The 61,858-nt window shown below is 34.2% G+C and overlaps 2 protein-coding genes and 3 pseudogenes across 2 annotated transcripts; 4 read left to right on the plus strand and 1 right to left on the minus strand.

The window, feature by feature from the left end:
- Positions 1–748: 748 nt before the first annotated feature.
- Positions 749–22,215, plus strand: LOC133196803 (glutamate receptor 2-like; the record flags this gene model as incomplete). The annotated part of the gene is made up of 18 exons (XM_061332661.1): positions 749–854; positions 1,286–1,435; positions 13,897–14,142; positions 15,228–15,439; positions 15,532–15,585; positions 15,952–16,110; positions 16,796–16,993; positions 17,337–17,444; positions 17,745–17,849; positions 18,037–18,121; positions 19,289–19,428; positions 19,846–20,201; positions 20,345–20,543; positions 20,638–20,894; positions 21,016–21,127; positions 21,321–21,458; positions 21,640–21,744; positions 22,051–22,215. Coding segments are annotated over 18 exons (2,814 nt in total), but the record flags the coding sequence as incomplete, so codon positions are not given.
- A 1,844-nt stretch (positions 22,216–24,059) lies between these two features.
- LOC133196804 (uncharacterized) lies at positions 24,060–25,667 on the minus strand. The gene has a single exon (XM_061332662.1). The coding sequence runs from the start codon at positions 25,665–25,667 to the stop codon at positions 24,060–24,062; it is 1,608 nt and encodes a 535-aa protein (XP_061188646.1).
- A 3,732-nt stretch (positions 25,668–29,399) lies between these two features.
- On the plus strand, positions 29,400–30,691 carry LOC133196805 (uncharacterized; annotated as a pseudogene).
- A 2,532-nt stretch (positions 30,692–33,223) lies between these two features.
- Positions 33,224–35,156, plus strand: LOC133196806 (uncharacterized; annotated as a pseudogene).
- A 5,970-nt stretch (positions 35,157–41,126) lies between these two features.
- On the plus strand, positions 41,127–43,225 carry LOC133196336 (uncharacterized; annotated as a pseudogene).
- Positions 43,226–61,858: the final 18,633 nt, after the last annotated feature.

Here is a 61,858-nt window from a genome sequence, read left to right on the forward strand (position 1 = left end):
GGAATTAAGTTTGATCTAAAGCTAGGGTTCTAATAATTGTAAGGTAAAAATGTAAATATAGGTAATAAGTATCAATGTTTTGATGTGTATGAGGATAGTAACTGACATGGAGCCTTGGTAATTTTTGCATAAGCAGATTTGCAGTCTATGAAAGATAATATTATACTATATTCCTCAGTTGAATAGACAGTGTGAGAGACTGTGAATGGACAGTGAATAATCAATCAAGCAACTTAATAACCAAGCTGAAAAAAAATTGATTAGCTAATTTTTTTTTATTCTACTATGAATACTACCAATCAAATATAAATGACGTTATCGAATAGTTATATAATATTGTTCAAAAGTGGTACATTTTGTAAAGAAATGGTATTTTTAATCCTTCCAATTACTCTTGGAAATTCCTCTATGTCTTAATAAGGACAGGAAGACAAATTTCATGGCACTTCAATGTCATTTTTACAATCCGTGAAGCCATACTTTGTATTTAGAAGCAAATTGGATTACACGGTGGCGCTGCGTTTTTCTTATGGGAAACATGCAAGAAAATAACGACCATTGGAAGCATCGGGTGCTTGTTTGAAATGTTTGTCATTTTTATGATTTCCATTGTGAAGTTCCGTTTGTCCTACCGCGGAAAAGATGATATAGAAACTGATCAATAACTCGGATTATTATGGACTGAACTTCTAAGACTGCGTAAAATTGCTCAAACTCTGACCAACATCGGAACCACAGGATTTCTTAAATACAGTGTCTTAATATGCGTTCAGTTCTAGTAATTGTGTGTGGTTTTTTGTTCCAGTCTGCGTATTGTGTCGAGACAGTACCCTATCAACACGGCTTCCCTATCGGTAGGTTTCTTAGAATTTGAGAAATAACATTTTATTTATTTATTTCTTGCAAAATTTAATACACATAGAGTAAAAAAAAAAAAAAAGGTCAAAAGTTGATTTTCTATAGGTTGCTTTACCGATACTCTTTAAAAAAACCGAAAATTGTAATACAAATGGTTTGAATGCTGCACTTGATTCCATAACCTTATTTTCTTTACAGATTTTAATTAAGCTAAAATTTAATGAATGGGTAAAATGGTTTAAGAATTAATCTTCGTTGTAGTAAGTAACTAATAAGAACTTTTAAGATTTAAAATCACTTTGTCCACTCTTATTTCGATAATCCCTTGTACTAACATTTAAAAAAATCTTATCACTCCTTAATAAAGCTATTTTTTTTAAAGTAAATCTCTGAGCATTTTCTCTAGATTATTACAATGTTTCCTTAGGTGCCATATTTGATTGGAGCGATGTATATGCCAGGACTGGATTTCACTACGCCATGAACAAGATACTACAACAGAAAAAGAACCATTTTAATTTCTCCACAATCATTGAGGACATCTCAATACACGATAGCTTCCAACTCATCCAAAAGAGTAAGCTTTTACTTTACACTTCACGTGTTTATTCGAAAAAGGAAATAGTCATACTTTACTATACCTGGTTACCTGATTTTGTAGTCAAGTTACACGTACCGATTCTTCCCAGAAATAGCTTTAACTTTACATTTTCAGACAATGTTTATAACATGCAAAAGATAAAGATTTTATCTACAAGTAATCTTCCAAAACAGTGAATTTTATTTGCTTCAGCACATGCTGGTACATGTATGTACTCATTAAAAAAAAATATAAACCATAGAACGATTAGCTATACTAAATTTTCCAAGCTCTACTTAATGAAACAACATACTAAGCTTAAATCTTAATATACTGGGGTTTCGTATTCTGGTTTTAAGGGGATGAAGGACACATGGTCACATGACTCTGTTTAACAACGTCATAGTCTCCGTTTATATAAGTGCAAAACGTGTAAAGCATCAGTTCTTGTATAATTTTTTGACATTTTTTAAACTTTAATAACCACCTTATATTTAAAAAAATAAAAAGTTTTAAAATTCTTGTAAGCATTAACAAATTATGAAAAAGATTGATCCACTCCTCTGTTTCCCTAAACTGCGCGTCCAACAAGTCGGTGACGTCATACACGATTTGTTAGTACAGCAAGATCATACTCGGTAAATACAGGGGCTGTATTACTTTGTGAAAACAGGTCTTAATCAGTATATGATAAAATATTCTGAGACAGGGGAACACAAAAATTATTTTTGCATGGCTGATGACGGAAATCTTATGTAGGTATATCTTATTTCGCTTATTTAGCTTACGTGTGACGTCATAGTTGGTTTTTCCCGTACTCGAGAAATGTAAACATGACACGTTTTTGTCATGCTTATGTCCTCTTTAACGATGTCCTGTGCAATATTGAGGTCAGCTTCACCATTCGAAATTTTTACAGTTAATCAATAATTTGAAGGACTTATATTTCAACGTAAATTTAAAAATATTGAATGATAGAATTTTTGGTAAATTACGTTTTTTGTTGTTAAAGTTGTCTTAAAAAGTACGTAATTTTCGCTATCCAGATGCAGTGTGATAGAAGAAACTTGCTTTTTCGAATGTTAAACCCTATTCATACTATGAAATATTTTAAAAGATACATGTCCACTTACATGTTTTTTATTTGTGCTTAAAAAATCCCATTATGGACAGAGTAATGGGCCCGGAAACATGGAGAACTAAAACTCTACTTAGATACTGTAGGGCATAGTATTTGTCAATCAATATCTCTAAAATAAGGTAAGAAACCTAGTGATATAACTGGTTTAAGATATGTGGGACATACTTAATAAGAAATATACAAAATATGAAAAAAATTGAATGACGGGTATTTTTTCAGCTCAAGGTCCTTCTTCCCCTTAAAATCAACTTTAGAAGATTTTATATCTTATACGAGGGGTGATCAAAAAGTTCGCGAACTATCTCTATATTTTTAAAACCACAATTCAGATCAAAATGAAATTTGGCACACATATAGTCATACATGTGTTCTATATATAGCAGTTTTATGTAATGTTTTGCTCCATGTTTGTGACGTCACAATGTGAAAATGACGTCATTAGGTAGGTTACTTGTGACAAAAAATGATTGACTCAGTCGTACTCGAGCAACGAACGGCTGTAAAGTTTAATGTGTATTTTGGAAATTCCTTTGCAGTAGCATATAATACTTTGTACAAAGTTTATGAAGACAAAATACTTGCCAGGAGTTCAATCTTTAATTGGATTGAAGTGAAAGAAGGGAGATGGTTAAAATGATGCTTGTTCTCTTGCCCAGTGAAAGCAAGCTGGGGAAGAGATGTGGGGAAGAGATGTGTCCTCAGTTTAGCAATTTGATATGAAAGACCGCCAAGTTACAGTTAGAAAAAATAGTTGAATATCTTAACAATAATACAGTTATTAAATCCCTAAAATATTGTTTACTTTAGACTTTAATCATATCAGATATGATAAAAAGAAGGCGCCATGCCTTATATCTACATTGGATAAACGACGCTCCCAAGACAGAAGACTAGGGTTGTGATGGTCACCATGCTCATTCCGGGAAAGGATATCCTTATCCATCCAACCTATTGCCGAGATTTGGCCACTTTTGACAAGTTTCTTGTTATTAAAAATAACTTGCATGGTAAGAAATATAAGACTCGGAAAAATCTTTTACATCCTGTGAACGGAACGCTTCGGAGCATGTCACGTGACCGCCTGTATCACGTGATTCGCGCATGGGCAGAACAGTGACAGATGTGCATTTAAATTGGAGAGGACTACTTTAAAAAATAATGAACACTAAAACCTAATTTCATTTCTTTTATGGAAGTTATTCAATTAGTTCGCGAACTTTTTGATCACCCCTCGTATTAAAAAGAGTACAGTTTTGACAACACTCTTGAAGCACTGATTACAAATTCCCAGTAAGATTGATTTACGACAAACATTTTAATTTTAATTTTATTTGTTTATTTATTTATTTTAAGACACTTACAGAAAATTACTGTAACAGTAATCCACAATATGGATAATGCTTATTTTATTTGAGAAATTCCAACCAAAATGATTACATGTAGTTTAAATTTTTATAATTATAACCTAAATTTAAGGATACAGTGTTTGCTTGTCACGTGGTCATTTGAAAACATATTCTGAATACTACAAATGGCCTATTCAGAACAAATACATGTACTAGTAATAGAATTCCGGAAATATTTCTTTGAATGTGAATTATATATATATATATATATATATATATATATATATATATATATATATATATATATATATATATATATATATATATATATATATATATATATAAAAGCTCTCAAACTTATCGTATATTTAAAAAAAACAATAATATGTATAAAGAAGACAAGACAAGGAAAAATCATATAAGGTTTTATTTTACCAGACTGTAAAAGTTACTACATGTCTTTTGCATCCAATCTTGTGTAAATGCGAGAAGAAGATATATGTTTAATTCCTTTCTGTACTTTACAAGGACAGCCGACCCTTTAAAAACGGGGATTTGTAGAAGCAACGAACAATGTACATTCACATGACCACATACGTTTTATTCATTAACCTCAGGCAATATCGCACATTATCTGTGTTTTAGAGACGTAATGGCAAGATGTATGACTCGTTTTAAGCTTTCAATTGATTAGTTCGGTTGACCTGATTTAAATAAAAACATTTAATGTCTATCTCAATCCCTAATTGAGATTTCCATTAGGGTGATATGTTGGTCTGGATATTTCAAAGAACATCAGATGCGGGATCACAATTTATAGGAAGAAAAACATTGAATCTGTAGAAGAACATATACAATTATAAGAGAAATGTCCCTTCATCACAGAAAAATAGTACTGGTGTATTTTCCCTCCAGAAAGATTTAAAACAAATAGAAACATTAACCTCAAAGCATGATAAAGACATATTAACCATTTCAATTCTGAACAAGGAATATCCCCCTTAGCATGGAAGGGTTCTATTCTGCACAGTACAATGATTGTCTATAACAGTTCTACAAAAAGCAGAGTATTAATTAAAAGCGTGACTATTCAGAGGCATTCCCGAAGGACGCTTCACTGCTGCCATTCCATTCTTCCACAAAAACGATCGGTAATTTTTTTTTTCGATGATACCAGAGACATTTTCTGCATTGTTTAGTTCACTTCAATAATTCTGCCTCTAATTCCATACAAATGACACCAACAGTGAAGGAGTCAGATATTCCACAATTCCAATTCATACTATGAAGTTCTGGTTGATAACGATCTGAACTAGACATCACAAAAAATATAATTTAAAATCATGTCGTGTTTGTATATTGATGGTTCTTTGGTGAATATATATCAATTGTCTTTAAATTTTATACAATCAAATAAAGGGGTTTTAGCTCACCTGAGGAGCAGGTTTGTCCGCTGTCTTTTTAGCTCTACTGGTCAGAGACCAGAAGAGCTTATGCGATAGTAAGGTGTCCGTCGTCCGTCCGTCTGTCTGTCTGTCTGTCTGTCCGTCTGTCTGTAAACAATTTTTCAAAACGCTACTCCTCCTACAGTTTTGGTCCGATTTCAATATAACTTGGCACACAAGTAGACTACACTAAGATACATAATTTATTGTATCGGTTTTTGATTTCGATGGACGGTGTTGCCATGGTTACTAAAAATAGAAATTTCTGTGAAATTCCTTTAAAACACTACTCCTCCTACAGTTTTGGTCCGATTTCAATATAACTTGGCACACAAGTAGACTACACTAAGATACATAATTTAGTGCATCGGTTTTTGATTTCGATGGACGGTGTTGCCATGGTTACTAAAAATAGAAATTTCTTTGAAATTCCTTTAAAACGCTACTCCTCCTATAGGGTTGGTCCGATTTCAATATAACTTGGCACACAAGTAGACTACACTAAGATACATAATTTATTGCATCGGTTTTTGATTTCGATGGACGGTGTTGCCATGGTTACTAAAAATAGAAATTTCTTTGAAATTCCTTTAAAACGTTACTCCTCCTACAGTTTTGGTCCGATTTCAATATAACTTGGCACACAAGTAGACTACACTAAGATACATAATTTATTGCATCGGTTTTTGATTTCGATGGACGGTGTTGCCATGGTTACTAAAAATAGAAATTTCTGTGAAATTCCTTTAAAACGCTACTCCTCCTACAGTTTTGGTCCGATTTCAGTATAACTTGGCACACAAGTAGACTACACTAAGGTACATAATTTATTGCATCGGTTTTTGATTTCGATGGACGGTGTTGCCATGGTTACTAAAAATAGAAATTTCTTTGAAATTCCTTTAAAACGTTACTCCTCCTACAATTTTGGTCTGATTTCAATCTAATTTGGCACACAGTTAGAATACACTACGATACATAATATGTATTTCTGTTTTTTTTTATTTGGGTGAATGGTGTTGTCATGGTTACTAAAAATAGAAATTTCTGTGAAATACTTTCAAAACGCTACTACTCCTAGTTTTCATTTGATTTCAATATAACTTGTCACAAAAGTAGACTACATTAAGATACATAATTCTATTTATTGTTGCATGTTGCAATGTTTCAAATCCAAGTGCTACTTTTCTTTTGTTATACAAACAGACCAGTAGAGCTACAGTCTCATCAGAGACTTCTGGTTTATTGACGTCGTCGTAAACTTTTCACATTTTCATCCTCTTCTCCAGAACCACTGGGCCAATCTCAACCAAACTTTGTAAATGGTACCCTTGGGTAAAGAGTATTCAATTTTTTTTTCAAATGGAGGGCCACATCCTCTTTCAAGGGAGATAATTAACTCAAAGATTCATTAGAAATCTTCTTCCTCAGAACCACAATGACTGAAAAGATGAAACTTAAGTGAAAGCTTTCTGAGGAAATGTGATGCAAGTTTGTTCAAATCATGACCCCCGGGGATAGGGTGGGGCCACTATGGGCGAACAAAGTTTTTTATAGAAATACATAGAAAAAAATTCTTCTCAAAATCAGCAAAGTCATGATTAGTCAACCCCATGCCTGCCTTGGATAGTGCTCCATGATTGGAAGGTCTTGTGTTCGAATCACGGCCGCAACTGACCTAAGTCGATAAAAAAAAAAAAGAGGTAGCAACTGTTCCTTCACCAAGCGCTCAGCACTTTGAAGTGAAAGTTGCGTCTTTCGGATGAGACCTTAAAAACCAAGGCCCCTTGTCATGGTAGGCATTGGCACGATAAAGAACCCTCACTGCTCAATGACCCTGACTGCCGAGTAAAGGTCTAAATTTAAAGCATTTTACTGGTATATGGTGGCGTCTGTATGAGAGTGAAAAATTCTATCGGAACGTAAAACAACACATAATCAATCAGTCAATCATCATATAGTGTAGATTTAAGTTTATTCAAATCCAGACCATAATATATTATAATTTTATACAGGAATATATAAATAAAAAATCTGCTGATAAGAACAGAAGGTTAAAGTGACTCAGGTGAGCGTTGTGGCCCATGGGCCTCTTGTAAGACATCAATATATAAGACAAAAGTTAAATATTCCTGGTACATGATAGTAATGGGCGAGAATAATAAATATGGCCCATCCTCTTTTGTACATTCCATTCAACGGGGATTTTCTGAGGTTTGAATTTTTTGGGATATGAAGTTAATTTTGGCGTTTTAAATTTCTGTGGTTGCATTATACCGCAAAAGATTTATTTACGGACTATGTTTTTCTGCCACATTTTATATATTTTTAGATTTCGTGACATGTTGACCTTGTTTATGGTGAATTAGAACTGAAATTAAGCTCTACTTTAATTAAAGTAGTGTTGTGAATTGTTTCCAAATGATTTTTATATCCAACCTCAGCACATGTAAACATGTTTTTTTAATTACACAGAAAGCAATTATAAAATAACTTAAAATGATGCAAAAAGGTTACCTTGGCGTATGCAACACTTATCACATTAGAAAAAAATGATACGCATTTTCTAAATATCTGAATAAAAATTTTAAGAGTTCTTTGCGATTATAGTTTTGGGGATTTTGTCCTATTCGCAAAATTTTGTAGAAAAGGAACAACAGAAGAAAATACCCGTTATACCTTATATATAACAGAGATCTCACTGATGATGTGTGTATATTACTATTGCTGTGATGAACAAGCAAATTCAAACACAATAATTGATGTCTCTGGTATGTTTCAATCTATCAACTAGCGAAACGATTTGAATGTACCGGTTATTTAACTTTCAAATTAAAATCTAGACTAGTTTAATTGCAGGGTAAAAGTGTTTTAGCTTTCATAATTTCGACGTTATAGAGGACTCGATATACCATTCATAAGGTTGAAGCGGTCTAGATTCAAAAGTAAAATCGCAGTGACATAGGAATATTCTTATAGATATTACTGTCCAATATATAATAGGATGGTCAATTTAGAGTACTAATAAAACAGACTTGTCTTCAATGCTTGTCTCTTTCACAGACATATGTATATATAAATTAAAGCTGAATATTAAGTACACAGATCTAACATTATAAGAAACGCATGTTTGTCATATAAAAGGAATATGAAATGAATATAAAAGGGTCAACAAAAAAAAAACATATATGCCAGGTTTGTACGGAAGCCCTGGAGGGACACTGACTTACTTATTATGACTTATTTGTTTTAAGTATTTGTTGTGACTTATTTGTTATGACTTTTTTTATTGTTGGTTATAACTCAGTGTAACGTAGCTATGGAGAACGTGTTGCTTGACTTACGTTCATTATCAAAATTACATGTTTAGTCCTGGTTAAACTGTGGCTTATTGTAGTTTACAGTTTTCCAGTACAGTTGTGATTACTTAATTCTTTTCTGTTATATCTTGTAACTAAGTTGTTCTAAGTTAATTCTTATTTGTTCATTCTTATTTGTTATTTCTTGTTACTTAATAGTTATTACTTATATCATATTACAATTCTTATTTGCAACTTCCAGTGTGCATAATTATTGAACATATGAACATAACTACTATTTTATCTTGTCATTAGTGATAAATTCAACGGCAAACTATTCTTTCATCTTTTCTGAAACTACACGTAGCCTCCATCTTGTACGCCACGTTTTGGGGTAAGTAAACGTATGATAACAAATGAAAATAACAAAAAATTAATTAACAATTAAGCCATAACACCTAAAAAGTAAGTCAGTATCCCTCCAGGGCTTCCGTACTACACTACGGGTTTGGTTACAGAACAACTGGTTTGCATGAGAGCTTAATTTATTACTCGGTATAGCTGTGCTTTTTTGACAAACAGAGGAGTCCTCTTAGAACGCCTCAGAGAATAATCTTGGATCCTCATAACGTATAACATGGCAATACTTAGTATTCGTCAACGGCTCAAAAAACATATTTTTATGTCAAATTAATGAATGTTGTTCAAGTTTTCCTAGGTTCTTTTCATTCTGTGATGCTAAAAGTGATTATCATTCGAGGAAAAGAGACAATGACACATTAATTGTCGACTGAGTACATACAACCCGTCTGAAATCATTTTTATTCCTTGTTTTAAGTGCATAATAAACATTTTCTGCAATAAGACAAATCCAAAGGGAAATTTAACTCCCAGTTTTGAAGTGAACCGGTAATTCTTTGCAGAAATCACACCATACTCTGGTAAACGATCCTCGGTCATATACTTTAGACTCAAAACTCCTCTGCTTCTTTGCAATCTCTTTAAAATTAAACAAAATTTCAAAAGGTGTATAATCTAAAACTATGAGTTAATAGTCCACTGGAATCTCTCTCTTGCTCTCTCTCATTAAAACTTGCTACTGAGATGAAAACGATTGCTACTGATTTAACATTTACCGGAATATTTTTATATACAAGCTTACAACTTTTGAATGCTTTAATTCAAGTTTATTACATTAACAAATTAATTAAGGGTTTTATGACCTTGATCTTTGACCCTTTCACTTCAAAATCAAAAGAAATCATATTTTAGTTAAAGACAGTATTGAAGTGAATCTGGAAACCAAGTCATACCATATATGAATTTGTAACCTTAACCTTTAACCTTTGGTCTCAAAATCAGAAAGGTTGTCTGAAGTTAAAGACAGCATCACATTAAGTTTCTTTGCAAAAGCTTAAAGAGAACCAACGTTATTTACATATTGTATCATCTGAAAACCATTCTATGCAGTATATGAATTTCTGATATATGCCTTAAACGTTTAGATTAAAAATCAATCGGAATTCTTTAATTCATGGGGAGTTATGATACGACTTTTCATTGCAAAACCATTGCAAAAACAGATTTTCCTCAAATTAGGGAGAGTCATCACCTTAATTTTTTATTGGAAACAAAGAGAACTTGTCCTCCGGAAACCATTTTAATATTAATAGAAATTTCTGTCCTTGACCTTTGACTTCAATTCGATATGGGTCTTTCTTAAGTTGGTGGTTCATCATCTTAAATTTTCATTGCAAAAGCTCAAAGAGAACTAAGTTGTCATCTAAAAACCATTTTATTCAATAAATAAATTTCCGACCTTGACGTTTAACCTTTCTCTACTTTTAGCGAAAGCGGGGCACAAAAATCGCATTTGATAGGATCAAAGAAGTTTTGATGTTTAATATGCATGTACTTTACAAAGTAGGTGTGACTCACTGCAGTTCTGTATATCTACAGTTTATTGACTTAACTTGCAATGAACAGATAGTTACCGAAAAACTAATGGATAAAAGATACACCTTTGGACCAAAGATAATTATCTGACCAATCAATTTCACAGAAGCTGCGAAGGTTTTATCAGATTAAAACCTCCTTTCGAGGACACTTAATAGGGACTTTATGACGCGGTAAAGACATTATAGCAGTGTTTGATTGTAGAAGGGTAATTGAAAAGAGTCCACATGATTAAGAAATTTTGTAGGGACTCTCGGTAATGTTGGATCATCAATTATATATCATATTCCATCCGAGAATGCCAACGAGACTTCATTCGGAGACTTTATTGGTCATGTAACGGCTTATTATTCAAAAGTGCTAATGAGACGCCGAAATGATGGCTTTTTGTAAAATCTATAGTGACAGCTCGGCTGACGATGAAATAAGAGAGATTATATCTTGATGACTCCCTGTTCTGTTTTCACAATAATCTGTCCGTGTGTCGTGTAATCCGGGCTATAAAATTTTCATCAAAATTGCGATTATGTCTCATAAATTTCCCAAAGTCTGCTTGACGAACACAGTTTTCGATTCTTTCTTTTTTTTACGTTTCATTGTAGTAATATCCGGTTAATTACTATGATATTATTCTGTCGATTAAGTCTTTAGAAAATTTGTTGAAATTTGTAATTGGCAGTTTGTGTATTTGATTATCCATCAGTCTAATTAATTAGGAAAACTCCAGATTTGAAAAAATGCAAATTCTGAAGTTAAAAATTAAAATTATGCTTCTTTAAAAATCTACCCATTAGATCGTGAGGGAGGAAATAACTACCGCCTCTAAATTAACCTGGTCTGTGAACCCCTGTCAATCAGCTAAAATTAAACCTGGAAGTAGTACATACTAATTAAAATGTCTGTATTTGTTGTACATGTATACTAAGTGTTCAAAAACCTAACCAACACTTTAAAGCACACTTAATGACAACACAAATGTAATACAATCTACATGAGATGTTTGATGCACGAATCAAAAAAGTACAAATCATGTCTGATGAAAATTTTTATCTATCTGTAAAATGCATTATTTTAACAAAAAATTGCAAAATACATGTAACATCAAGCAAAAAAAAAAAAGGAAAAAAGGAAATCTTGCACATCTGATTGAATTATTACGAATCTGAATGGCTCCCTTAAGGAATATTATTATTTTCAAGCATTTCTTACAAGTTAAACAATCAATAGAATTTTAACACATATTTTCAAACGGATATGTTTGGGTTAAAATTTGAAATACTGTGTGCTTACAGGTTGTGTCGCGTGCTGTGCTTAACTGGTTTCTTGCATGACCATCAATCATTGTCGCTGTGAAGCCACTTCCGCCACAGCCGAGTTCTGTCAGCAAACTAGTCTTAATAATTCCATTTCGTAACCGTTTCATTTGAAACAAAAATCGATAAAGAAGCAAAGTTTAATACAGATTTTCGGTATCAGAAAGTGGGAATGCCAAGAGGGCAAAGGGGGAAACTCGCTTAAGACCTCAATGACTCGCCCGCTATATATCAATTTATCAACAGCCATTAACGTCTAAGAAACAAGAATTTGACTGATGGAGAAACATGAACACTTTCTGACATTGTTACGTGTATCTAATCTTATTATTTGGACAGCACAACCACTATCACAAACTTAGGGACACAAAATGTTGCATAACTAATTGATTATTAGCCATATTGAATAGAATTCACACTCCTGAACTTAGATATATATTTCTTGAAAGTAGTCCTTTTTACGTCTTCTCAAATCTTACATATGTATTTGATAACATTTTATGGCATTAGTCATCCGCGTGGCGCAGTGGTTAGAGCGTTTGCTCTAGAGTTGCGCTGTAGGGAGTTGATCCTTACTTCGCAGGTTCGAATTCACTATGCGACGTGGAGACCAGTCCTTTGGATACGAGGTCCCGTGTCGCAGTAAGTGCTGACACGAAAAAATCCATCATTGCTCAAAGGCCTTAAATGCCAAAGTACAGGTCTAAATTTGCAGCCATCCACCGGCAAGTGGTGGCTTCTCAATATGATTGAAAAAGGGACGTTAAATAAACCAAAAAAAAAAAAAAAAAAAAAAAACCCAAAAAAAACCAATACAATAACAGATTTAAGTAAGCACTCGAATACCGTATATGTTTGTTAAAGTGTTTTCAGTTTGGAAATAATGTTGAAAATCCCAGTACTCATGTGGCAAATCAGAGAACTCGTAACATTTGTTCTTTGTTTGCAAAAAATATTAAAGAGGAATTATTAAGACATTTTAAATGTTTTACTCAGTTAAATATCTTGTACTGTTAACTACTTCTGTAAGGAGACGAATCACAAAATATTGATATGAACCAAATATGAAATATGACGATAACGAACAGTAATTAAGCTCAAAAGTCCATTTAAACAATACAAATTGGGAGCAAAGCAAACACGGACTTCCAAAAGCATCAGAGGTGGGATCAGGTGCCATGGAGGAGTAAGCATCCCCTGTCGACCGTTCAAACCCGCCGTATGCTCCTTGTCATGATTGGGCAAACGGTAAAACCCGTAGAAAATTCAGTGTGAAAATAATTATGGCCTTACAATTTGTATGAAAAATGTCAGTCAACATTCAACTTAACGATAGATTGTATTTGCCAACAAAATCATTTTATCGACCATAGAATTGGCGAATTATTGACTTTAATAGGGACTGGTGTACTTGTATCATCAACTTATCTGTCAAAGTTGAGGTCATCACGATTATCATTAAGTTTGTTGTTAGGTTGCCATTAATGTCTTTTTTAAGTAAAATACCCAAGTATGAAACAGATGTGGCAGACTCTGTAATCCTTCTCCAAAAGACTCTGTAATGTCTTTTATTTTGAGTTAAAAACGATATAAATTGATTCAGCATAGGATTGAAAATGAATATTGTTGATTGACAAAACGTCGTCGATATATCTAAATGTCGAAGACCACAAGAAGAGATTTCTTTTCATGTAGAAGTTTTTTGTAAAAAAGAAATTCTGCTTCATAAAAAATAGATCTGTTATAGTACCCATGGAAATTCCAACAAGTCTTTGTTGGAAGACTTGATCACCAAATAAATACAACTTTGAAGCACTTGTGTGTACAATCAACATGTGTTTAGCAAAATAATAATAAGGGTGGAGCAAACTGTTATTATTTTACAGTTTGGAAATGAATGGACAAACAGCTTACATACAAGTACTCTCTATTTTTTTTTTTTTTTTTTTTTTTTACAGTTTGTGGACATTTGTCAAATGGAGTCTTTGCACTAGTAGGATCCCAGTCTCAAATTTCCCACGAAGTCCTTGATTCTTACACTCGTGTGTTTCACATGCCTTATTTGAGCCCAAACACAGACAACAACCCACATCAGATCAAACCATTCTCCATCTTCATGAAGCCAGATACAACCCGGGCTATAGCCTCCATCATCATTCATAATAAATGGACGAAATTCTACTATATTTACGATACGGATTCTGGTATTGTTTTCTTATTTCCATGTTATAAGGTTATAAGGGTCAGTTCTGCTTTAATTAAGTGCAGAAAAAGGAACATTATCGAAATCTTGCTTTCTTAATTGAAACATGCACAGTATCATCATTGGTTAATTATTACTTCAATATTCATGCTTTGGGATTAGGGAAATTTTGTTCCTTGTTAATAGCCTGTTTTCTTTTTGTTATCAAATCCCTAAAGTGTAATATTTTCTGGTTTAATTCCTGTCGAGACAATCCTATTTGTACAATTATTTGACTGTCTCTCCACGTACTTCTATCTTGTTTTGAATTCTTGCTATGTAAACTTGTTAAAAAGAGCGCTGAGGGGCCTGTTATTAAATGAAATCAGACAGTAGTTTCCATAGAGAATTATCAATACATTGATTGGCTATTTTGATAATTACATAGTATATAGCGAAGAACTTTGTGTCGTATTCCAAGTCAAAAGTTTGTACTTTTTGTGTGTGTTATTTTCTCAAATTCTATAAACACCAACTAAAGAAATTACTCATTCATCAAATAATCTCTTCGTTCCTTCTGATAAACCTTTTTAGGGATTGTTAGCTATATAAAATGTCAATGTAATAAATAAAAATTGGACTTCATTGAAAAAGAACTTAAATATACTAGTTACATTATAGCATTGAAATGTACAAGATAAATTATTGCATTGAAATATATAGTTACTTATTGTATCATAGGTAAAATATTTTACTCATTTTGTCATAGGTGAGAACCTTTAGAAATCTGATTATATTGTACAATCTTTATCGCATTCTGGAATTGTAGAAACAGTTTATTAAGGTACAGAAATGTTAATTCGGTTAAAAGAAAAAAAAAACAAGTTAGTCTAACAATATTTTATAAGATTAAAATCAAACTAGATAATAATTGGAATATCATAAGAATTTTATTCGTAATTGATTTTATACACTGCAATACCTGTAAGGACGAAAAAAGAAATCTCGGAACTTTTGTAAACAGAAAAAAACATTTCTGTTTAAATTTTAATTTGCTTATTGGAAAATACATTGAAAAAATAGCAATTTTTTATTGTTTTTAAACAGGTTTATCACAACTTATGGAACTGGAGCTGCTGTTAAAAGACGGCGACTTTCAAAATACAGAGGTAACGTCAAGGCGCCTCAGGAGCTTACACGAGGCCCACAGGGACCTCAAAATGCTGGACGAACAACATGGACATTCAAACGACACTAATCCAATTCATATTGTCTTTGATTTGTCAAATGAAACTGCTTACGATGCTGTTTTACAACAGGTTTAGTAATCTTTAATGCTTATTTTAATATTGTTATATATTTTGAAAGTAGTATATCAAATATGGTTCTAAATATTATGTCTTTTCCACAGATACGAAACGTCGGAATGAATAAAAAAGGATATTCATATTTACTTGGCAGTTTGGTAGGTGTGTTTATATTTTAGATTCCTTATAGCATAAACATGTTTAGAATAGAATTTACAGGGCAGGTGGTTTGACGGTTGAAAATATTTTGATCAAATTTCAAAGTATGAGATTCACTTGAGTAAAAAAGAAGTCTGACTCCCAGTTAAATTAAACTCAACGTAAAAATATTTATTTTCTTTTTCCTATCAAGATTTTGTGCAGGTGGTTTGACTGTTGAAAATATTTTCACCAAATTACAAAGTATGCCATTTCACTTGAGTAAAAAAGAAGTATGACCCCCAGTTAAATTAAACCCAACGTAAAAATATTTATTTTCTTTTTCATATCAAGAGTTTTAAAACATGTGTCTCATTTTTAAACAGGATATAGTAAACCATGGTTTAGAGCGATTTTCACATGGCGGTGTGAACATCACAGGATTTCAACTAGTAGATCATCAGTCGGAAATTGTCCAAAATTTTCTGGAGGAATGGAGGCAATTACCAATCTCGATTTGGAAAGGGGCAGGGGAAACAATCAGGGTAAGAATTTTCAAAGGAAATTGATGGAACATTTTTTTTCTGTCAAATAAAATCACTTATTGTATCATTTAACCTAGAGGGATTTTTACTATAGAGATGTCTTGGTTGACTTCATTGTCTCTACTCGGTTTCTAAAAGGCATACTTTAAACTAGGTTTAAAAATAAACAGCCATCTTGCCCAAAAAATATTCAAATTCTGGTATTTTTAATCTTTTGGAATGTAATTGGATGAAGGTTCTGACACATCTTATCGTGAGAAATGTGTGTGCTGAGTGTGAAAAATATAAACATCCATAGTCCTAAACATTAAAAGTCTTGGCCCAGAGAACATTTTTACTTCTTAGTCATGTGACTTGCACATATACAAATAACCCCGGCTAGAATCCTGACAGATTTCTTGGCTACAAGCAACGCATTTGTGCCAAGAATACCCTGTGATGCTCCTCAAGTACAAACCGTCGTTAAGAATGTTGCACTTCCAAGATTTTAAGATTTTTACAATAGTGCAGTAGTTAGGTAAAGGTTACATGCATTACATAAAAAATATATAAAATATATATAAAAATATTTGACAAATTATTCTGAAATGATCAGTTGCACATGTTCCAATGGTAAGTATAATTTCTGCTGAATAAACGTTTAATAAATTTAATACATTTCAAATATTTGACACTTTTTTTTTAGGTGGAATCTGCTCTCATGGTCGACACAGTGAGCCTATTACGTGAAACCATTCAATCTATGATAAAAAACAATTCCGAAGTCTTCAGATCTACTTTTAGAAGAGCAAAAGTATACAACTATGACCTTACTCAAGGTATACCCTGCACTGGAAATAGACCATGGATGCATGGACTAAATATAATGAATAATCTCAAAAAGGTTTGTCAATGAAACCTAGTTACATGTATGCCATGAAAATATTCCAGACAAATAAAGCATTTATTTTAAATTGCATTAAAATAATTACAAGGCTTCTCCTTTGGCATACGAATCAAAGAGTTATATCAGCTACATAATCCTTTTAGATATTCTTGATTTATAAAAAAAAATATATATATAAGTCCCAAAAAAAGAAAATGAATTTCCCCCTCTCAGTAGAATATTCTGACTTCACATTAAGTAACTGATAATCATATATTTGCTAATTGATAACAGAAATTTAAGATTGCATGAAAGGTACATTTGTACGAATTGTGAAAGGATAATTTATCTTAACTTACAGATTTCCATTAATGGACTTACTGGTGACATATCTATTGATGAACATGGGCGCAGATCTAACTACTCTATTGGGGTATATAAAGTGGGATTCAAAGAAAATCCAACAAAGGCAAGTAATAAGCATAAATATGCATCGAATTTGTACCTGTTAATCTGTTTCGTAACTTAAGTGCTTTTACATTGAATAATTTTCATGACACAATTTGAAATTTAAAAAAAATCCTTTTCTGATTTTATGAAGTCAACTAACTGCCTCTAAGACGCTTTGGTAATGGCCTAATAGTCTGGGGGTTTTTTTTTGCTCCTCATAGTACGTGGCCCGTCGTTTATAAGTTAGGGAGAACACTTGAAATTTCTAGATCCCAATAAAATCTGGTCTCTTTTTTTTTTTATCAATATGCCATCACAGATAGGCAGATGGGTAGACAATGTCGGTTTTGTCGCAGAGGGAACCAATATTACACAAGAGACAGATGATGGGGAGCTGAAGACCTTAGTTATCACCAGTATTTTTGTGAGTAAAATTTATCAGTTTGTATTAAAGTTCAGGCATTATTATTGTTTATAGCTCTAGATGCTTCATTCCAATTGCATTAAAGTTATGTCTTTAAATAGATGTCTATCTATACCTGTTGTGAAAATGAATCTTATTTTGAGAATGATTTCAGGAATCGGTAATTATACATATGTTTTATCTACAGGAGAGACCTTTTCTTCAGTACAAAAAGGAATATGAAAACCCAGCAAACAGACGGAACGTAAAGAACCCAAACGACCTGTACGAGGGTATTTTTCCATTTATAATTGCTAATTACAACTTACACGTTTATAATTTTTCACCATTATATATATATATATATATATATATATATATATATATATATATATATATATATATATATATATATATATATATATATTAGGGATATCAAATCGGTCAATTTTTGATAATCGGTTACTCGGATGTTTTTCCGATCGGGTACTCGGTAAAAATGAAAATACAAGTGTGTTAATTTTCCTGAGCCCCGTTAAGCTATGTTAAAACCCAAAGCTTTTTTTATCACGTTTATAAATGTATATAAACAATCGAGTCCAAGGGAAATTTGGTACTAAATTTATTTATAAAATAAACACAAAAGACAAAATTAATACATCAAAAATTACAAATGGTTTACAGTTCTTGTTTAGGATCTATTTCATCAACGCAAAAGGAGGACAATCTCTTACGCAGATTTGACCAGCGGAAGGGAAGGAACGGACGTTGTTGGGATCGCTTGTCTAATATTATTCCATATGTTTGTTGTTTCCCCCATACACACTAAACTTACTACGGAAACTGACTTTCAACATTTTTTTAATCTTTAGTTATTTCTAAATATTGCTTCACTTTTGAAGAGGGTAAACGGCATTTCTATGCATGTCCAATTTTGCTGCCGTATATTAATTAGATATAAAAATGATTTAAAGATAATAGACCATACTTAAACGATGTTCACTGAAAACAATCATTAAAGCCATCCAAAAATTAAGGACCATAATTAGTGAAAACAGCTGTGTACCAGGTGATTGGTCACTAATTACTGATAATATATACAGAGCCAAAGGCGATAACGGTTGTTTGGCAGGTGTAGATGACGACACGCTAATTACCGTATGCATATTTAAGTTATTTTTGAAAAGTTTTTGATAAAAATATTACTTTGAAATAAGAAAAAATACAATTCCGAGTAACCGAGTACCATATTTAGTATTCGATACTCGGACGTTCGATCGAGTACCCGGTTAACCGGGTACTCGTTGACATCCCTAATATATATATATATAATGTGAATATGTTTTAATTAAAAATTTTAAAAGAGAGAAAAAAAAAATCATATGAATTAATGTAAAAATCAAGTACCTGATGATTCTGATATTCCGAATAACAGCACTCCTATATAATAAAATGTTCAGGTTATTGTGTGGATCTTATTGCCGCCGTCTCGGAACTTTGTGGAAACTTCAAGTACACAATAAGACCAAATAAAGACTCTGTGTACGGAGCCAAAGAAAATGGAACTTGGACTGGTTTAATTGGAGAACTTGTTCAGGGGGTGAGTCCATCTGATAGATAAGCAATTTTTGCAGACAGTTAAAACTTTCCCAAAAGAAACATATAAATTATAATGATTGTACTTTTTGATATATATAAATTTGTAGAGTAAAGGTTTTTGGTAGAGTGTATATACATTTATCAGCATGTTCATGCTTTATTACCATACCTCCAATGAATTTTTAAAACAAATATTGTAACCGTATGCGAATAAAATGCCGTTTTAAAACCAATTCTACTATCAAATATTTGGCAAAATTTCAACATTTTTGGGAAAACTCTTTTCGAACAGAAACATGCCTATCCATTTCCTCTCTTTTGTCTTATCTAGGGACTTCATGAAAATCCCAGAATAAGACAAAATATTTCCTCTTGAAGGATATCAACAAACGACATTTCTTTCCTGTGTATGTTTCAGAAAGCAGACTTAGCAGTTGCTCCTTTGACAATTACAAAACAAAGAGAAGAGGATATAGCTTTTTCTAAACCTTTCATGAATAGTGGAATAAGCATTATGATTAAAAAACCTGAGATTCAGAAACCCGGTGTCTTTTCTTTTCTGAAACCATTTTCTATCCCCCTTTGGATGTGTATAATAGCAGGATATTTCTGTGTCAGTGTTGGAATGTTCATCGTCAGTCGTTTTAGTCCAGCGGAATGGAGGCGGAAGTGTCTCCGAATGGATAATGGCGTTGTTAATAAGTTCACACTAGAGAGCTCTCTTTGGTTCACCATGGGGGCATTAATGTTACAGGGTAGCGACACGTGTCCAAGGTAAGTAAAAAATTAAAATATATTTAGATATTTAACAAGATAGGGTGAAAAATAAATCATTCTTCTTTTGTATGTAGAACAGTTAAGTTTAACCTTTTACAAAGCAACGTCTAGCAATAAAGGATATTATAATTTTTAAACAGATCGGTGGCTGGACGTATCATAGGAGGAACCTGGTGGTTTGCTGTTTTGATTGTCATTTCATCTTATACAGCAAATTTAGCAGCATTTCTCACAATAGATAAACTATTAACTCCAATCCAAAACGCCGACGACCTTGCAGCCCAAACAGAAATAGCTTACGGTACACTGTCCTCAGGATCTACACAATCTTTTTTCAAGGTATGTCGATTTTTCCTTTCCATGTTTGTACACAAGAACTAAGGCTAGATATATAAAACGATGCTATTTTTCTTATTCTTTTCAATAACTATAGGAATCAAAAGTTCCAACATATCAAAAGATGTGGGCGTATATGTCCACCGCTTATCCAAGTGTTTTTGTAAAGACAACAGAGGAGGGTGTTCGAAAAGTCCGGGATATGAAAGGAAAATATGCATTTTTATTGGAATCGGTTTATAATGAATACTTTAGTCAGAGAGAACCATGTGACGTAATGCAAGTTGGCCCGCCACTCAATACCAAAGGATACGGGATCGCAACCGCAAAAACTAGAAAACATCAAGAACTAACGTAAATTGTTTATTCTTTCAAATATGTAGCTTTCAATAAGAATTGATAATTTGGATAATTTGCTTATTAATCATAGCTATACTTAACGATTCACGTATAATGAATGAAGACTTTACTGCAGGGAAATGGTGTCTATAGCAATACTTCAATTGAAAGAAAATGGGTCTTTAATTAAAATGAAAAGACGGTGGTGGATCGAAAAAGGTGAATGTGGTGTTCAGGAGGAAAATCAGGTATTATACGTAAGACCATAGTTAACAAAGACTTGCTTAATTGTTCGATCAAAGCTAAATTTATCAGTATGGTGTCTTGCATATCAGAGAACAGAGAAGATCATTGAATTTCATTGAATACATGTACGTTGTTGTTAGTATGTTTAATAGAATGAATGTAACAGTAGTATTATTTTATTTATAATACAAACAGGGTAGCAAGAAGAAGAAGAAATCACTCTCATTAAGTAATCTGGCCGGGGTTTTCTTTATTCTTATAAGCGGCCTAGTTTTTTCTATTATTCTTGCCGTTATTTATTTCCTACGTTCGAGGTCCAACAGTAAACAAGGGGTAAGCATTTTTGTCCTCAGTAAGCTCAACTTATTAATTTAAAACATATTTCATCATTTCTTCATATACACATGTAAGATGTTGATTTAGTGTTATCTTTAAGATAATTTTTTTCATCTGATTTTTGAAATGGTGTATATTACATTGAAATTTACAAACCTGTTTATTTTTCGTTTTCTAGGGATTTCTTATGCTTGGGAATGACAATACAAATATGTACCCAGAATACTCTACATATCCTGTAGGAGAACATAGCAATGGAATGAGTCCAATAGTGCCTAAAGGGGTGTGTCATTTGAATAATTTCTGTTACATTCTGTATGTTTGTCACAGTTGCAAATTATTTCTTTTAAAAGATAGAACACGGCTTAAAGACTGATATCAAAGAAAGAAATATTCAAATTATTCTTTACATTTATCATCTAAGCATAACAATTATAAATTTTTAATTAATTTGACTTATCCATATCTATATATAGACATAACTTACTGAAACCAGTTATAATACTTAACCATGCAAAAGCAATATTGCTTGATGTCATGGATATATATTTACTTGACAATTTTTTGTTTAAAAATTCATTGATTGCAGATTTTATCTAATTCTGAAAAATTTGCCATGGACGATGCGTCAAACAACAGAGTCAACCACATCCATGCCACCAGTCTTTTATGATACATCTGATTTATTTATAATAACATGTATTTTCTCATTTTTTATACATATATGCATGTTCCACATCTTTGATCAGATACATCTAAGAACTTTGGTTATTTTGAATCGAATTCGTTTCTACTTTATCATTTCCATAACTTAATGGTACGATTTTATTTTATTCTTTTGTGTCCTAAAGAAAGACAAATATAAGAATAAAAATATTTTAAAATCATTCTTTCCTTTATTGATATTTGTCTTTTTTATTTTTGATATATAGCTTCCCATAAAGTATTCAATTGTCAGTTCAAATATATTACAATGTACATATGATATGTATTAATGAAGTGTTTTGGCATATTTAAATTTTGAACTTACAGGATGGTAGTACTTAAAATCTAAATTTACAATATGACAGCTGTAACGAACACCCCACCTTTTAATAATGAATTAACATAATTCTCGATATTTTGGAAGAAGGTATGATTCTGGGGAAAGATATACCAAATGTTTTATTTCCTTATTTTTTTTTTTAATTACGATTGACTCAAAGATTGCACCAAATGTAAATAAGATCAACAAAACATGATGTTTTACAACAAAAACATTCTTAAAAAAACTAAGGAGTTTTATATCTTAGCCAACAGTATCACAGGGTAACCATATACGAGTATTGCCGTTTCTGAGATCAGTACGATGATTTAGTCATCCAAGGAATGCAATATTCACCGAGCCTGAAGGGCAAAGTGAGTATTGTACTTCGACGGTGGCTAATTCATTGTATTGACTAAAAAACAGCAATAATTGTTTCATAATATGATTTACTGAATACATATTCGTTAAGCAAAGCATGGTATCTTGCTTGTTTTTATTTGTAGAAGTCTAGCTAAACGCAATGAGAAAACATGGTAATAATATAACATATAACAAGTATTAACTTGGAATATCTAAATCTATTTTTAAAAATAATAAATGTCAGATACGTAGCATCGAAGTTGGGGGGGGGGGGGGGGGCAACTAACTTGAAAAAAAAAATCTTAGACAAGCAAAAAAAAAGAGGAGGATTATCCAGATCTTATTTAGGGGTGGGGTTGGTGGTTAAGAAGCATGAACATAGGAGGGCTTTGAATATACTGGATAAAAAAGAGGGGGACCAGCCTTTCAACTAACAATTTCATACTAAATTGATCGCAAAACTATTTAATTGATCGTAAAAATATACATTCAGAAAAAATGGAAGGCAGGTTCCCTGTCCCTTTCCAATACTACGTGCTTTAATGTTGTACATGTGTTGTTCAATGTAATCATGGCCCTTTATTACACACACACACACATAAAATTAAAAGAACACAAGATGTATGTACACAAAAACACTAATTATGTGGCCAAAGATAAGAAAGTTTACGGAAACAACGATTACAAAAGATACGCAACTAAACCTCTACTACATACACACATGTAAAGAAAAACTAGCATTAAGAAAAACCTGCGCATGATAAAAAAATTGGGCCACGATACAATTAAAAAATTGATCCATCCACCCATTCACTTTTACTAAGAATACATTCCATAGTAATGTATGACGTGTTAAACGTTTCATTATTATACATTTTTGTTATTCCTATTCAAAAATGTTGTTATTCTAAAACATATCATTCCTATTCGATAAATGTGATTCATATTCGATAAGTTGTTATTTTTATACGAAAAATGTGATTTCTATTCGATAATTTGTTATTCCTAATCGGCTCACGGCGAATTTGACCGGTGTCGACAGGAAATGCTTACTCCTACAAGGCACCTGGTCAACTCTTTGGTGTTTCTAGGGGTCTTTATTTTTTCCCCTTTTCACGATTTTAAGTTTTACAGAATTTATTAGGTCATCACTTTCTTTATCTTCACCTTTTTCCTAAAAATCTTGGAAACATTCATGAGAATAAATGCCTTTAGAGTTGACGTTCTAAATATCTGTAAGCAATTAACATATTACTGTCCAGTCCACCAATCCAAAGTAGCTGATTTTCCAGGTCATAACACAGACTATATGGGCATCTGAAGTCTTGGTCATCTGTCTGCAAATACTGGATAAATGTACCGTCCTTGTTTAATATCTGTATCGTTTCTGTTTTAATGTCACACACCAAAATATTTGAAAGTATGTCGGTACAGATTCCCCTTGGGTTGAATTTTGACATGGATGAAGAACATCCAGTGAAGCTAAAGCGATGGTTTCCACCGTAGTCTGTCACAACAACAGCAAGTTTTCCAGAATCAGAAACTACAATATCATCATTACAGTTTTCAGTGATATAATCTGGAGAAATAAACAATTGGTTTCTTTTACTGTCATACAGAACTATTGCAGTTGGATTTCCAGAGTTATCATATTTCATCAGCTTTGCTTCTGAGCCTCTTTTCATGCCAACGATAATAGCACTGTTTTTACAAGAGCAATAGATACTGCAGATTTTCCATCTTTGTGAAGCTTTTATTACATCTTTTTTCCTATCTGTACAGATATTTCCATTTTTACTGAGATAGTACAATCTGCAATCTGACGCTACTGAATGACAACCAAAACCAGAGTTTATCTCATATTCATTTAGTTTATCTCCTGTTTTGTCCACTAATACTAAATATTCACTACCACTAACCCATACCCAGTTTTTGATTCCCACACAAGAGATATGTCGAATATTCTCAACCGAGACTGATACTGTAATTTCTTTTGTCGCTTTTAATTTCAGTCGGTAAAGGTGTTCATAAGAGGGTTTTATTTCCTTTTTCTCCACTGTGAGTTTACCAAGTAGTTTTTCTACATCATCTTTTGTTATGTTCACCTCAGCTACAAAGGAGGGCACCTTTGGTATGATAAACTTACGCATACAATCAGGTAGTGGTCTTTTCTTTGAAAGAAGCAAAAATTCCGCTGGTTTGCTCGTAGATTCTTCGTAGCTGTCTAACAAGCTTTGTAACTCAGTGATATGATGATCTACACGTTTTTCTTCCTTGCTAAATTTTTGCAACTCCCGATTTAACCTACATCGGTTTTCCTCCAAAGTCTTTCTGATGTAGTTTTCCAAAATATGTGCATTAGATTCCATTATCCCCATAATTTTGTCCGCTTTTTCTTTAAAATCTACTTTTTCTCTAATAATCTCATCTTGAACTCCACGATATTGGGGAAGAATTGTATTTTGGAGTTCTGTGGTAGACGTCTCGAGATCTTTGTTTTGTTTCTCCACTTGTAAATCCTGAAATTTGTGATTCTTATGGCAATTCTTTCTCTTACACGTTTTACACACAGGTACTTCACAAACTTTACAGACCTGTATGTACTTCTCTTTAGGGTGCTCTTCACATAATTCTTCAATGCATTTTTTAAACTTTCCACGGTATATCACAACACTGTGGTTTCCAGTATCAGTATTATTAAAATGTTTTCTCTTACACTCTCCACAAAGATTAGATTCGCATGTCTTACAATAATAAGTGACATATTCCCCACAACGTGAACATTCTAGACTTTTTTGGATAACAAAAGCAGGTTCCATTATCTGTTTAAACCTTGATAACCGATACCGTCATCTTCTACATACCTTCAAGAAAAAAGCACGAGTTGTATATACATATACATTTATACTTATAAACATTGAAATGAATGATAATTTTAACTTAATAAAATGACAAAAACAAAGTCCAGTGTGTTTTTTTCTGGTCAGTGCTAGGTGATCTTTCAGAGCAAGATGAAAACTGGTAAAGCAAATACTAGTACTTACTAACAATAAATTCAATATATTTCAAGTGTATTGTGTATCTCTTCTTATTTTCCAAACTATCCAGTAAAGAATATGCACGTTAAGCTATTGAGTAAAATACTTTAATGTATGCCGACTCGCAAGATTATCTTTTTATTCACATGTCATCATCTACTGTAATGATTCATTTATACATCATATATATTAAAAATGCTCTTTTTCAATTTAATTTTAAAAAATTGAATTTAATGCAACTATCTAGAGAACACAATATGAGCGTTTATTCAAATACTTGTTAATATATCTATAAATCAATTGTACATCTACATATATTTGGATCAATTGTAGATATTTAAAAATTGAAACTATTTCGTTATTGATTGTAACTCTTCAAATGAATTCGGGCTAAGTACATTAGCTATTCCCATATTTATATTATTTTCATGTGCGTGCAAACGCTTAAAAATAAGATTCTTCATTAGGTATATCTATCTGACCTTTTTAACTGGTGATTACTTTTGAATGACATATGATAGGGCGTTCATTTTTGGCAAGTGCTTTACCTGTGTCAAAATGTACTATGATATTTGACCACGTGACACGACCTTTAAGTTTGACCTAATTTTCAAACATTTTATCAGTGTTGTTAACTTTTAAAGAAGCGAAGATAGGGCATTTATATTTGACACGTGCATTACCTATGACAAGCATTTCAAAATGTACTATGTTTTTTAAATCATGACCTTGACATTTGACCTAATTTTCAAAAGTTTTAACATTACTGATAACTTTTGTTTGAGAGAAGATATGGCATTTACATTTAACATATGCATCCCCTGTTTCAAGACCTTTTCTATTGTATACTCTGGTTTTTGATATTTTTTTTCACAATGTTCATTACTTGTGACAAGACCTTTTGCATTGTATTATGTTATTTGACCTCATGACCTTGATAAGGAAGTTTGATGTAGTTTTGAGAAGCTATAATTTTTGCCATAACTGTTATTAATTCAATAATTTATGTCTTTTTTGAATGCATGATGCACAGACAAACAAGACAGTTACAACAGGCCATAAATAAAGACATTCCATCCACTAAGACACCGAAAGCGGGGGACCACAATTCTTCGAATTTGTGGCTTGTTCATTTTAACATATCTTTAATTCATTTATACGTTTCTTTAATTGATTAAGTTCAATTATATTAAAATATAGGAACAAAGATATGTAAGATAGGTTCAAGTATTAGAATGTACGCTTTTTTTGACATTATCTTGATACAAAGTTTGAATTTCACCTACACTACAAGTAATCAATAAATTAAACACTAACAAACATAAAAAATATGGCTTTGAAAAAGAAAATTCACATACGTACGTCAATAGACAATACTATTTAACAACACTAAATGCTCGAATTTGATTTCCTTATGACAGGTCCAGCACAATCTCTTGATTAAGCTATATAGTTATATCTAGATGTATAGCTTGATAAAGCTATTAAGAATAGCTTTATCAAGCTATATTGAAAAAAAATCCTAAAAATAACAAGAGGCCCATGGGGCACATCGCTCACCTGAGCACACTGGCTAGGCAAAAGCACAAATGAGTTCAGTATTGAAAAGATTACTCGGGGGGGGGGGGGGGCTTGAATTTTAAACTACCTGATGATGCTTCCATGTCAATATAACAAATGGCTTTGTTGTACATGAGAAGATTTTTAAAAAAAATTCCCATATTTTCCTTTCTAAAAATTGTAACCCCATTGTGGCTCCTCCCTATCCCCGGGGTCATTATTTAAGCAAACTTGAATCTACACTACCTAAGGATGCTTCCATATCAATATGACTAAACATAGCTTTCCTGTTCTTGAGAAGAAATTTTTTTCTATATGTTCTTATGTAAAACTTTCGATCCCCCATTGGGCCCCACCCTACCCCTGAGGGTCATCATTTGAACAAAATTGAATCTACACTATCTGAGGATGCTTCCATATCAAAATGACTAATCATGGTTTGCAGTTCTTCAGAAGAAGACATTTTCCTATATATTTCTATTTAAGACTTTGATCCTCCATTGTGGCCCCACCCTACCCACGGGGGTCATGAGTTGAACAGACTTGAATCTACACTACCTGAGGATGCTTCCACATAAATATGATCAATCAGGGCTTTGCTGTTCCTGAGAAGATTTTTAAAATTTTTCCTATACATTTTTATGTAAAACTTTGATCCTCCATTGTGGCCCCACCCTACCCCCGGGTGTCATGATATGAATAAAATTGAATCTACACTACTTGAGGATGCTTCCATATAAATATGACCAATCTGGGCTTTGCTGTTCCTGAGAAGAAGATTTTTCCTATATATTTCTATATATAACTTTGATAGTCCATTGCGGCCCCGCCTACCCCACGGGGTCATGATTTGAACAAACTTGAATCTACACTACCTGAGGATGCTTCCATATAAATATGACTCATCATGGCTTTGGTGTTCTTGAGAAGAAGATTTTTAAGGATTTTTCCTATATATTTCTATGTCAAACTTTGATCCTCAATTGTGGTCCCGCCCTACCCCCGGGGGTTATGATTTGAACAAACTTGAATCTACACTAGCTGAAGATGCTTCCACATGAGTTTCATCTTTCCTGGCCCTATGGTTCTTGAGAAGAAGATTTTTAAATGATGTCATTATTTTTTCACTAATTCCTAACTATCTCCCCTTGAAAGAGGGAGTTGCCCTTCATTTGAACAAATTTGAATCCCCTTTACCCAAGGATAATTTGTGGCAAGTTTGGTTGAAATTGGCCCAGTGGTTCTTGAGAAGTCGAAAATGTGAAAAGTTTACAGACAGACAGACGGACAGCTAGACGGACGCCGGACAAAATGTGATCAGAAAAGCTCACTTGAGCTTTCAGCTCAGGTGAGCTAAAAATGAGAGAGTCGCATTCTGAGTACTTGTCAACAATTTCATCCATGCATAAAAAATACTCAAACAAAGTATACCTTGATTTTAGCGTGACATAAAAAAGGTTTAAACAGTTAAAAGCGATGCGTGTGGGGCGCTCATCTTATTGAAAAGTTTGTTGTTGACAATGAAATGTTGGAGATTCGATGATTTAAGTATTTATGTGGAAAAAAAGAAATCATGAAAACTAACCCACTGGAGCTTCAGTGGTTCAATTCTCTCCTGTGCGCTCTACACCAGATATGCTGTCTTCGACGTAGTTACAGAAGAAACACGAATGACGGTAATTTATCCGTCATCTTCTTGTAAAGTATGAAAACGCATTTTGATTAATAATACATAAATGAATCGTTAATATGAAAGTTATAATGGTCATCAATAAGGGAAGATTTTGATTATGATTTTTCAAACGGAATAAAATAATATTATAATATATTATATTATAATATTTTAAAGACAGAAAATGCATAATTTATTTGATTATTTTATATGATGGGTGTGTGTTGGGGGTGGGGGGTGAAGGGTGTTATTAAACAAATTTAATTATTTTCAGGATAAAAATGCCAGCTTGTAGCTGTAAACAACATGCAAACTTGAGATGCAAAGATGAGATTTATAAAATATACAGACTCTCCAGCAAAAAATTCAAAACTTCAGTTGTTGAAGTTCTAAATAAAATGGCCATCCGTGCAAAAGATCAGTAAACTTGTGTACAGCATGTGCTGCATACAGCGAAAAAAAACACATATCCAATAGAAAAGACATTGAAAACGAACTTGTTGAGCAAGTTATTAATTAAATTAAAACAAACAACATTTCTGATGAGAAAGAAATTAAAACTGAGGAAGCCATTGGCACTAGAGAAAGCAGAGAGATGAACGACGATTTTAATGAAAATATATTTAGCCAATACAAAAATTATTTTTTTTTAACATCTGCACCTGTTTCTGAAAGAAACAACGCCATCTCTTCATTCTGATTGTCTTTGTGTGGAAAACAGATGTGAGATTTATCACCTACAGAAAAAACTCAGATTGTTTTTTGCTACTGAACATTTGTACTGTCTTGTATCTTCGAACATAATCATGTCATTTTCATTTAGTCTGAATCTTATGTCAAATAGGATAACAGTCTATGATATGTACTCCAGCGCTCATCCCGCAGGAAGTTACATTTCTGTTCTGAAATGGATAGAAGAGCATGCAACCACTCCAATAACCATTCCATTTCAGCATGACGTCATCACATATTTCGATAACAACCGTCTTAGCAAGGAACTGGAGGGTACGCTATGATGCCAAAGCCATTCTGAGCTATGTCACTACTGTTGTCCACTTCTTCCCTAGTCTGACGACAGATTTACAACTTGTAAATAATTTCTCTCCAAGACGCTGGTTTTACAACATTAACATTTCTGATAAATACAGTGCTATTGTAGAATTCGTCAATTTCCATGAAAATTTATTTAGATCACTTCGAGAAAATTTCATCGAAAAAAGGATAAATTGTTTTGTTACAACAGCAACATCCAGGATTAAATTCTACGTAGGACATCGTTTCCGATCTTTTAAAAAACAAGAAGAACTTTTCTGATTATTCCAGATCCCAGGTTGATGTTTATTCCTCTTTATCAAATTCCCATGGTAGTCCTCCAACAATTCAAATGGGAAATCCAATATCTGTTAATCCATGTTTATTCAAATCTGTTCAAATTGTTTTAGAGAATTTGAAATGTACAGCAGGGATTCCAGATCATAGACAGTGGAGTATAGTAGGTTCTGATGGGGTTCCTTTCCTTCTGTCTCATCGCATTATTAAAGGTAACCCCCACCATCACCATAGACAAGATTAGACTTATAAAATATACAGACTCTCCAACAAAACATTCAAAACTTCAGTTGTTGAAGTTCTAAATGAAATGGCCATCCGTGCAAAAGGTCAGTAAACTTGTGTACAGCATGTGCTGCATACAGCGAGAAAAACCTCATATCCAGTAGAAAAGACATTGAAAACGAACTTGCTGAGCAAGTTATTAATTTAATTAAAACAAACAACATTTCTGATGAGAATGTGATTAAAATTGCGGAAGCCGTTGGCACTAGAGAAAGCAGAGAGATGAACAACGATTTTAATGAAAATATATTTAGCCAATACAAAAATTATTTTTTTAACTTCTGTCCCTATTAATACGTGGATTTCTGATTGTCTTTGTGTGGAAAAAAGATGTGTGATTTATCATCTACAGAAAAAAACTAAGATTGTTTTTTGCTATTTTACATTTGTACTGTCTTGTAAGGAAGTAAAGGATCCCAACTAGTTGCAAATAAATAAAGTTTATCAATTGAAAATTTACAAATGCTGAAGATAAATATATATATATATATATTGGGTTGGGTGTGACCCTGCCCGTTGTTGGTATTGGGTCCATGATGAATGTAGGGGATTTTATTTCTCTTCCAACAACATTGTAAAGAAAAAGCGTTTAGATGTCCCATTAACAAATAAACAACTATGTTATGTCTGTAATAAAATTATTCATCATGGACCCTATACCCACAACGGCACGACACGGTCACACCCAACCCAATGTCCACGTTCCTGTGTGGTCAGAAACACATTCCAAGTGTCGGGAACTTTAGTGGTTATTGTTTCAGTCCGAGTGCATTTGCTCTTGCCTACGACGATCCTTCTCTTCTTTGCAGTGTGATATCCAGCTGACCTCTCTTCCTTTTCGGCCGTCACGGTAGCTCAGTCGATAGAGCGAGCGCTCGCTCCGTGATCGGAAGGTTGTGAGTTCGAATCTCGGCCGCGACTGACCTAAGTCGATAAAAAATAGGAAGCAACTGTTCCTTCGCCAAGTGCTCGGTACTTTGAAATGAAAGTTTCGGGTCCTTCGGATGAGACCTTAAAAACCGAGGCCCGGTGTTACCGCAGGCGTTGGCACGATAAAAAACCCTCACTGCTCAATGGTCCTGAGTGCCGAACATAGGTCTAAATTTAAAGCCCTTCACTGGTATATGGCGACGTCTCTATTGTCGAATGGGACGTAATACAACATACAATCAATCTTTTCCTTTTTCTTCTGATTTAGAGTTAGTTATAGAGGGAAGAAAAGTAGGTTGAGGAGACGGAAACGAAGAAAGGGAGAGAAGGTTGTGGGGAGGATGCATTTGAAGATAGTGTAGGAGGCATTGACGGGGTAGAAGAGTGTGGGGTGGAGATAAGTTCAGCAGAGGTAGAAGATGAGCAATTCGTAGTAATAGAAGAGGAAGAGGATATTGAAGTTGATATCACAGAGTGCGGTGCGCTAGGATCGTTATAAAGGAGGGGGATTTATGGTTCGCTGCATGTGCTGAAATGTATAATCAATATGTGTTTTTAAATTTAAAAAAAGTTTAGAAAAATTAAATTCATCCACTTTTTTAAATGAATAAATAAATTATTTATATAAGAACTGTCTATTTGTTTCAGGGATCGAATTTAATAAAAATGAACACAGTCATCTGAAACAGTAAACAATAGTCGTAAATTCACTAAGTACTAAATGATGGAATTATCAAATGATCTATAAGTAAACATGCATACTATGCATACTTAGGAAAGCATGTGTCCTCGATAAAATAAAAGATAGAACAAGTATTAAGTCTGATAACCCTCTATCTCCCTCTAGGTCTTTTGGGAAATGAAATCAAAGAAAAAGACTGAGAGTCAAAAGCTACTACATTTCATAGCGTGCCAGCGTCTCGGACTCAGCTGCTGGAGGACTTGTCATATCGTTGGTTTCCTTATGGAACTCCGTGTCGTTATTGGAAAACAAGCGTCGGCATTTTGGGGTTGCAGGCGATGCGGGAAGCAGCGGATCAGCTTCCTTTTCAACAGGAACCATTGGCGAGGAGGGTGTGACGGGACAAGGTTTTGGAGATGTCTGGGTAGGCACTGGTGTTATGTCGTTATGGTTTAATGATGGGTTCGCAACTGGCTCTGTGTCATGAGGAAGTTCTTTATGTTGTTCCCGTGGAGACGTGCATGTTGTCTTGTGGAGTAAATCAGTGTCTATCGTCTTGGTAGGTGCAGGTGTTCTCACAGGCATAAATTTCCTTAAGAACTTTCTGTTTCTTATGGTAACCCTGCCAGAACCATCCTTTTTACAACATATTGGTCAAACTGACGGACTTCTATGACAATTCCTGTCTTGTCCCATTTCAAAGGATGCGGGCCTGTTTGGTTCTGGATGCGGACGTGGTCACCAATGCTCAGTGGTGGGAGGCGCCTGGTATTTTCCATCCAGCGTTCTCCTGAACGTATGTGGCGGATGCGATGAGCCTCTTCTCTGGCAACCATAGTCTCCTGTCAAGTGTTGTGAGGCTTGTATTTTCCCGTTGGGATGGGGATGAAGTCCCGGATAGGGTGGTTGAACATACACATAGCTGGAGACAACTTGGTGTCCCTGTCAGGTGTATTTCTGTACTGGAGCATTGCACGTTGGAACAGGTCAGTGTTTAGGTCACCATTAGGAGCCGTCTTGTCCGTGATAAGGCGTTTCACTGTCTTCACTCCAACTTCCGCTCGACAATTGCTGTTTGGGAATGCTACAGATGATGGTCGATGATGTACACCCCAATCCTTTAGGAAGCATCGTGTAATTGTAGCTGTGAATTCTGGACCACCGTCTGTGGCGAGTTCGTCTGGGATGCCGAAGGTAACGAATGTACGCCTAAGACAACTGATTAGACCAGCTGCTCTCTCGGATGACTTCTCGACTATCGGCCGGTTGGAATATCTGTCAATTGAATTGAAATTTTTGTATTCCATAATATACACTGTACTAACATCTTTAAAAAAAAGGTGTGGCATACGTGGACATTTTTCCAGATGGTAATTTCACAATAATTAATATTTCACTTTTACTGATAAGATGGAGTTCTTTAGCCTGTTCAATAAATTAAGAAATACGAATTGAATATAAGGGACTCCAGTGATGACTCAGTTTTCCACACCAATCTTGAGAATGAAATATTTCAGTGGCGCTCAGAATTAAGAGCAGCGGGATACCTCGCTAATCCTCTCTCCTGACAAACGATCATACTTCTCTATGTAACAAATCACTAGATAAAGAACTCATGACTTTCTCCCAGAAATGTAAAAACAATCGACAACATTATATTCAAGAATTCTCTAGAAATAATTCAGTGGAACTCTCACTTTCTCTAGAACCTATTTTCTTTACAAGTTTTGAACATACACACTTTCATTCTATCTAAAGTAGAACACCACCCGAAATAATAGCCAAGATTGGGGAACAGATTGAGAAGCTACTTGATTTGGATTTTGAAGCTGGTATGCATATTTAATAATTTTTCGCATTTTTTGACTAATAATATGTATTGGCATGCATTGCTGCATTTTTTTTTTTGGTTAAAAAAGGAGAAGACAGGAGAGTGGAAGCGAGATATAAAGAATGGTGGGATAAAATGGACATTAATTGCTACAAAGAATTACTGGCCGTTGTTGAAAGTTCGCTAGATGTCATGAAGGACGAAGGTATATTCATACCTTTTTCAGGAGTGTGTTTTTTTCTATTGTTCACCGAGTCGTGCAGTTTTTTTGGCATCTTCTATATACATGTAGGTACTGGGTGCGGGTCCAGTTCTTGGCATGCCCCTCTTCTTTTGACCTTTTTTTTTTTACTATTCTGTATGATATTATAACCGCATATATTATATTATTTAAATAATTTTCGTCGCCCGCGTGGCGCAGTGGTTAGAGCGTCTGCTCTAGAGTCGCGTAGTAAGGAATTGATCCTTACGTCGCGGGTTCGAATCCCACAGTGGGACGTAGAGACTGGTCCTTCGGATGAAACCCTATAAACCGAGGTCCCGTGTCGCAGTAGGTGCTGGCACGAAAAAGATCCCTCACTGCTCAATGGCCCTAAGTGCCGAGTATAGGACAAAATTTGCAGCTCTCCACCGGCAAGTCGTGGCGTCTCCATATGAGTGAAAAATTCTCGAGAGGGACGTTAAACAACATACAAAAAACAAACAAAAATTAATTTTTGATAAAATAAAATTAAAAATAGGAAAACGGGGGGGGGGGGAGGAGGGAATAGTTGTGTAAAATTATCATTTTCATAAACATCTGGAATATTAAAAATTATTTTATTTTCTTTCTTCAATATAATATATATTCAATCCCTTCCCTTCTTTAATTGACAAATTGAAATTAACGTGTTACATAAACAATAATTTTAATACTACTGTGTTTCCATAGATTCTGACCCAGAAGACGAAAATCTGCCTGAATCTGCATCAATACTATAGTATTGATTGTGCATTTCCTGTCTATTGCGACTAGGGATTCCAAGTCACATGTACTTCAAATTGTGTGTTGTCATGGATTATAAAGCTATAATTTGGTACTTTTGTCGTCAGTTTCGTAAGCTTTTGCACAATATATACATTGTTAAATGGCTAAAATTTTGATGAAGGCAATGATGAGCCTTTTAATTATCGGTGCTTAATAATGTGTTACGTGATAGAGAAAAAAATATACTTACATTATGCGATATATTTCTTTATGTACACGTCAATTTTTTTTTTAAAACTTCGTTCAATACACTTGAAAATTTCAGTTAGATGAGCGCCCCACACGCATCGCTTTTACACCTTTATTTTCGTGTGAGAATAATTGTTAGGCATGGATGAACTTGTGGACAAGAACTCGTAATGCGACCCTCGTTTTTAATTTTAATAATTTTATTCCAATATATCACATTCCAAATAGCTTAATAAAGCTATTCTTAGTAGCTTTATTAAGTTATATAGCTATATAGCTTAATTAAGAGATTGCGCTGGACCTATTTGAGGAAATAATATAGTTCGGTAAAGGCCTCAGATTACAATAATAACATCCGATATGGAAAGCCTCGAATAGAATCCAAGCACGGGTATTTGAGGAAAAAGACTAGTTTCTGACCCCCTTGATAATGACTTGTTCATAATAATTTACATCAATTTAATTAAGTATACTTAACACAATCCAAAGAAAATCGTTAGAAAATGTGCATTGTCTGTTAAAATGAGACTTACCACCCATACAATAGTCTGGTATCCTTCCGATAATTAAGCATAGCGAGAAGGGTACCAGCCTCTGAAAACTTCACTTGCGAATCCCGATCTCGATCGAGGAACACAGGATCGGATTTTTGTGATATGTTTTAAACAAATGTTTGAAAACGCGTTTGACAAACCACTATAATTATATATAAAACTTATTTTACATGTGAATTTTGTTTAAATGATTTTTACTAAATGATTCTTTTGATAATCCCCATGACCCAAGTTATTATCGGTAGACAGAGTCACCAAAGTTGCACTGTAGCACAATGTCACGATTAACAAAACATAAAATCATTTATCTCATATCAGTATAGTCGCCTGCGTGGCGCAGTGGTTTGAGCGTTCGCTCTAGAGTCGCGGAGTAAAGAGTTGATCCTTACGTCACGGGTTCGAATCCCACTGTGGGACGTGGAGACCGGTCCTTCGGATGAGACCGTATAAACAGAGGTACCGTGTCGTAGTTAGTGCTGGCACGAAAAAGATCCCTCACTGCTCAATGGCCTTAAGTGCCGAGTATAGGTCAAAATTTGTAGCTCTCCACTGGCAAGTGGTGGCGTCTCCATATGAGTGAAAAATACTCGAGAGGGACGTTAAACAATAAACAAACAAACAATCATATCAGTATAATCCTTTAACAGGTCAACATGGTAAATTGAGATTCCTTGACCTGACCCATTCGGTGACCTGACCTTAGCCGTTGGCCTCAGTTGGGAAGGTCACCTCATGGATCAGCTCTCGGGTCTTCATTTCAATTTGTTGATCGGGATCGAGATTCCATGAAGGAGCACCCATCTTTACAGCACTGCACGTTTTATAATAATAATAAAATAAATTTATAAAGCGCTAAATATTAATAAAATTACCCTAAAGCATTGTACAATAAAACGCAAATAATTTTGTTAGAACTATGAATAAATTAATTATTTCAACATATGTGTGTGTTAGAAATTATAGCATTAAAATTCTAAAGTTATATTACATACAATTTCGTCTTTAAAAAAAACTGTGAATAGAAGAACGTCTTTTGAGATTTGCTGCTAAAATTTGTGCGCCAAGTATTTAAAAAACTATTCTAGAGAAATGTGTCTTTAAATGTCTTTTAAAAATGTCCAGGGACTGGGCCTGTTTTATGTCATTAGGAAGGTCGTTCCACAAAAACGCTGCTGTCCAACTGAGCCGACGTTCGCCATGTCTTTGTCCTGGTTTTTGGAATAACTTTTGGAACAACAATAACAGACATACGTTGTTGACTCAGATCGCAGTGATCTGGCGGGCTTGTATTTAATTATAAGATCTTCGATATAAGATGGAGCTAACCTGCGAAACGATTGGTAGACATATGACAAGAGTTTTTATTATATACCCAACTGTTTGTCACTCAGTTTTACTGTTGAATTTATGCTATCACGTGACGGTGTGATCCGACGTTCAGGATCACCACACTGGTTTTCTGAATCCATATCATCCCTCTCAGAAACTGATGACGTAGTACACAGATAAATGACGTTTTTTCTTCTCGCGCATCAAAAAGTTGACAAAATGGTTTGTTTAATGTAAAAAGGTTATGTAATTCATCCAAAAAGGTTCCTTTTATTATATTTTGCTAATTGAAAAGGGGTATATAATAAATTTATCATTAAAAGAGTAACTTGATCCGAATCACGTCTCGTTGACAGGCGCGGATCATCAGAACAAACTCGACGCTTCGCGTCTCGTTTGATCTGATGATCCGTGCCTGTCAAAGAGACGTGATACGGCTCTTCGGATCAAGTTACTGTTATAATATATATATATATATATATATATATATATATATATATATATATATATATATATATATATATATATATATAGTGTGGCCGGAAATACACGGGTAGCCAATGAAGATCTGCTAGAATAGGAGTAAATTCAGGGCTCTAATTGGCGACCAATTTAGTCGCCATGGCGCCTAAAATTTTTGATTGGCGCCTAAAGATTTTCTATAAGTCGCCGAATTGGCGACCATTTTAAACTGACTTGACGATCGTCGAATTCTGAAAATGTTAACATTTTTAACAATTTTTCTGAAAATGCTAAAAGAAATTTAAAAGAAAAAGAAATTAATTTTAGCAATGGACGTTTCGTGTTTCCTTAGTCACATTATGGGTCCTTTTATTGATTACTATTACCGGTATTTTTTAAAGTCGGCGCCTTAAAAATATTGCTTGGCGACTAAAAATTTGCATTGGCGACTAAATTTTTTTGATAAAGCGCCAGCTGCCGCCTTAATTTTAAAGGCCACTTAGAGGCCTGCTGAGTAATGTGCTCCCGTTTCGATGATCTTGTAACTAAGCGAGCTGCAGTGTTCTGGACTCTTTGCATCCGTTCTAGTGTGTATTTTGAAACTCCATATAGTAGGCAGTTCCCATAGTTTAATCTGGCAGTGAATACGGCGTTCTCCATTGTCTTACAGGCTTCTTTTGCAAGAAAGCGCCGTATACGTCCAATATTGCATATTTGGAAATAGCATGACTTGACGACCGAGGATACCTGTTTTTCCATAGTAAGGTGTTAATCGAAAATGACACCTAGGTTCTTCACACATGGCACGCTTTCAATAACATTATCACCAACTTTAAGTTGTAATTTTGGTAGATGCTTCTGATGCTGCCTTGTGATGAAGATTATTAACTCGGTCTTGCTTCAGTTTGAGTAGGTTCGATATCATCCATGAACCAATGTTGCTTAGCACGCTTCAAGTCGAGAGAAATAATTGTGCCAATTTTCCAGTGGTTTAATAATCATGTAGATTAGTGTATCATCTGCATAGCAGTGATACATCATTTCATGTCGACGGCATATACATGTAGTTCTTATTGGATTGGAGAAAAGGTGGTACAGTTTCGACCCGAGGACAGATCCTTGAGGGACATCAAAATGCAGCTGTGTTGAATCTGATCGGACGGATCCAATTGTGGCACGCTGTTTCTTGTTGTTGAGGTAAGACTTAATCCACTCAGGAGCACTATCACGGAATCCATAAAATACAGTAACTAAAGGCGTTGGAACAGTATTTTATGATCAATGAGATCAAAAGCACCGGATAAATCCAGAAGGACAAGGACTGCAGAAGATTGATGAGAGCCGTTTTCGTCGATTGCATTGGACGATATATAGATTTAAGTGGGTCGCGAAGATTGATTGATTGTATGTTGTTTTACGTCCCGTCTGAGAATTTTTCACTCATATAGAGACACCATATACCGGTGAAGGGCTCAAATTTAGACCTTTACTCGGCACTTAGGGCCATTGAGCAGTCAGGGTTCTCCGTCGTGTCAACGCCCACCGTGACACGGGGCCTCGGTTTTTAAAGTCCCATCCGAAGGACCCGCAACTTTCACTTCAAAGTGCCGAGTGCTTGGCGAAGGAACAGTTGCTACCTATTTCTTATCTACTTAGGTCAGTCGCGGTCGTGATTCGAACACACGACCATCCGATCACGGAGCGAGCGCTCTACCGACTGAGCTATCGTGACGGTATGGGTCGCGAAGAGAATTCGCATCTAAGTGGGCATCAATTCTGAGAGGCACAACTTTTTTTTTTAGTATTTTTGAGATAAAAGTCAAGTTTGATACGTGTCGATAGTTTTTCAACACTTCCTTATCAAGTCCGGGTTTCTTAAGAAGTGGACCAACTAAGGCTTCCTTCCAAGCAGACGGGAAAATTCCCTGATCAAATGATGAATTAACACTGTCTGTGACAAGCGGTTTTATTGGATGCGTGCACTTTTTCAGTATCTTTGGGGGATAAGGATCCAGTTCGCATGATTTACTAGGAGCCTTCATTATTAAGGATCTCACTTCATCTTCTGTAGAACGTTCAAAATCAGTTTGTAGAGGTCCATTATAGTATTTATCTGAGTCTAAATAGCTGTCTTCATGTTCTTTTTTTTGTGTGTGTGTTTCAGTGCCTCTCTGATGGAAATCACTTTGTCTATGAAGAACCTTGAAAATTTATTTGCAAGATCTTCATCTGATGATGATGTTGGTAAGCTCCTCTGTAAGTTTATAGTCACATATTGATAGCGATTTGTTTTTCGCTGATCTACAGTTAAGAGAAGACAATGAAAACTGCTTTGAACTTGGTCTTATGTTTTTCATTTCACTGTCGTAAGTGTTTGAATTCTGGTTTCCACACAAACCCTTTTCAAGTTTCCATACATGATACTAGTGTATCTTACACTCTCATCCATAATATGGAAGGTATATGCAGGTCAGAGGTTATTACGACTGTTTGGATCATCAATTCTCTTTGCCCGGTTTTGATTCAATGTTGGGATAGGGAAAGTTCCGCATGGTTCATAAAAAACTTTTGCAGTAGATAAGGGATTGTTTACTACTGGTATGTCATCGAAGGTATACACCAGATTATATCTACAATCTCAACAATTGGTAATTGTAGACAAGCATGGATTATCAATTAACACACATTTTTAGTTCGAATTTCCTAGTTCTCTATTCCTTCGTTATTTCTAGGGAATTAAGGGCATTTCACCATGTTCACTGCGAGATATTGTCGAGATCGAGTGCAGCTTATATTTTTTCATTAGTTAATCCATGAAATATTTTACTTTTAATATTTTCATTTAATTCCAATGTGTTTTAGAAGCTAGGTTTTGTACATGAATGCTGCGTGTAATGGACAATACCAATTCTGATTTATGATAAAAGTCAGCCATCTCATGTGTTTAAAAAAGGGTTGTATTGACTGATTCATTTCATATAAATGTGGATCAGCTCTATGTCCTTCATGAGATGGTTTGATACTTTCATCGATGGACCAAGATGTATGTTTTCCATACTTTTTCATGTAGTTGTACTTTTAATGGTATTGTCATTTACATGTACACATACTCTAGGTCAAAATGTCTTCCTTTTAAATCTCCTTGATTGTTAATATTTCATTAATGTCTATACTCTATATAGGTCAAAATGTCTTTCTTTTTGAATCATCTTGATTGTTCATATTTCATCAATGTCTATACTCTAAAGGACAAAATGTCTTCCTTTTTAAATCTCCTTGATTGTTCACAAGTAAAAATGTCTAACAAAGTATATTTATTTATTACATTGTTTTTAGGTTTTATTCGTCAATGACATGGAGGATGTTTTAAAACAGAAGTTAGCCCTGTTAATGTTCAATAAACAATTTGATAAAGAATATTCTTTTCTGAAACCTAAGCAAATTGATTGTTTAAAGGCCATTCAAGAAAAAGACACAGCAGCAATCCTTCCAACAGGATATGGCAAATCTCTTATATTTGAGCTCCTTCCCATTTTTGTGAGTGTGTTTGTAATATGAAATCAATTGCTATTATAATTTCACCTCTAAATGCTATTATTGAACAAGAAGTGAGCAAATTAGTTTTTTGTTTGCATGTTGTTTAACGTCCCTCTCGAGAATTTTTCACTCATATGGAGACGCCACCACTTGCCGGTGGAGAGCTGCAAATTTTGTCCTATATTCGGCACTTACGGCCATTGAGCAGTGAGGGATCTTTTTCGTGCCAGCACCTACTGCGACACGGGACCTCGGTTTATACGGTCTCATCCGAAGGACCGGTCTCCACGTCCCACAGTGGGATTCGAACCCGCGACGTAAGGATCAACTCCTTACTCCGCGACTCTAGAGCAGACGCTCTAACCACTGCGCCACGCGGGCGATATGAGTGAGCAAATTAGGTTTATATGTTTGTCATGTCTTAAAAACGGAACCTGTGAAGGATACTGGCATTACTCATTTCATTGGACAACCAGAAGACATTCCTGTTTCATGCTGAAAGTTTGGGCAACATTGGAAAGACAGTTGGTAAAGTTTTTGTGGTTGTTGATGAGTCTCATTGTATTTTGGACTGGGGAGAAGACTTTAGACCTGACTTTAGACTGATAAGTGAGCTAAGGCCTCATCTTCCTAAGGGAATGAAGATGCTTGCAATAACAGCAACTGCCAGTAAGCATTCTCAAAGAGAAATTGCAAGTTTCTTAGGAATGAAGGATTATACTCAATTGAATACAACCCCTGTGCTAAATGACAATTTAAAAATCAATGTCCAGGAGAGGATTCCATCTACAGGTGGGTGCAATACAGTGCAAGAAGCGTACAATTTTGTGTTCAAGCCACTGTTGCTTCAACTATATTCTGAAGAAGAGGATTTTCCCCTAACAGTTGTTTACTGCAAACTTCAGTGGTGTGGATATGGAATAGAACTTGCACAAAGACTCTTAGGTCCAGCCTATAGATCAAGCTCTGCAAGTGCTCATGATTTAGCACGAGTAGTGCAATATCATGCCCAGCAGCCACATGATGTAAGTATATTCACATAATTCATATATGCATGTATATACAAGTATATAATCATTAACAACTGTTACAATTGTAGATTTCAAATGCTACAGAATATAATTCCAATTTTTAAATTCATATGACTAATACCCTCAATATTTTCAGCTTAATACATCAACAGTTAACAGACTGTCCAACAGCGATTCACCTATCAGACTAGTGTTCTCAACCATTGCACTGGGAATGGGTTGTGATCTTCGACACATCAAAAGGATCATACATGCAGGCCCGCCCAGTTCACTTGAAGGTATACATGTACATGAAACATAATGATCATGATATTGTCATATAAATCATCTTCTGAATAAAAATAAACACAGTCTTCAAATTCAAATTAATTTTATGCTGTAAAATGTGTGATTATTATCATTGTATCGTAAATAATTAAGACTTCAACACATAAAATTGTTCATTTATATGAATTAGAAGTCGGTCGTGCTGGGAGGGATGGCTCAAGGGCAGAGGCAATCCTCTGTTATAATGGAACAGATCTTGCTCAAAGACATATTGACAAATTTGTAAAAGAGTACTGTAAAGACAGAAAATCCTGTAGGAGAACATTTATCTCTAGGTACTTTGATTCACCAGTGTCAGTTGCAGACCAGGATTGCTGTGATATTTCCTGTTCACAAGTCCCGAAATCTAGAGATGATGTAAAAATACCATCACTGACAAAGAGACAGCAAATGTTTGACATCTTAAATGCCTATAGGTTGAGTGACATGTCAGGGGATAGTCAAAATCATTTGAATGAGCATGTTATTCATGTCATCACTGATACATTTGAATATGTTGAAACAGTTGAACAAATTTCAAAGTATTTCAAGCAACCAGAACAAATTGCTCAATCAATCCATGCTATTAAAAGTCATGTATTGTCTATGTTATAAAACATTAATGCATGTATCACATCTAATAAAAAGAATAAATGATTTTGTTCTCTTTAAGTCTGGTCCAAATTGAACAACAAATATATATGTACCATATTTAGGGTTAAGATTGATTAAAGATTTTACATAATCAGTACAAATGAAATCTGCTTTTCTAACATGTTTCAACAAACTCTACTCAATGTGTATTGTTAAATTTAAGAAAACAAAGAATTTTAAAAAAAAAAATTTCAAAGACTAGGGGTCACCCATACACAGAACTGATATTAAAAATGTTGGTCTATTTCTTAACCAATCTATGTCCCCTTAATCACAAAGAATGTACATTTTCCTATGATTTAAATGAAAGAAGAAAGGCACAAAATATAATTTAAAGTCTAAATCTAATAGCATTTGTCATAATAATAGCAAACTCTTAGCCTAAAAGATTGCTTGCTATTTACATTTGAATTAAGTTTACAAGGTACAAGGAAATTTCAACTTTTTTGTATCATGTAACGGGGAACATGTAACTTAAATTGCTGAAATTGAATCTTTTAATTCATTTCCAAGATTCAAACTGCATTTTTGTCTTGTGATAGTTTATCCAGGCTGTGTAGTCCTCTTCATTTAATGTGCTGTGTGTTGGTGCCATTATGGTCGAAAACTGATCATAGGTTCTGCCAATCTGGCTGGTAAAAGGGGCAGCCTCTTTCAGTTCACCTATCAGTTTCAGTTCATCCTATAAGCAGACTTCCTCTTATGCTTGTTTGCTCTGACAAGAACACCACTAGATTTATCATACTGAGCAGCAATCTGAGCTTGACCTGCCAAAGCTCTCGACTTTTTTACAACTGATCCTTCAAGGTTATTTGGCCCTTTTGTCTTGAAAAGCTTCTTAATTCTCCTAATGAGATGCTCCATCTCTAAGTCTGCTGGTATATGGGAATCTACTTTTCCAGCAGTATTTATAAATAACCCATACACTGCCTTGTGTGCAGTTTGCAAGCTGTAGGATGATTGTTGGTGGCACAAAAATCGCAATATCTCCAATGCATATTTACTGCGGCTGTTGTGTGCTTTAAATATCTGCATCATGTACTTGAAAGTTGTAATCAATCTGTCTCTGTCAGGTACCTTGATAACATCAAGAAACTCCAGGTAAAGTAGTCCTAATTGGAGAACTGTATGTCCGTAGTGCTTCACTCTGTCAAATTCAATTTTCTGCAACTTCTTTTTCTGTTTTTGCTGGACAAATATAACAGCTGTTGATCCGTTGGGCAGTTTCAATTGTAATGGTGTGGGAACAATCTCCTCACGCTCTTGAGTAGTAACAGTGCTGGCATCAGAATCCCTGGCCCACACATACTCATCAATAAATCTGTCCATAGTATCTTGTACCCATTTTTCAAGGTCTTCAGCAGGAACACCATTTGGTATGTTTTTTGTTCGTTCTCCATTCAAAGTTTCTATGCCAAAGAAATTGCACAATGTACTATGTCCGCTCGGAGGAAACTGATGAAGAGGTCCTTGTCGTGGTCATAGTGGTGTTGCACCTCCTTTTTAACAGTTTTTCTTGACAGCTTGATTCGGGCCGCATTCATTGTGCCTTTGTCAAAAGACTTATCATCGTAAAGTTTGTTGAATATCAACAAAAGAAAATTCATTGCTGTGTGCCAAAGTTCAAAAGTGATGTGATATAAGTGGCTACAGTGACCTTTATCTGTCAGACATCCAGTCCTCAAACTTTTGGCCCCTGAAAATCTTGCTCTCGTTAGCTGGTCACCTCCTATCAGTATCTGAGCTATGGTTTCTCCAGCAGCTTCATATATCTCGCTGACACAATCTTCAAAATGGTCCAGTATTTGCACCACATCTGCGTACTTCTGCTCATTAAGTGGCAACACTTGGAGTGGGATAACCAGATTTTGTTCCTTTAGTTCTTGGCTATATTCTCCGAGAATGTGGGAAGGAAGATCAGCAAAGAGAAATTTCAAGTTGGGTAAAAAGTCTCTAGCAACCTGAGAAATAAGAAATCTAAAATCATTCTTAATTCTTCTCTCATCCTCAGCTGTTTGGAGAAAAGCTGTCATTGGAAGATATTGGGGATCCCCTTGTGGAGTGTCTGGCAGATCATCAAATGACTGTCTGCATGATAATGGCTGAAGCAAACCAATTAATCATTGTGCCATGTTGTTGGCTCCGCTCGTGTTTCACTCCTACTTTCATGTTACAATTGTCACCAATAATTCTGAAAGTACTGTTGCTTTTCACTCCTTTGACAACTTCATTCATATGGTGGTCACCTATTTCTTCCATGACGGAAAGAGCACCTGCATAAGAAGTTGTAACTCCAACAACCTGGAGACGGTCAAATACCTGATATGATAAATATAAAATTAGATAAAAAAGTTAAATCCTTTAAAACATTTAAGATTGATAACTGACAGAATATTGCATGATTTTTACACTATGGGGCAAGTCTGCAAAGAGTGACTGTGATGATCTTTATTTGTTTATGTGTAAAGTAATTGATAAAGCAGTCATGAACATTAGTACCAAGTTGCTTTGAACGGTCATTGATCAATTCATTTACTCTAAGAAAATTAATATTTATACAAATCTACAAACTATTACCACAGGAACAGAAAAATATTGTAAATAAATACAGCATACAGTTATATAATATAATGTATGTCTAAAATGGTTCATCATTTATACATTTACTATTCCATTATGTATTTCCTTACCATCTCTTCAGTAGAGTTTGTTTCAAATAATCATATTGACTTTTTGTAGTTTGACCCCTTCACTGTTTTAAATTACTTTGAAGCAAACAGGTGACAACAGCACCATATCACTGAAGTGCAGCAGTATATAGAACATACATCTCAAGAGACATGGCACTATTGTTCAAAACCATACCTTCTCATGTTCATCCATTGCAACAAATACTGTCCTTTTACATTTCAAAACACCTTACCGAGAGTAGGAGGCTATAAACAATTACTAGTCTACATTTTGTTGGATAGTGAACCTTACCTGATAAAGAAAATCTATAATTATTGAATATTTTTATAAGACTTAATACATACCTTTTCATGAACATGCTCATCCATTAAAACAATAGATTAAGTTTTCATGAGTCTGGACAACTCATGGAACCTTAGTGACATAAGTCTACTGTAAATAAATGAAAACTTGGAATTAAACCTTCCTGGTACTCCGTGGAGCTGCAAATTTCCACCTTTGTGGTAGGTACTGAAACTGCCAGTAGACATTTCAGTAGGAAAGGCTGTTTCTCCACAAGTTCTGGAAACAGTTCTTCAAAGGAAAAGTCTCTGAGACTATGGTAGTCTTTTGGAAACACGTAACTAAATTTTGATCTAACACATTTAGATGCAGCAGATTTCTCAATGTCACATAAAATTCTGTTTTGAATGGCCAACCTTAGAAAGGGAATTTTGAATATACAATCTGCTATAGCTGTAGCATCAGAGTCTAGCACTGAATTTAGTAAATCTGCTATGTCATTTTTACTTAAATGTTCTACTTCTAGCCTTGACCTTAACATATTTTGGATCTGTGTTCGCTCTTGGTCCTTAAATATGTTTTGTGGATTTAAGTTCGCCCAAAACTGGTAGATGCCCTATAATAATTTTGAAAAAGGGATGAAAAACATTTACGAATTAGGGCTATATAAACATGGAATTTATTTGATATAAAATTTTTCAAAATATTATCTTCAGTAATAAAGAATTCAATAATTTTTATTTACTTTTTGTTCTTGGTGGGCGCAATGCAAGTAATGTTTGTGTTTCTGTGGAAACTGCGTCTGGGTACCAACTGATCTTGATCTCATCCCAATATCACATTTACTTGTATCTTCAAACAAGGATCTAACCTTTCTTTTTCTACTGCGACACATTTCCCCTGAGGATAAATTTTACGTTGGGTATTAAAACATAAATATGTTAAATATTAAATGGTCAAAAAATAAAATGACAACCTGCATTTCAAATAACTGAGAATTTTACCAGTCCTATTTGTTCCACAATGTTTATTTAACATTCGAGCACAATTATCCCAAAATGAATTAGATCCCTCACTCGGAACTCCACCAGCTTTATGAAGATAACTTTCTAGAAAAATCTTTTCCTCTGACGTCCATGCTTTTCTTTTATTTTCAAGGGACTTTAAAAAAGCAGAAATTTTGAATCATATACTTTGTTTTCATTAATATAATAAATTACTTTATAATTATTTGTTTCATTAAATATATTTAGATGTTCCTTATATGCAGGCAAAATAATCATGATGCATGTAAAAAAAAAAATAAGCTAAGTTTTAAAATCTTACACAGACTTCCTGTTTCGTAGATGCTCGCAGAGGAGACTCTTTGGTAGGGGAACTCATATCCCTGTCCCTCTTTTTTCTGGGAAGTGCAGCATAGGAATGGAAAGAGGGAACTCTTTCATTATGTTCACTGAAACATATTTTTCCCTTTCTTATGAATATGAAAATAACAAGTATACCCTCGAATTCATGACATGTGTAACTTATCAATGCTAGTGGGAAAAAGATTCATATTTTTAATATTAATCTACACGTAAATATCAAAAAAAAAAAAAAAAAAAAAAAAAAAAAAAAAAAAAAAACTACAAGAACACTACAACATTATTAAGAGATTCTAAATAATACATATCATTCATTAATTAAAATGAAAATGTCTATAAAATATAACAATTAGACCTATGCCAGGGACCTTATACTAACGGGATAGGCAACTCCTTCAGCGCCATGTTTATTTACCAAAACGGCACACACACAACACTGCAAGTTTTTCAAACTACTTTTTTCCCCAGTAAAAAGCTTGTTTTCTGATTAATGTAATCTGTTCTTTTTGTGTATCTGAATGGATATTTAATAAATTTTAAAGCACATATAATAATAATAACATATATATAACATATATAATAATCATAAAATAATTTAGATATTAAGTAAACAACCACCAAAATCGGCGATTTCTCGGAAATACGGCCGATCAGGGGCACGCACTGATTTTTAAATAAACGCAATTACTTCTAAGATAAGGAGTAAAAACGGTGCTTATAACAAATCTTGAATAATTTTTTGATAGATAAATTAAGATTTTATTCTGAAATATTTGATAGCAAAAGAGATATATTTAATTAAAATTGACTTACGAAATCCCGCAACTTACGAGGTATCGCGAGAGTTGCCTATCCCGTTAGTATATAGGTCCCTGCCTATGCTTCGAAAATTTAAAAGTTGAAGGAAATTCGAAAAGATTAAAACGCATTTTAGAAGTTGTATATAGGTTGCCAAATCAAAACACTGGGTTTTTCTGAAAGAATATGATCTGAAAGAACTTTTCTACACATCTGCACAGCTAGGCCATTGTTGGTTAGTGAACTGTAATCCGAGTTTTAAATTGAGGGGTATGTAAACCGGAAAAAGTCGATAAAAGTACAGATAAGCGCTTTGTTTGCCAACAAAAACTTATCAACTTCATCAAAGCATCCTAATTAACATATTACACTGCTCAGTTTCTGTTTCTTGTAGTTTGAATGATTATATTCTGAACATATTTGTTACAGTGCAGGGAACTAATTTTGTTACATAAACCAGCATCAGCATAAGCATTAGTAGCATAAGGATCGAGCTAGCATCAGCATTAAAAAACAGCATTAACAGGCTCAGCATCAGCAAGCAAAGGATAAAACCAACATTGACCTACATAAAATCAGCATTATCCTACTAGCATCAGAAAATCAATGAGTTTTAATTCAGTAAAAAAATAAAAAAGAAAGGAAGAATATTGGTTAAAGTATTCACATTATTGAGATATTATGATCAAATAATTGTAAAAGGCACTTTTATTGCTTTAAACGGCAATGCTGAAATTCATTATCTACTTCCGGTAGCATGATGCTACTTCCGGTAGCATTGACCTAATTATAAAACAGCATCAGGATAAGGATTACTAGCATTAAATCAGCAAGCAAAGGAAGCATTCAAATCAGCAAGCAAAGGAAGCATTCAAATCAGCATCGATGCTGTAACAAAATTAGTTTCCTGTACTGTAGCTGTTGAAAACGTACCTTTTCCTTGACATGGAGGTCGCCATTTTAAAATGGCGTCGGCTTTCACCTGACCCCAAAACGAAGTGAAAACGGAGTGGTGGGGCGGGAACCAGACTAGTCGGAAAGGCCCGAGAAGTTGCGATTGCAATATTTGGTCTTACAAAACACATCGTACGGCAATTATATATATCTAGGTTGAGTATGAAAATATGTGGAGCGACTTACCAACATAACCCAAGCACAAAAAAGATAATTCGTACCAGTAAAATCGCAATAAAGTCACGGTTAAGTCAACGTAAGAATTAAAAATTTACTAAAATTTTACACAAAAAACAAAGTTTTTGAGGAAAAAAAAGTTTCTGCTCTTAGGTTTAATAGGCTATTACATAAAAGCTTAACAATCTTAACACTGGAATTATAGCAACAAATGAGAAATTAAGCTAAATAGTCATAAATAGTTTTAGTTTATGTTATACTTTTTTAAGATAGATTTAGCTTTAGTAATAAAGTAGCTATAAGAAGACTGTGAACATATATTTAACGCGTATTTTAAAAACTTTATAGGGTTTTACAGGTAAAATCAAAAAGTCATTTATTTCGACCATCTTGACCATTGTGAAATTTTGCCGCCAAATTATGGCGTCCCGTTTTACACATGCACATACAAATATAATGTAAATTTATATAATTTTAAAAGTTTTATATTGATCCCTCCCACAAACCGACCCTAGGATTGTTGGTAAAGTTGGAAAGGGATTAACCTGGCCACTTGCCTCCTTCCTATCCCTTTTTCATATTTTGAAATTTTCTCGGTAATTTCTCCCACCCCTACCCCACTCGTTATTATCTTGCGGTTCGGATTCTGCCCCATGTCAGAAAAGAAACTCCTACTTGCTAGACGCCAGCTTTGAGACCTCATATCTCTCTCTTTTCTCAACGGATATTGGTTAAATTTGCAGAGTTTATAGACGTTACAAAACTCTATCAGAATGCTGTCAAACAGTTCATAGTCACTTCCGCTTTTGAGTTATTTCCCTTTAAATGAAAATTTAGGGGTTTTCATTTCCAGACAAAGGCTCCGAGACTGCAGAAGCTAGAGCAGAAATTATACCGAATTTAAATAATAGAACTATATCCAGTCAGAAACCCATAGATAAGGATTGCTCTTAACCAGTGTGTGTTATGGCCTTGATGCAAGGTCATTTGGACGAGTCAAGGTCACTGACAGAGAAACTGTAAATTCGCTTTCGTATTTCTACTAGTGAAACATTGCTGGTATCATGCAGAGAGTAACATGGTCATGACTCAAGTTCAAGGTCACTAAGGATAAGATGTTTTGACTGGATGTACATGTATGGACTAAAAGAACATGTGTCACTGTGAACTTTTCAAGTCGGTAAGAAACAGATTGGGTTTTATAACCAGAGTGGTCATGGCTTGACACAAGGTCATTTGGAATGTTCAATGTCACGTACATTCCTTTACAGTTTTTTTTCCTAGCAAGACATTGCAAGTTGCTTCCCCTTACAAGATTGTTTACATGTATAACTCTAGAATGTGGTATGACCTTGACTCAAGGTCACTTCTTCCTTCCGCAGCACCAACGGAAGACTTGTTCGTTGCTTTGCAACGAGCTCGACTCTAGTTTATATCTATACTTATAAATTAATAAATTTTGCAAATAAACTCCGAAACGGGTGCACCAGAGTTCTTACTTACTCCTCTTTGAATACACTAGATACGTGAATGATGTCCGTAAACTATATTCAGATTTCACTCGCACATTAAATTAAAAGTCTATTTTCATTTTCTATAAACAGCCATAAAAGAGCAAAAACGTGAGTACGGCCGCGTTTCCGGTTGGCGGATCTAACTTAAGTTACTGACAATTGTTAATGAAACTGACAATGAGCAATCGTTTTTTATTTCATAAAACGTCATCACTGAATTATTCAATCAAAACTTGATTTAAATGATATGAAAGATAGAAGTTGTGATAAACGATTAAAAAGGGAAATGTGCAAATTATTTCCGTCTTTCACCGATCTTAATATTGACGGAAGCTTCTAGAACATCATATAGCATCGAGCCCGATGTTAAAAAGAAAAAGAAAAAACGAGGCGATTACAGTTGCATGAACACAAAAAAAGCTTTTGTGTGTATGGTCATTGGAATAATGGTAAATCATTGATAACACTATAAGTTGTGAATATATTTATATATCAAAAAACTATTACATATATGTATATGTAGTAGGTTTTCCTAATAAATTTTTTGGTAAAATTTGTATATAATCCTTACTGAGAACATCGTGGCAACGAGCCCGAAGTACAATTTGTACTTCGTAATATACTTGCTAACATGAAAAGAGAAAATTAATAAATAAGGTATTGTTAAAATACAATTAAATCTGTAAAATTTTGTGCTTTAATCAATACATTTTAGTTTTTTTTCTGAATACAGTCTTCTGTATCAAATACTTGGCCTTTTCATAGGGCGTTAAAAACAATTTTTTTACACAGGTACATTTTTACATATCAATAAGGTACATACATATTTATAAACCAAGACCCAAGTGCTTGTGAATTTTTACCCCCCCTCCCCCCCCCCCCAATCAAAAATCAATTTATCAGTAAAATGTGCATATTCGCTGCTTTTATCCTTGACGGAAATGAAATAAGAGCATCTGAAGTACAATATCCATAATATAGTATTACAGGTTTCAAAATAAGCGGCAATTAATGGAATTTTTTTTTCTTCAAGTTTTTACAAAAAAGGTAGGGGTGGGGGTGGTTGGAGACATACATCTACTTCATGCGGGTTTTTGAACAAAGTATTTCTTTCTGCTATAAGCCTGTAGGTTGTCAATAGAAAGTACAATATATTTTCTGTCGGTAGTGGTATAAATTCAATTCCCCGCGCTTGCGCGGGATTTCATCTAGTAATATATAATTGGTTGAGTATCTGCGATACAACGGTATAAACACACAACGATTACATAACCCTGCTAGAGGAAAACTCCGATAAGGCAATAAGTAATATACTCGGTGAACTTAGAGATTAAGTGGAGCTCGTCAAAAGATAAACGGGTCACCGTGACCCCTATCCTTCTTGAGAACACTTATTACTCTATATCCCTATACAATAAATATTAAGGTCACCCAAACCCACAGGAATTTGTTTGTTTATTGTTTAACGTCCCTCTCGAGAATTTTTCACTCATATAGAGACGCCACCTCTTGCCAGTGGAAAGCTGCAAATTTTGATCTATACTCGGCACTTAGGGCCATTGAGCAGTGAGGGATCTTTTTCCTGCCAGCACCCACCGCGACACGGGACATCGGTTTATACGGTCTCATCCGAAGGACCGGTCTCCACGTCCCACAGTGGGATTCAAACCCGCGACGTTAGGATCAACTCCTTACTCTGCGACTGTAGAGCGAACGCTCTAACCACTGCGCCATGCGGGCGACCACAGGAATTTGAAGACCAGGACAAAATACTCTTTTCACAAATAAACCTTATTAATGAATGTATTGTAGACATAAATACAGAACTATGTGTTCCATTACACCTCATTCCAAAATCAAGTTGGATCTCCAGAAAAAAGAGGAAGGAAACAGGGGGTGATCATCGAAAATATAACAACTACAGCCTACTTCAAGACGGGCTACACCCAGGTGCATTGCTAGCAGAAGTTTGGCTGAAGAAGCTACAAAGCAAGGCCTGCGTCTTTCGCCACCAAGCTCCAGAAAATTCGGAAACAGATTAATACAGAACAGCACCAACAATTCAGGTGTTTCCTATTAATGTAAGGAAAATACTTATAGAAATTTAAAAAATAAAATATAACGATCTGTAAATCATAGAAAGATACTTTGATTAAAGCTGAACACGACTCGTAAATAGGCATACGCCATTTTCGATATTATATCTACGATACATCAACACCAGGGTATACTCTTCGCATTCGTTACACCTGACTGCTTTATTGTCACGGGTATCGGCGTGGAATAGCAATCCGTGTTCGTGCTGGTTATCTTGCAATACCTTTGTTTACATTTTATTGTAGTTACGTGTATCTGTGTTTGTTTGTATAATGCACTAACCTGTACAACTATAATTGTAAGTTTCTTTTGTATCTACTTTCCTGCATTAGACGAGGTATTACAGTTATTTTTGAGTGCTGTGTAGCATACGTCCGTCTACACCGGTGTCGACTGATCATACTGAACAGTGTCCAAGTCAGGCCCTTTATATAGGGGTCCTCAGATACAGCGAGAATCCGAACAAAAATGGCGGACACATTGCTTTTACGAATCATGTTCAGCTTTAACCATAGTAAAAACTTCGATTTACTATAGTGAAAACTTTCATGCTGTAGCTAACTATCGTAAACTATAGTTTACTATAGAAATTCTTTGTTAGGGTTATCATACCCAGTCAAAACTAAATTAAATTATAAATGGCAAAAACAAAGAAGTTTTCTATAACCATTTCCATGTCAAACTCTCAAATATACTACATACTCGGTCAACAATTGCTGTAAGTTCTCTTCAATATTTTTTTTACCGTTCACGGTAGCTCAGTCGGTAGAGCGCTCGCTCCGTGATCAGAAGATCGTGAGTTCGAATCGCGGCCGCGACTGACCTAAGTCGATGAAAAATAGGTAGCAACTGTTCCTTCGCCATGCACTCGGCACTTTGAAGTGAAAGTTGCGTGTCCTTCGGATGAGACCTTAAAAACCGAGGTCCCGTGTCACGGCAGGCGTTGGCACGATAAAGATCCCTCACTGTTCAATGGCCCTGAGTGCCGAGTAAAGATCAAAATTTGAAGCCCTTCACCGGTATATGGTGACGTCTCTATATGAGTGAAAAATTCTCGAATGGGACGTAAAACAATATACAATCAATCAATGGAACGAAAACCTATCAGATAAAATAAAATTGGAACAAGGTATATGACATGGAGCCAAATTATCTACTTTAATGTATGAAAGATTCAACTATGACCTCCTAAATTCACTGCAGGCATTACCTGAGGGTGTGAAGATTGGAACTCTTTATATTACCTCTCCAACATGTGCATATGTTATGACCCCTATAACGAAAAACCAAATAAATGCTCACTTAGGCATCGAAAGAAACCCAACAAATACTCCAGATGTTTGCCAACGAACAGAAACTGAACAGAAATCTTTTATTTTTATTTATATTTTTTTTAGCTTAAAAAAATTATTGGTTATTTCAACTTTTTGTGTTGCAGTGGTTAAGTTTTGCGAAATAAATCATTGATTAATGAAGGTTAGGAAGTCTAACACGCATTCGTGTTTTCGGTCACTTTTCGCCTTTGCGCAGCTTCCTCCATGGTTAAATTTTGAAATGTGGAGAACCCTGACTTACTGTCTATATAAAATTATATGCATATAGTTAAAATCGGTAATGCACACTTTTCGTGCACAGAAGATAGACCAGTAAGTAAGATACATGTAGTATAATCTTAAAGTAAAAGTTGTACAAAACATCAATTTAAAGCTCGGCTGGCTTTCCATAAACATTTTTAATTCTAAAATTTAAAGCAAAACCATGACGGAGAAATCCCACTATCGAGAAAAATCTACTATAAAGTAGTTTCCCACTGTAGGGGGAAAAGTTTATATATATAGCCAGTATGCTGGGGGAAAACCTACTTTACAACACCCGTCAACAGCTGGGATGTCATGATCCCACTTATGGTGTTCAAGAATCCCTTGTTTGCTCTCTCTTAAATTGTATTGTTTAATTAAATGTTGAGTTTGAGCACTGTTCGTCATCTGCAAACTTCCATGGAACATGGATATCAGAAACAAATCATGATAAAATCTTTAATGAAAGTGCTCCAATATCACTATTTACAAGTTTTGTGAGAAGTTACATAAGCGTTGTAACCGGGGGCTAAGGTGGCTTAGCCCCCCTTTTTTTGTTGCAAAGATAAGCATAATATAGACATTGAAAATTGGAGCTTTGTCCCCCTCCCCCAAACATTTTTTTTGTTGGTTTACCCCCCCCCTTTTCAATTTGCTCCAACGCCTATGGGTTGCATCATATCAAAATACTTCCATTACTTTAAAAGGAGCCTGGACACAGTTGCCTTGTTTACATTTAAATTTCTAAGCTTATTCAAAAAATAAAACCAGTTAAAGAATATTCTTAGAATTCAATGACATTGACATTCTTCTTTACATACCGTCAAACATCTTTGTAAACAGTTCACGAGTTCTATTCTATACTCATAAATTAATGAATTTTGCAAATAAACTCCGAAACGGATGCACCAGAGTTTTTACTAACTCCTCTAAGAATACACTAGATACAATATGATGTCCGTAAACTATATTTAGATTTCACTCGCATTGTAAATATCGTACATTAAATTAAAAGTCTACTTTTATTTTTTATAAACAGCCATGAAATAGCAAAAACTTGAGTACGGTGGCGTTTACGGTTGGCGGATATAAGTTTCTGGCAATTTTCAATGAAACTGACAACAATCAATCGTTTATTTATTTCATAAAACGTCATCACTGAATTATTTGCAAATTATTTTTGTCATTCACCGATCTTAACATTGACGGAAGCTTCTAGAACATCATATAGCATCGAGCCCGATGTTAAAAAGAAAAACGAGACAATTATAGCTGAAGGAACATAAGAAAAGCTTATGTGTGAATGGTCATTGAAATAATGGTAAATCATTGATAACACTATAAGTTGTGAATATATTTATATATCGAAAGACTATTACATATATGCAGCAGGTTTTCCTAATAAATTTATCGGTAAAATGTGTATATATTCCTCACTGCTTAACATGAAAAGAGAAAATTAATGAATAAGATATTGTTCAAATACAATTAAAGCTGTAAAATTTTGTGCTTTAATCAATATATTTCAGTTTTGTTTTGTTTTTTTAGTTTTGTTTTGGAATACATTCTTTTGTATCAAATACTCGGCCTATTCATAGGGCGTTAAAAGCTAATTCTTACACAGATACTTCCGTCTTGGTTTATATATATGTATGAAACTTATTGATATGTAAAAAAAAAAAAAAAAGGTAAAGTACATTTTTTACATATCAATAAGGTACATACATATTTATAAACCAAGACACAAGTACCTGTGAATTTTACCCCCCCCCCCCCAAATCAATTTATCAGTATATTGTGCATATTCGTTGCTTTTAATTTATCCTTGACGGAAATGAAATAAGAGCATACAATATATCCATAACATAGTATAACAGGTTTCACAATAAACATCAATTAATGAAATTGTTATTTTTTCAAGTTTTTACATTAGGGGGTTCGGGGGTGGAGTGGAGACGCACATGCGGGATTTTGAACAAAGTATTTCTTCCTGCTATAACCCTGTGGGCTGTCAGGAGAAACTAAAATATATTTTCTGTCGGTAGTGGTATAAATTCAATTCCCCGCGCTTGCGCGGGATTTCATCTAGTATTGTTAATGTTTACGAATGTGTTCAATTTGTTAAACTCTGCCCACATCACTGAGCACTGGCTGACAATACCGGTGGGTTGGTTTTTCTTTGAATTCTCACATTTCTACTCTGAATTTATAATTGTAAATATTTTTCATTAATACACTTTTCATAAGTATTAAAGATAAAGTTAACGTTTTGAAAATGCAAGGATGTATCAATCAAACGTGTCCTGAAATTCGTAGTTTCAATAATTTCCAGATAAAGGAAGTTGCTGAACACGCTTTTATTATATTTCTGTGTGAAATGCTATAGCAACGTATACGTTATGATATACAGAAAATTTGAGAAAATATTAACTTCAAATCTGTGTCCAGGTCTCTCAAAGCTTTCTGTTTCAATCAAATGTTTCAGTTTTATAAATTCATATTAAAACTTCCCGAAAAATATATTAATAAAAATTTTTTTTATGCTTATTATGTTCCCCAAACGAAGTTTGGGAACATATTGTTTTTACTCTGTTTCTTATTAAGGTCTTCCGTTTCAGACGGAAGACCTTATAGTGATTCTACTGTTTATTAAGGTCTTCCGTTTCAGACGGAAGACCTTATAGTGATTCTACTGTTTATTAAGGTCTTCCGTTTCAGTCGGAAGACCTTATAGTGATTGTACTGTTTATTAAGGTCTTCCGACTTCCTTCGGAAGACCTTATTGTTTTCCGTCTGTTTTCTATTATTATTATTATTATTATTCTTTTTTTCATAGTTATGGCGATATCTCAGCTGTGAGTGAGCAGATTTCAGAGATTTTTTCGCGGAAGATGCATCATGTAAATATCTCCAGACGTGTTTTTCATTTTTAAAAAAAAATTCACTTCCGTTCGCGATTTTTGGGGAAATTTGTATTTTTTAAATGGCATTTTGTCCAGAATTTTTCTCGAGAACTGCCAAAGATATGAAATTGAAACTCAATGAATAAATAGAACATCAAATTCCAATATGGGGAACGACCTTTATTTTTCGTCGTCGGCACTTCCGGTCGCAAACGGAAGTGAATTCAAAAAGTCCAATTTTTCAACTTTTTTGTTTTTCAATATTTTTCTTTAGGATTTACAGGGTTTATAGAGTGTTTTACAAGAATTCTAAATATGTATTCAATATTTTGGTGCGTGCATTTATTGCAAAGATATGACCGATCCAAACTTTGTCCCACTGTCTGGGGTTCGAATCCAGCTGGAGGTAGTTAATTTTTTTTTTCTTTGTTTTTCTCTTTTTTTCAGTTGCCAATGACTTCTCTCTCTTTAAAAACATAAATGGTAGTTTTTGCTGATTTTGAAAAGCTTTTTTGTCAGAGATTCTGTAGAAAACCTTTCGACATATACTGAATATCTTTGCATCTATAATATGTCCTTCTAAAACCATTTTAAGGATTTCATTCTTGTCCCCAAAGCTTGACCCATTCAAAAGTTGTCACCCCTTTTGCAATAAAACCTTGTTATCGCTACTCCTCCGAAACCGTAAAACGTAGAGATTCCAAGCCTTCAGCAGTGTCTTCGACTCATTTAATACTCTCTTCATTCTATCATTGCAAAAGCATTCTTTGGTCCCTTGTATGAGTTACTGCCCCTGAAAGTTTATGCTGCTTACATTAAATGAACTTTTTTTTTAAAACGGTGTATCCTAGAGACATGGGACCAACTGCATCGGCATATTTGACTTTGACCTTGAAATATAGGCCAAGGTCAAAGTCATTTAAAAACATAAGAAATTCCTTATATATGTGTAAAATATAGCAATTCACCAAATGACCTTGAACTTTGACCTTGACCTTTGGCCTTGACATTGGGTCAAATGAAAAGTAAGGACATGCATCATGCTCCAGTATCAGGTAAAAACATAGAAAGTAAAGATTTCCTTGTTTTTTTTTTTTTTTGTTGTTGTTGTTGTTTTTTTTAATGACCTTTACCTTTGACCTTGACCCAAAGGTCACAATCAGGCTTAAAGATGTGAAAGTAGTTACAATTCTTAGTTTAAAAGAGGCATAAAATAAACAATTCATTCCCCCCCCCCCCTTCTTAAAAAAAATCATATCAACAACAACGTAGAATATATCTGTAAAATTCAAACCAGACCTCGGATCGACACCATATTTGGTACAAATGTAGTATAGACCTCAGAAAAACTTTCTTGAGAGTTTTACGTTGAGTTTTTTAAGTTTATAGAAGTCATGAAGTTTCACGGCAAAAACTACAAGTTCTGTTGTGTTTGAAATTAAAGTGCAGGTGAACGAAGAAATGATCTAAACCTTTTATCGGCTATTTCTTCAGATGTCGTTAGTAGCATTCGATTTTTCTGATATGATTCGACATTTTAATACCAAGCATTCTCTCTTTCTTTTACATTTGGAATTTATTTGATTTTTATTTAGAATTAATCAGTTTCCAGAAATAGCGATTTTCGGTATATTAAAAACAATTCTCGCTTTCATTGTCGTGTTTCCCTTCTAAAAATGCATGTTGGGAGTTTAATTTGTGCTACACATATTTAATTTAACCCAAAGAAATGCTAATTAAATGTTTCATATTTATTTCAGGATATTCAGTCAGAAATGTTAAAATCCGAACCCGATCTTTTAAGCTTACAACAAAGCTATTTTCAAAAAATTCAGCAAGCTCACAATATCGATGAATCGGGCTACAGTCCATTAATACATTTTCATTAGGGAACAGTGTTAACGTTTTCTCACGCACACCCGTCCCTTGTTATTTTATATATTGCTTGCACGTTCAGGAACTATTTCCTTTTACGTTTTTGATATCTGCTTTTTCCTAACCTCACAACAATACATATCCTGTCTATGTAGGTAAGGACTGACCCAATCACTAGACAGGATGTGTGTTGGTGAGGAACTTTAATTATTATTATTATTATTATTATTATTATTATTATTATTATTATTTTAAATTTTTGGTTAAGCTGTATTTGCTTGAATTTTTAAGTTTCTAAGCTATCAATTTTATTTTTCTATTATTAATACAATTAGTGCTTTTAATCTGATCCCATGTGTTTAATATAGTGCTTTATCTAATTTGTTATTATGATGATGCTTTTTTTTTTTTTTTTTTTTTAATGCAATCATTTTGCTCTTCAGTTTTCTGTTCTTTTTTTTTTCTAATTCTTAAATTTGTTTTATCTGCCATGCGTGTGTATATATGTACATGTGTTTTTTGTATGTTAATGTATGTTGTAAATGTTTTCTCTGTGATATTTTTAGCTGTGATAGTCGGTTTAAGAGCTCTACAGAGCTCATGTTCATTGTTAAACTTTGTAAAAAATGCCGACTTTAAATAAAATTTACTTACTTACTTACTTACGGAACTTCTTTCTTCCCCTACCGATTCTAAAAATACGCTTGTATTTATTCTATAGTCTTAAACAATTAACTTACCCAATTTTACCGGAATGTGTAGCGCAGTGGTTAGCGCACCTGCCTTTCAAACCAAGGGTTTTGAGTTCGATCCCAGCTGGAGGAGGATTTTTTTTTTTTTTTTTTTGCATTTTTTTGCTTTTTTTTTTTTTTTTTTTTTTTTGGCATTTTTCTTTTTTTCGGCCTAAACGACACGAAAACACTTAAAAAGGTGGAAAGGCCTCTAACTGTTCTCTGAACAATTAGTTTACTAGTAATTATTAAGGTCTTTCGATATATATGAGAAGATATGAATATGAAACTTGCTGAGGTGATAGAGCATCAAATGTAGATATGTTGATCGACCATTATTTTCCGTCGTTCGTACTTCCGGTCGCAAACGGAAGTGAATTAAAAAATGTTAAATTTGTAACTTTTTTGTTTTTCAAACCCTTTTTGTCCCTGCTGACAAAGCAGGTAACAACATTGTCTTTGTTTGTAAGACTCATTATATTAAATGTATTTTAGAGGAACTTGGATTTAATTCTACAAGTGGTAATCCAACTTATACTCATAGTTCCCTTTCTAAGGAAGAACTTCTTCAAAATTATATGTCAGTTTTGAATATTTTTAATATTCCAAACAACCAAAATGAATTCGAATTACCATATTTATATTGGATTCCGAAACTTCATAAAAATCCTTACAAACAAAGATATATAGCGGGTTCCATTATATGTTCAACCAAGCCTCTATCTTTACTCCTCACTAAGATATTAACAGTGGTGAAGGAGAAACTTCAAGAGTACTGTGCAACAATATATTCGAGAAGTGGTCTAAATCAGATGTGGATACTTAAAAATTCCAAGGAACTTTTGGAAAATTTGAAATCACAAGATTTTACCAAAATCAACAGCTTTAAAACTTACGACTTTTCAACTTTATACACAACCATTCCCCACGATAAATTAAAGTCCAGGCTTTTTGATATCATTGACAGCTGCTTTTTCAATAAAAATGGAACTCGTAAATATATTTACCTTGTCATTGGTCATTTGCAAAATTATTTTGTTAAAAAACATTCTGATTGTACACACAAGTACTCTGAAGTTGACATTAAAAAGATGCTTGAGTTTCTGATTGACAATATCTATGTGGTTTTTGGAGACCAGGTCTTCCAACAATCTATTGGAATTCCCATGGGTACCAATTGCGCCCCGTTATTAGCAGACCTTTTTTGTATTCATATGAAGCAGAATTTGTCCAAAATCTTGTACGTGAAAAGAAGAAAACACTTGCTGTGGCCTTCAACTCGACATTTAGATATATCGACGACGTATTGTCAATTAATAATGGCTATTTCCATTCTTATGTCGATACGATATATCCTGGTGAACTTTAGATAAAAGATACAACAGAGTCTGACACATCTGTTTCATATTTGGATATTTTACTTGAAAAAGACGTTAATGGTAATCTAACAACCAAGCTTTATGATAAACGTGATGACTTTAACTTTTCAATCGTCAACTTCCCTTACTTATGCAGCAATATACCTTCATCACCTGCATACGGGGTATGTATCTCTCAGTTGATTCGATACGCAAGAGCATGCTCTACGTATGTACAATTTCTAAAACGAGGTAAATTATTGACAAATAAGT

This window comes from Saccostrea echinata, unplaced genomic scaffold (genome assembly GCF_033153115.1).
Source record: "Saccostrea echinata isolate AGI-Se365-2 ecotype Australia unplaced genomic scaffold, CSIRO_AGI_Sech_v1 ptg000030l, whole genome shotgun sequence".
Taxonomy (NCBI): Eukaryota; Metazoa; Mollusca; class Bivalvia; order Ostreida; family Ostreidae; genus Saccostrea; species Saccostrea echinata.

What these genes read in the sequence shown, in the direction of transcription:
- LOC133196804 (XM_061332662.1), bottom strand. Translation starts at nt 25,667, where the DNA reads ATGGAACCTGCTTTTGTTATCCAAAAAAGTCTAGAATGTTCACGTTGT.